The sequence below is a fragment of the Colias croceus genome, chromosome 15 (genome assembly GCF_905220415.1).
Source record: "Colias croceus chromosome 15, ilColCroc2.1".
Taxonomy (NCBI): Eukaryota; Metazoa; Arthropoda; class Insecta; order Lepidoptera; family Pieridae; genus Colias; species Colias croceus.
In genome coordinates this window covers 6,456,167-6,516,318 of record NC_059551.1, presented here as the reverse complement: position 1 = coordinate 6,516,318, position 60,152 = coordinate 6,456,167, and the positions used below count along the sequence as shown (strand labels likewise).

Genomic DNA, 60,152 nt, shown 5'->3' with positions numbered 1-60,152 from the left:
TTTCCTAATTTAACGTTTTATTAAACGTATTAAATTATCACTAATCGCATAAAGAATTCAAAAATATTGTCGCTTAAATTTCTTAATCTGTTTCACGTACCTATTATGTACTAATATTATATATAGTAAGCTTAAATTAATTAAAACCATTCTGGGGATTAAATTTAAGATATTTTAATGCTATTAAAATTCTAGACATTTATAATATACAATTTAAGAATTTAAATATACTTGCAATATTTAATTTATTTAATGGAAAGCAGATAGATTTAGCAAACGGCGCCAATGGTCGTGGCGAGTCAACATTTTATAAAGTATCGTCTCAACTATAACTAAGGCACGATTGCGACAGTGAAAGGGAGGGTTGCTATCTATTTTACTAGATAGACACCTACATCTTTTATCAGCGCGCGCGTGTGCGGCGCACCAGCGCATAACAGTGCATATTGCAACAAGGGTGAGTGCCCTAGGCGTGCCCAAGGCGACGCGGGAATTAATAGCCATTCGGCGGTCTACATCATGTCCATTCCCGACTCTTGTACGAGGCTTGTAAATGCTCTATATAGGGTTCGATTACGCGGAAGCTTTAAACGAGAAATTACCGTTTTGTTGGTATCATAGTGTCGTAATTCCGCTCGACCCTCACATAACTCGGAGTGACAATGAAATACTTTAGTATCCCTCTTGCTGAGGTAAATGGGTAATATAATATTATTGGGTTACGATGCTTTAATGTAGCGCACCAATTACATATTTTAGTGTTTTAATTGCTTGTAAAATTTTATGCCTCAGTTAAAGTGGCAATTATTTGAGCAGCCTTCTACATAAATCACAATATTTTGATTTGCTATTAATAAATATGTGGAGCAAATTTTATTACTAGGTCTGCACCTTAAACTATGTACTTCATGAAGTATTTTATGAATAGAAAGGTGTTGTATCTCTCATGTTGCATTAGAGTGCGATTTCTTAATGTTTTGTTAACTGAGGAGTAAAGACCAAAGAAATAACTCCAGTAACAATTAATAATATTGCCAAAGCACGGCTCTATTGCGTTGTTAACCGCGAACATTAATTAAGGCACGCGCCGAATATCGACATCGATGACTAGAGAAGATGTGAAGCACAAAGCGTGTCGTAACAAACAATTAACGTGTCACCATCACAATGTCAGAAGCGCATAAATCTGGTCCAACCCTGAAGCCGAAGGTTGTCCCTAATTATACCTTTCGAATGAGACGTCATTTCCTTGCACTTGCGAAATATTAAATTCGAAAAGACTTTTTCGCATTTCGAAGGTGTGAATTTAAATAATTGCAATAATCGCACTGATGGACAGACATGCGAAGTTAATGAGTGGTTTCGCGGTGTTTTGGGTGCGAAGAAGACGAGATGACTTTTTAAACACGACCGCCCTTATGATGGACACTGGTCGTACAATATTTTCGTATTTGGAAATTTATTTTGACGTTCAATGACTCGGTAATTCGGGTTCAGTTTTATTCATTTTATTACTGCTCTTCCTTCTGCTCTCTGTTCACCGTTATTTTATATAGGTTTGCTTTTAAAAGCGCTACGTGATTGAACCTTGGTAATTTATATACTACTCTAAATGTTCTATAAATTACAGTCACCATTAAGGCGTAATAAAATCAATTATCACAATCGATCTAAATTCACATCTATTTTGCATACATAATTCATTTCTCGAGTCTCTCACCAGCCGTCCGAAGTTGTCTACACACGGCCGTAGCCCGGATTTACATGATGAATGCGTCGACTTAACCGACTTGACAACTCATTTTCTCGTTACAGATTCCATTACCAAACACTCAAATTACACACTGATATTACCTTCGCAATAGCAGGGCATAATAGTAGCCTTATTCATACAGCCATCATTATTTTCTGTCTCGCAACAAGGCAAAAACAATCAATAAAAATAAATCATTTAAATAACCATAAACACGTATTACAATGCAGCAACATTACATCTCCTAATGATTTCGCTAACGAATCATTGAAAGTGGTCGGATCGCGTGCGCGTACGTCGGTCGCGATCTAATCGAGGCTTTATGTGCTGGTGTAGTCTCGCTGTGTGCGTGCAATGCGGCCGTAATAATATGAAAGTGTTGTCCGAACCCCGCCCTAGCCTCGGGCAATGCTCAGTGTTCCATTTACATCTGATCTGATACTTTATTAAGCCTTCTGTCAAGCTTCCAAAGAGCCGTAACCGACAATTGTTCACGACCAGAGACAATTAAATAAATACTTCGTATTCCTTCCATGTTTAATGGTTAAAAATTGCAAATAATTCGCTTTAACGTAGTCTATTTTCAATGATTTTGCATTCAATGGATTAACGTCATATGGAGACGATAAAAAATCTAATTGATCGATGGAATCTTTTTGATTCCGTTGTATATTTAATATTGTTGTTTGACGCGTCTATTAACATATTATAAGAAGATCACGTACCATGATATTTATGGTGCCTGTCTTATATAATATTTTTGAGTTATGATGATCGTGAGGTGCCGACATTCTGCACCGATGTTCTATTAAAATTTATAATGCTATTACAACAAACAGTTTAATGCGGCACGGGCATTAAGAAGAGTAACGAAATAGCCGTAGTATATTAATTATATAGTAAATCTAAACAACTTTCTTCACAATTAAGTCAAGTTTCCGATGAATTTCCTTATTGTTCTCATAATTTAAACTTAATTAAATGATGTCAGGTTTAATCACAACGTGAAGTTTATAGTTAATATATTCTTTGTTTGTTTTTTATTATAATAAGTATAAGTACCTATTTTCTACGTAATAAATATACAGAATTTTATTAGAAAACGTCGATGAGAGCACCACTGATTTTTGATAGAAATACTCTATACATAATATTGTCTTCATATAGGTAGTTAGTTCTATGTCCGATAAGCAAGGGTTAAAATTAGGCATAAGAACAAGTAGTGTTACAAGTTAATAAAGGAGAGCTTTTGCATTATTTTTGTCAATGTAGTGTTTTCAGGGTGTAGTAAACTGAAAAAAGAGACAATAATAGGAAGATATTATTTGACTGATTAGGTACCGATTAATTTAAGCCATTATTGACATAGTAAAAGGGCATTTATTTGCATCCATAGGGTGACCATGGACTAGAAAAACAGTGTTAAGAGCGAGTGGCTTCTCCTATATTACCTACTAAGCTTAATTTGAATAGGTTCTTTCAAATGTACTTAACATGTATACAAAAGTTTTACCTTAATGTTGAGTTTGTGTTTAAGATTGTTAAGGTTATGTGACCCCTAACGTTCCTATATGTACATTATATTCGAGAGATTCGAAGTAAGAAAAAGTCTCACTACGTAGAAAGGATCTCCTTACCTACCTAAAGGGCTCTTCAGAAAATGAACCAGTAATACGAATGTTCTATACATCGGAAACATTACTCTATATTTATATATGGCCCGTGGGACATCATAATCGAATGCATTTGATCAAATTACATGCAACACCATCCATATTCAACACCCACAATTGTTTAAATCTGTAATCATTGTAATAATGATCTATCATCGCTTTTAACGTTTTGGATACAGTCTGATTGATTTGATTTCACGTCTTAATATTCTGTCTCCATACTAATGTCGCTCTCTGTAAGAGCGCCTTCACATTTGGGTGACATAGCAGCGCGGCAGCAGCGCGACAACAATGCGACTGCAATGGGGCTGCAGCGCTGCCAAATTGTCTTCTATAAACAGAAGCGCGGATGTTGCGCGCTGCCTGCACGGTCACCGTTACTGTCAAATCCGCGATGAGCCAGAGTTGCAAACGCATGTAAATATTATTGTCCTTACTGCAAAATGAGCGAATTATTTTGGAACGATTTATTTCGGAAAATCATGAGCGTTGCTGAGGAACTCAAGACAATGACAACAACAGAACCATAAAAAAAAAAAACTGGAAAGAAATATGTGCATTGTTTATTCCTGCTTTGTTGTAACAATTTTTCGACAGAATCGATTTTTGAAATGAAGTGCGTCAGTATTCAAAACTGAAGCGTGGCTGCCGCGCTGCTAACGCGCTAATTGGCCCTAATGTGAAGGCGCTCTAATACTTTTGATTATGATAGCTGTCAACGAGGCTGTGTGACAAACATTAGACAATGAATTATCGCCCACACTACCTATTCTGCTACCGGATTTTACGAACAATACCACGATATCAATTGTTTTCAAATGGATGCAATAGCACTGACAAGATGATACTGTAATCAGAAAAATGTATATGTCTTCTCTATTTCTTATCTGAACAAAGTTCTTTGACATGTTGAATAATCTAAATTGTATTTAAATTATATCAAATAACTATATGTAGCTGGTAGAGCAACGATAATTATGAATTAATTAATTATAAAAAGTAGAGAATTAACTACTAGTAACTAGGCTTTACAGAAAATATATTTTATTAAACACAACTCACTACAAAAAAAATCATTACAGTACATTGATGGCATTGATGCGTTCAAAAGTTATTTAAATACACATAATACCAAAAATTCAAGCAGAAAGTTGATATTATCAACAATTAAATCCTTATCTATCATTAAAAGAAGCAATCAAGACTTACAAAACAGCGGCCTCGGAATCCGATTTTCTAAAAGAGATGTCACAAAATTCGAAGACAAAGGCGTTCTTATTATATTGCGTAAGTGCAATCTTTAGTTACGAACCTTGACGGTTCAATTGAATTGTTATCTTGATTTACCAATATTTTTCTATCAATTGTTGGATGCTTGAAGTTACGTAAGACGTCGCACGTGCGCCGACGTACGGTTAAGGAATTAGTCAAATTGGTAATCGGTAATGCATTTGCCTTGTTGCCTGTGCCACGTAATGCTTGTATCAAAATGTATTTGAATTATAGTCTATAGTTTAAGTTTTGTTCATTATCAAGGGTTAAGATTGTTGGAATTGATTGATTCTCCGAACTGCTTCTATATTTTTGGATTGTCCTCTCGAGACAAGTTACACTTTCTATTGAACTGAACACATCCGTGGCCTTTAATGAGCTCTTAAGATATTTTAATTATAGATATTTTAATCATAGGCGTTTTTAGACTGTTATGAATCACTTAATTACGTTACTACCTTAATATGCCCATTCAAACTACATAATATATATTATAAGAGTACAGTTAAAATAGCAGGATGATTCAGTAGGCAAACTCACAATGCAACGCCGGCGGCAGATAGCCAAGCAAAACCAGGTGCAGTAATTAGAGCCAACAATGTTACTCTTAAACAATCTCGCTACCTAGATAGCATCTGCTTAATAATGCCCTCTGCCCTTGAATATTATTGCCTTTATTTTCATAATTATACAGATCGTAATGGGTGCTTTGCGATCGGGTCTATTGAGTACGTAGGTAAACGAACGCTCAAGTTCAGATCTTTGATTTTGAGAATTCTCTTTATCTGTTTATTCAAATAATGGATCTCACCTCTGTTTTTACTTAAGATTCCTTTAAAATAACATATGGTGTTGCTATTATACAGATAAGTAAATGCAAAGTATTTCTAATGATGTATGATAAATCATTGAAAGATAAGATCTGCAATATATTTATAATACGTTGCATTTTTGATCCTTAATATAGTGTTAATTGATACATTTTAAATACAAAACTGTCATAAACATTATTTATCTTAACTTTATATAGCTTGCGTTCTCGTTTAATTATTGATCAATAAATTACGTATCCATAGCAACTGTTTAAAAAACTGCGGTTTTTTTCCGATTGCATAATTTTTATGTTACGAATAAGAACAAACCCTCTGAGGTCAATGTGAGGCATTCCGGCCTTCACAAGGACTTCGAGGAATAGGAAATAAGCATTTTTGGAAAAACCGCAAAGTTTATTTCACGTGGTGTAATATTTTAACTGCAGCTGGCTACAAATTGCCCCTAACCTCTTGACCTTCAAATTATTTCCTGAGATATTTGAAAGTATCTACAACAAAGCATAATGAGTCTTGAAGGACGTCTGGTTGATATTAAGAAATTTATCCTTATTATAAAGACAAACGCCAGGAAAATCCGTTTATTAAAATGATGTATGTTTGCATCTTTGAATTTTGTAAAAATGTCTCCAATTATAACGACGTAAATTAAGTTCGAGGAATATATGAAATCTGTGGTTAATTAAAGTAAATTATTTTTTATTTTATAATTAACGTTTTTTTTAGGTTTTAAAGATTCCATACACATACTGGGTAATGGGGAAGGCCTATATCCAACAGTGAACGAACTGAAAGGATGCAAAAAACGATACGAACAATAATTGTTTAAATATGAAAACATGTCTAAATAACATCTTTGTTTTACCTTCTGTAAACTGTTTCTTTCTAGCATTTCTTTGAAAGGATTCTATGAATGTAGAGTGACTGTACATATTATATAGTTTTTAATTTCTGATATAGATCTTAGCCCATTAAAATTTTGTGTGGTGTGTGTTTTAAATTGTTTTAATTTCACACAATTTTATCAATCGTGATAACAAATCCCAACGTATTAAAGGTTAGAATGGCTATTTTATTAGACCGTTATCTATGTCTGATTATATTATTCACATAATGTATCTAGCAAAGCAAATAACTAAACCAATATATTGTCCATTAATGTCAACAGCTGTTCTATAAATAATGTAAATTATTATGTACATTGTGAATCTAGTACTTAACACTACCAATTATGTCGGAATACGATTAGTATTTTTCATATATTAACATCATTTAAGCATGATTGTTGTTAAAACAATGTTTTCTTTACAATATTATAACTAACTTTGTAGATGACTCAAAACGTGGAATCAAAGTTGGAACATTTTAATTTATATATCTTTATCAGATTTCTGAGCATAAACAAAATCCATACTTAATATTATAAATGCGAAAGTAACTCTGTCTGTCTGTCTGTTACTCAATGACGCCTTAACTATTGAACTATTGAAATTTGGTATAGAGATATTTTGATACCCGAGAAAGGACATGGCTACTTTTTACCCCGGGATATAGGATAGGTTTTATCCCAGAAATCCAACGGGAACGGGAACTATGCGGGTTTTTCTTTGATATGCGCTTTGGAGCTGCGGGAGGAAAGCTTGTAATAAATAAAGAAAAAAAAACTATTAAAATATATTGTACACACGGCTTGTGTGTATGTATACTTATATACATTGAGAAAAAGTCTGACAGTCAACACATACAACCATAAATTAAAAGAGCAACTAGTCAAACCAGTATAAACTTTCAGCTGTAATCTGTTGAACAAACATACTGACACTAATATCACATGATTGACAAACATACATAACAACGAACAATTAATTATCATTAAAAAGACGCAAAAGTATCTTCGTGTTTGAGACGGCATTGAGATGACAATGGGTAGTATTAAATCATAACCAATCTTGTTTGACTCTCTCGGCTTTAGGCTATAGATTATATATGTATAGATTTAAATCCGTCGAGGGGTCAAGTTATGTTGGACTTTTGGGTGGGTTAGGAGTCACGTTTATGTCGACCGGCCACGACCGGCGCCCCAATGCGGCATTCCTTCTGTCAAACTTACCATCAATTGAAAGGGAAAATACCCAGAATGTGCAAGGACATACTGTGAAATACCGAGAAAACGTTCAAAAAGATGAACGGCTGATAAAAAGAATTAAACCAACGCCAAACAATGTTAAACGCATATATGATATGATATGATTTAATATTGATAATTAAACAATAATTGCAGTTTATTAAGTAACCTTACATGTCATTACATGCGTATTGACAAATTGATTGCCGACGAAAGGAAATTATGCAAAAAATTACATTGAACCACGGCTTAGTTCTTTATTTTTATTCTCCTGTGAAGGTGTTTAATTTAATTTGCAACAGTTTAGCATACCTACTGCATAACAAAACTAAAACCAATCTGTCATTGTATATTTCCTTGAATTCTTATTTATTTCCAAATATTCATCAAATGTTTACAAACATTTAATAATATTATGTTCTTTATATGCACTATATATTATGTTATTTACATTTCAGGTCTGGAGAAGCATATTTAACTTTTATCACGCTGAAAGATAGCTTTTGAAACCGTGTGCTTAAGGAATACTAAACCTTATCACCATACACAAAGGTTCAAAAAACCATTGTGTATATTAACCGAGAGCGCATGCTTTATCATTGGCTATTAAAATTGGAACAAGTGAAAACTGTCAAAATTTGAAATGTCATGCAGAGACCTTGCTCCAGTGGCGAACCCGTTAATTATTTATAACATTTTACGTACGTACTTTTACTTTGGCTTCTGTTTGCTATTTCGTATTACATTATAAACATAATATTATATCAAAATTATGTGAAATATTTCCCGCACCTTATTAAGGTAAACCAAACTGTATGTAGAGATCATTATAAATTTCCAAAAAAGTACTAATGTTGTTGTAATATGAGATATTGGTTTGACACAAATGGGAGATATAAGTTACGCCCAGATAAGGAGAAAACTAAGGGTTAGCAGAATCGGCAATATTTCAAATCAAAATTATTATTTGTATGATATAGTGAGGATTGGTTTATATGCTTCACTTCAACATCTATAAAAAGAAAATTTCTTAATACAATTTCAGTAGAAAAAGTCAATAATTTTGTTTGTAATAAAAATTCCTACAGAATGCAATATCCTTCTCACGTCACTCTAACTGTTTATATTACATCGTTAAGGACCGATTTTTCAATCCTTGGTTAAAATTTATCCGTCCAATGAAGTATTACACGAACATATTAAAATGTCACCTGTAAACTGTCAAATACGGGCAAGTAGAATATATTTTTGAAATGGTAGTTTAATACGTTATTCGACGAATAAGTTTTAACCAAGCATTGAAAAATCGGCCCTGAAAGGAACTTCCCACATCGATACTATGAGAATTAGGGAAAAGCGTATTACTTTTTTGATGTATATACATAATACATCTTAAACACTGTAACATTAATATCTTTATTCTTATAAACCAATATTTTTCCCACTTTATCAAGTAATGAAATTTATGTTTAACACTTTGTACCTATTGTTGTGTGTAGGAATGCTGAAAAAATAGGTAGAACTATTAACATAAAACAACGATGCAATAATGTCGAGTGCAGCTCATACAGTCAACTAACGACCAAGTCAACATTTTTAAACCGGCTACTCACCTACCTGCAGCAGGGGCATATTGGATTTGCACTCTTAATTTTGCATCTCTTGATGAGTATCTTAGGCAAGCATGGGCAATTTAGAGAACAGCTGAAATTGCCCCGACGGTGCAACCGAGATTGTTCCAATATTGCTCCTGCGGCATGTACGTGAATAGCTGGCTTTATCCTCATGTTATGGAATTATTTATAACAGATTCCAAGAGATCTAAAAAACTATAGTATTGACAATTAATTGGTATAGGTACGATAATAGCATATAATTTTCCGGCACACGTAGCCTTGCTACTGGAATCTTTGACGAACTGATGTCAAAGTAAGTTTATTAATATATGCCTTACTTAGGCCAATCGTAAGGTCAACAAATAATTGAGGACGAGGCTGTGGTCAATGGATTTTTTGAGCAATTTGACTGTACTGCAAGTATGTTATTATTTTTTCGTTATGGGTAATTCTATATTGCTTTGTACGTATGTAATTTGAGTGTATTACTTGTGTAAAACTAAGTCTTATAACTTACTTGCGATATATTATTTGTTATGAAAGAAAGAAAATAAGCTTTATTGCCTTTAAAGAAAGCTTAGACTACTTTAACTTAAAAAGTACACATATAATATTAGGCAATCGGAAAAGACACAGCCATGCTGTGGGCTTACACCCGAACAGCGCTGATTATCAGTCTGCCCGCGTATTTTTCCGATTAGACTTTATTGTTCTAAATATTGCATAAAAATCATCCTATGCTAGACAACCTTTAATACAGAAAATGTAAATTAGAATAGAGAACAATTTTATAGAGTATTTGAAACTCTACATTTTACCAAACCATATATTTCTATAACGTTAACGGTTTAGGTATCAGATTGAATATTCCAGATATTAGCATACAGTGCACTCAGAATAAAAAAGACAACTTGACATAATATTTACGACAGGATATTATGTTATTTCCTTTTAATTAGCGAGGTAACAAGGTATTGCAAAATTACATTTTGAAAGTGTATCTAAGTAGTGACTAGACTTGTAAGAAGACCTTGACATTTTAAATGTCTGTAATCTATTATCATATTTTACAGGAAATTTCATGATAAGCCTTACAAAAACTAGGATATATTTAATTCTGCATGACTGACATATAGGCAGTTGATATCACGTGTGATGTATTTACTTTAGTGTATTACGTATACATATCAAAATCGGTAAAGCGATACATTTTGTAAATTTATGAACCTATTTATATTTTCACAAATCTATGGTGACAATTAAATAAGACATACCGAGAGATTTTTCTTTAAATTCTAATATTGATATGCCTCAAAGGCATTCGAGTTTGCATTAACATTCAGAATTTTCCCTAAAGATTCACAGAATATACAATTAAAACAGTCATAATGTAGAAGAAAGAAAAAGGCTTTACTATTTTCTTCTGTTAATTCTGTATTTTATCTTTAAATTATATTGTGCATTTAATAAATTAACCCAACCACTTTCTAAGTCGACATTGTTTTTATGACCGTCCAGCTTGTTTTCTTGTAAAGCTGGTTAATGGAACAGATAAATTCTAAAGAGACTGACGTAATTTAAAGAACCTTTTGAACTTAATTGTTTGAATTGTGCATTATTTGCCTGATAAGTGTTTTTCACTGTCTATTAACATAACTGTGAATAAATAGATGTTTCCTTGTATGTTAAATTATGTATTGTATTATCATTAGAATACATAATTTAATCAATATAGATATATATTAAAAATATTCTCTAAATAAATGACTTTTGATAAGTTTTTAATTAATGCAATATTTAGTTATTAATATATTCAGCTGAGTGTTCATTGATTCATCACAATCAGGGTAAAAGAAAAGAAACCATTCTTATTACTACACCAGTCATCTAAGGCATAATACATCCATAAGTAATCTTATTCCAACCCACAGCTCAAACAGTAAGCTAGACATTTTGCAATACCGAAACATCACCACAAATCAACATCAAAATATTTGATAGCATGTGCCGTCAACAAGGTGTAATTACTAGCTCAATATAGATAAGAATAATGGTCAAAAATCGTGCGCCGAGCGAAGGTCACAGGCCGATCGGTCACCAGAACAATGGCCATCTATAAATTGTAATTACTAATAACTTATGTTGTGCAACTGATAACTCTATAGATACAAGACGTGACCAGTTTAGCTTGACCCCTGTCATTTATAGTTTACAAGCTTTATGAGGGGTAGTGTTTATATGGGATTTTGATGTGATAGGCAACTTATGAAGCTATCCAATTGCATCAAATGTTTCATACATATTGAATTTCTAGTGGTGTATAATTTTATAGAACGAACCTTTTGTAATTTTTTATACTTACTACTTCGTCGAATCCTACTAAGTGTCTTATAAATTGTTATCTAATGAAATACTACCTATACATACAGACTTTTTATACCTAAATTTCGATGTGTGAAAATCAATGTAGAAGAGCTATATGGCTATAGCAGATAGGGATAGGAATAAAGTAAACATATTTAATAACTATATCATTGATTGATTTCCTACTTGCGTACCGTATTAACATCTTCAAAATTTACGCTACGATTTATTGTATTGCTCATAGGTACAGAGTGCGGTCCAGAAAAATATTAACAAGAAAATAATCTTTTTTTTACGTGAGTTACTTGTAATCGTAATAAAAAAAGAACCGATCTGTTTCTGACATTACGAACTCCAGCCACACAAGGCTAATAAATTGCGTGTTTGAGCAATAAAACTGCGGCCGAGATCTAATTTTGATCGTTTCCAATTCGATATCGATTTCATTGTTAGTGTCGTATACGGAAGGTGGTCGGTAATTATTGTTCTGCACGTAACTATTGTGCAATTGTCGTGTTAATAATGACGGGCATGACTGTAGATTGGATTTTGTTAAATATGCAATCGTTACGTGGTGATATTTATATGCTTAGGTATTTTTTAATAGCAGTAGGGAAGCGCTTGACCACGGAATCGCCTGGTAAGCGTAGGCTTAAGTTGGAGCACACTTCTTTTGTACACCCAAAAGATTGTACGAAAACGACGGGGAAAACAGAACCATTCCCTTGCAATTAAAAAAAAAGTTGGTAGGTACGTAATGTTAGAATAAGCTGCGTCCCTTGACCTTTTCATTTCTTTTTTATTTATTCTAATGAAAATTAATAGGAGAACTACTGTTTCACAAACATGAAAGTCTTTATCAAAGATTGATCTTCAATCCTAAAACAAACACAAGGAACACGAATGAAACGCTTCACGTATGTAACGTGAAATATTAAAACAATAGAACATCATCTGCTTGTCTTATCTGTCATAAAATTAAACAACAAAATTGACTGACATCCATTTTTGGGTATACACTATACAATACGCATCGAAGGTTATTCCATACAATAATCTTCATAAAAAACGTAACGACCTACGTAATTTTAAAAATGTATCTTGAAACAAGCTTGATAGCTTTTCTCATAACTTAATAAACTTAATGTATTAATTTAGTAGTGTAGGAGTGATTCCAAGTAAGAAATTGTTCCGGCAGTAACCAGAGCATTTTTCAAGGTCGACTTACATCAGCAACATGAAGCCTTCATCACAAAGGCGGCAAATTAACGACAATTATCATAATCACAACGTACATTGCTCTTTATAAATCAGACTAAAATTTTCACGTATTTGTATGTTCAAGCGGGGAGCAATGTAATTTGAATAAAGCTTTGTAAGAGAATCGCAAACTCATACAATAATATAATGTAGTATGAATATTTGAGGAATGTATCTATTATTAATAGCGAATTATCTTGCATTCCAAATTTAATTGTTAATTTATTAGACAGATAGTTTTTTATTAGATACATTCTAAAATTTTATTTACCTACCTTATAATTTATAGATTGATATAAAAACGAAAGTACTTTTTTTGACGTAAATTGTTTTAAAAATATAGGTATAAAAGATTGAAAGTTAGATCCCCTGTTGATAGAGCTTGGTAAAAGACATAGGTTTATAATATCTACGTATGGAGAACGTCTACCACTCGATAACAAGGTAATCACACGAGCGTAGCCGCGGGCGCAAAGCTAGTCCATAATCACAATACAGTTAAATATAAGAAAACTACGTTACGTTGTTACGTCAAATAGCGAAGAGAATTAACGTCATTTCCAAGTCGTCCACACAACCCATGCATTATTTATGGCTATTCAAAGAACCAGCATTTTTTCCAATTAACTCAATATGATTCATTGATTATACGCGTACAAGCTTCATGATACTTAATTACGGTGCCATTTAATAACTTCCTAATATTGACAAAGCCTGTTTTTTGTTCTTCGCTCCCGGATCATTATGTCATGTATGTGTCGAAAAAAACACCTTATCGATTGAATAAAGGCTTCTAATCGACGGTTGCACTTGTTTAAAATTGTTTACAATCTTTCATTCTGTCAAAGTTGGAAAATAAACTTGTAGCTATTTGAATAAGCCGCTTATAAAAAATAACAATGACACGTAAGGTTAACGTTGAGATACTTTTTATATCGGTCTCCGATGGTGGACAAGTTTTTGATGGATGTTATTATAAGAACATTACGAATTGTTCCTATTATTTTAATGTACACGTGGAGACTTGCAAGTACAATAATAATAATAATTACTTATTTGTAGGTGGAGACTAAGTTTACTAAGGTATTGCTTGACGAATTTTTTAAAGAGGTAAATATGAGATATTTTTTTTCCTGGCTATTGAGCTTCAGCTGGTGTTTTGTAAGTTATTTGAACAATTTTAAAAGTATTTTAATGTTATTAGTTTTTTGCTTATAAGAGTAGTCAACGCGACCTAAGAGGGTAGGTATATCATGTATTACAAACATAAGTGTTTAGTGTACCTAAACTCAGATTCAACAAGGAAATTATAATATACAGGTCGAAAATGCTTTCAAGTTTAAGCTGTGATTTGAATTCTACTGAAATATTTATATATTGCCATATATCTTAAACAGTATAGATTTAGTATTTCTTGCAAGAAATTAAATAAGTAAAAACCGCTGTAGAACAATGTAGAGCAATTGTAGTTGGTAGAGTTAAGATAGATAGAATAGCAAATTCGATTATACAGTTTACACCTCTATTTCTATAAAACGAAAATCCATAAGCGTTTACATTACTGCAATGTTTCACATACAACACGGTATGGTTAATTGAACGCATGCGTTTCACCAGGGACGCGTCGTGACGTCCGTCCGCGCTATCTCCGCGATTCGGATCTGGCGCGCGCGCACAATTTGTGGCCCTCGTGCCTCCAAACCAGATAGCCTGCTTGAATAATACATTCGCTCTTCACTCCGCTTTATTGTTACGGATGCCATTAGAGCCGTTCTACTTCGCTGTATTGGTTTAAAATATCCGCTTTTTCGCTAAGTGATTTTATGGGTGTGCTCGTATTGTTTGGATGTTTGGTTTTAAATGGACTTTGGAGAGAATAGTGTTATTTTCTGTTACGTTTCTTTTGGTCAGTAGGTAGATAATGTAGACATAGGTAAATGATAATATAGCCACCGTATAAAAATATAAATTAAATTATTACCACTAATTTCAACGAGATACATATCAATAGATGACGAGTATATTTTTTCAATTTATACATTTCAAATAGGTATTTCTATTTTGAATCTAAGCCTCTTTAATCAGATATTAAAACACTTTTAATTTTATGCTGACCTTAAGATGTCGGCCGTTCACGAACAGTGAAAACGAACAATTGATAAGGATCTTGACTCCGTGCCCCGCCCAACTTCAACTGAGCGGCTTATTGTTATAAATATATTAAAAATATTGATGTTACTATAGATGGATAACAATTTAATAGAAGAATGGATAGCGATGCTTTGTTGTTGCTTTTCTTAGTATGCCGTTAGTTGATGAAATAGTTAATTAAATGAATGGAGCAACGGATAAGTCACGTTTACACATTCAAAAGGAAAAAAGACAATTTGAGGAAAATTAAGATTGTATAATTGTAATTACATGCAGTGCTTCCACTTTTAAGGTAACGCCAAATACTTTTCCATAAAATTAAAAACATGACATAACGTTATATCCGTGACATCGGCCGTAACCGCTTGACTTTTTACATATTTTACAACTGTTTACAAGGTTGATATAAATCGAGAGCAAATTGTTTAAAACTCGCATATTTTAATGTGTAATAAAACTTATTCAGAGAACGGAGTGACCTCTAGCGACTCTTTCACTCAAATTTATATGAGACATTTATTTTACTAATACGTTGTAATTACTATATAATTTAAGGCGGCTGTTAACTCATTTTGCGACACAACATACCAGTGTATATTATTCATTGTGTTATTGACTTATGTCCTTTATTCAAAGGAAATAAGGTTTTATTTGGAGTGACGACGTTGTGCAAAAAACAGAGAGTGTCATTACACGTGTCATTACATTTGCTCTATATTCAGACATACCTATAAATAAATAATTTATTAAATTCGATTATTCGTTCAGTCTATACCTATATGAAATCTATCTGAAAAGATGAATATACAGTCTATATATATTTTACTTATAAATTACCAAAATTTTACAAGAGCAATTACGCTAACAACTACTATTATAAGTACTTAATACTAGATATAATAAGAATAAGTGAATTGTAAAATTCTTTTGAAATAAATGTCTCTAAACCTATAATACTCCACAGATTCATAGTCTACCTGCCATACCATATTGACGGACAGTAACTACGTATTGAGTCGCTTCAAATTTTATTGAAAAAATGTTAATTACCGTTTATTTATTTTCTATGAATTTTTTTTGCTGCATATTTCAAAGTGAAGAGGGACGAAAGCTGTCTATAAGCTTTATTATAATTACCAGTTTATTGTCTTGCGTTGTAGTATTTACGTAATGGGTGCAAATAATTAGCGCGCCGTTGACATCGCAATAACTCAATAGTTAATTGACAACGATAAGAGATAAAGATATTAAAACATTCGAATAACTGATAGGCGAGTAACGACCTTGCTCGTTCGTAATAGAAACTATCAGAACAATCAATCTAAATTACATAGTGTTTTGTATTGGGAATATTTGACAAAATACGTTTTTTATCTGCGCGCTCGATCGCGAATAAAGTAATCCTGAAGTTAGATAATGATATATTACGCGGTATATATTTAGAGACGTAAAACAATGAGGTTTTAAATATATTTTTTTTGTTTAGATAATATTATTTGCGTTTTTAAATTCTTTAAATATTTCGCAATCAAAGTACCACATAAACAACTCAACGACCTATTATATAATTAATACTTCATTGTCGAAAACTACATATTCCATGAAATATTTCACTTATAAAGATCTTATATTCTACCACACTATTCTCTTTATTAAGACGGCCATTCTAAAAGCAGAGCCAATTTTAGGCCTTGAGAGGTGAGAAATTGTCTTCGTATCGGTAGTGAGAAAGCTAGGAAAGTCGTTTAGACGATTTACGGATATCTGTAGCCATTTATCTCAGGTTACGATCTAACCTATTAAGTAATGAAAAATAGGTTAGTATTGCGGTTGCGCGTGCGATGAATGGGCGCGGCCGCCACCGGCACGCTCTTGCGCTGTATCTCACCGAGCGGTATACTGCGAACGGATTTGATACTTGGATTATTTATAAACATTTAATGTTTGTTTTTGTTGAATTGTTGTTGATATTGAAAAATATTTGTTATTCAGATGATTTTGGAATAAATGTCTTTTTCGGTTTTTTTAAGGTTGTTATGTTCTTTATGAATTTTTTTGAGCTTTTCAGTGTATTCTTATAAATAATAATAATATCTAATATTTAACTTTCATTTCTTCAAACCTTCATTGTAATTATATTTTTATATTCTTTAGAAACTTAGCTGATAAGACATATAAATACCACTAATACATACTTAGTTCTCATAAATATTGTTATCATACTTACATTTTGAATTATTTGTACCAATATTTCAAATATTAAATTTCGATAGCGCAGCATGAATGCAAAAGGCATTTTTTGCACTGTTTGTTCGAGGCCGTACACCGCGACCAACCAGTTTTGCCCTTTGTTAAATGGAATCTGTTCAAAATTCGTTTGATATTTCTGACATACAACTACTACGTTCACTGAAATAGCTTGTAAAATATAGGTATCAATACATGTTCTCTGTAAGTTTTGTAGAGGGAATTAGCTTTATAATATCGCTACACCGATCGCCCTGTACTTAACCTAACTACGGTAGAACCTGACAAAATTACGGGTCATCTATCGGGAAACTAATTGAGATAGTTCAGAATGGTCGAGATATATTGGCCGTTTACGGTGAAAGTCAGGACCATCGTGTGGTAAGGTCAGAGGTGACGGTAGCTTCTGATACTGCTGTCATGTTATGGTGCTTCGCTGCAGGGTGCAGTATTGGTAAGGCTTTCGGTTATATCGGCACATTAGTCATGATAGAGATACTTCGCTTATGAAATACGTCGCATAGGTACAGGTTTACGAATTGGTTAATAAGGAACTGAAGGATTAAGTGTATTTCTATGTAACTTACAGAAGTATGCAGTAATTAAAAACCTTTTCTAATTTTTACGACTTCTAAAAACAACTTTATCTGAACGTGAAATTAAGTCTCGAGGGTCATTACAACTGCATTAATGATTTATTGTAAGCATTGCTAATCCATTATTTAATTGGTATTGATTTATTGCTATTCATAGTGCATATTAAGTATTTTTTTAATAGTATCTAAAGCTTAGTGTGTAACGGGAAGTCGAAGCTCAAAATAGTGTAATGTCCATGCAATCTGATTTACGCGCGCCATTCGACTCCCGAAGCGAGGACCTATAAAGTATAAAGTAGCCTTTTTAGAAATGCTAATACCTATATAGATTATTCAATGCTCTTGTCTTTACAATATATTTTATGTATCGATCAAAATTCTGAATAGCAATGAATTTATGATGCGATCCGAATATGATTTTATATTTTATCAAACCGAAGTGAATTGAAATTATTTACTGGGTGTGTCACCAATATCTTACAGGTGATAACTATATTATTCTAAGGTTTTATACAATTCTACATAAAATTCGTTACTTCTTTGATAGATTAAACACAATATACAACCTGTCTATAAATGATTACTCACTCAAATACCTTCATTGAATTAAGTACATTACATTATTTTCAAGTACACATTCCGAATTTAATAAGATACAATTAAATTCGAACACCATTATTTAATACGTTATTTTAAACATATGCAAAATATTTAGACAAATCACTGCAATTACTTAAATTGTAATTTCGTAATATTGTTGTATTAATTTATATTTGACCTCGACATACGCGGCTTGAAGGTTACAATTTAATTATGAAACTGAAATTCACGAACTTGAAAGCTTTATCTATAATAATCCCAAAATGTGTTGGTAAGCGCATAACTTGAGAACGGCTTAACCGATTTCGTTGATTCTTTTTTTATAATATTCCTTGAAGTTCGAGGATGGTTCTTATGTAGAGAAAACGTGAATATGTACCACGGGTGAAGCCGGGGCGGACCGCTAGTACTTTAATATTTACCTTACATATGCAGTACCTATATGTACCTACTATCTTCTATAGGCATATCTAATATATAAAATTCTCGTGTCACAGTTTTAGTTGCCATACTCCTCCGAAACGGCTGGACCGATTCTCACGAAATTGTCTGTGCATATCGAGTAAGTCTTAGAATCAGCCAACATCTATTTTTCATATGTACCACGGGCGAAGCCGGGGCGGACCGCTAGTTAATATCTAAAAATCAATTATTGCTGTTCGTTAGTCTCGCTAAAACTCGAAAACGGCTGTGCCGATTAAATTGATTTTTATTTTGAAATGTTTGTGGTACCTAGTCCAGGGAAGGTTTAAACGGAGAAAAACATGATATGTAACGGGCGATACAAATTTCAAAGGGGCCTCAAGCACATAATGTAGTAGTTTATAAATGCGAGCTTTTATGCTGTGTACAAACACAGCATAAAAGCTCGCAATACAAAGCCAAGGAAATATTTAAGCTACTATGTATCTCTATTTTCGCGTTATCTACGCTATACTTTAACATCGTATTTGATTACACGAAATTCGAAAACACTGCAAAGTTAATACTTTTTACGCACATTTTTTATTCAAACTGATTACCATGTTAAACGTATTAAATAGCGTTTTTTCAGTGAAAATTTTACGTATCAAATGCGCTAGTTCAGCATAAACTGGCAGTTAATATTAGCGTATACTCGTTAGTTTATGAAGCAGTATAAAATTATTGGACCACACGTTGTGAGACCAATTAAATTGGATAGTTTTTTATTATGTTTAACGCAACGGTGATTATTTACCACACAGTTTATATACCGTTTATTTAAATTAACTTTTAATTGAGCTGTTGAATGTGTGCTTGGATGTTTATAGGCATGTTTTATTTTCTTATAATTAGCAACATGTCATAATGTATTGGCTAATTTAGTAAGGTTAGGACGTATCTGAATTTTTTAAACGATTAAATACGTTAATGACAGTAGAATGTTAGAAAAATTATAATGGAGTTTTTGATGCGGCTTTTCAATAATTATGATAATAATTAACCGTGTCCTGTAAATCAGAACCCTTTCTTGATAATATATAACACGAAGGTATATTCTTATTACCTACATAGTACATAATTTGCACAATAATCTAATAATGTTTAAGTTACAGAAAACAATTTGATATATACAAAAAATCTTATAAAAATGTTACGCATGAATAGAGGAAGAACATGAATACATACCCCAGTGTCATTTAAAATCACAATGTCCCTACCGGCTACCACAAATGCGGCAGTAATTTTAAAAAATTAAACAATTTCATATTTAATACAAGTATGCACTAAGTTTTATTACTATACAGTGATACATATCTCAAATAGTACATTTATTATTGGGATCATTGTTTACTATGCAAGAATTTGTATAGCAGTTCTTTTAAAATACGCTCTATATATTTCCTTCTTAAATAACAATCATAGTAAACATGTTTTTACAAAACATTCCGTTGGCTGAAAATATATTTCAAGCATCCATTATCTTCTAATTCAATAAAAACTTTGTTGTCTTTTTATTTATGAATTATGAATATTGTCATAGGTATCATACATTGTTGTTACATATTTTATAACTGCATTCTAAATGCTCTATATTATTAATACGTAAATTCATAAATCTTAATCTTACAAAGTTAGCCTAGGTTCTAGATTAAACCATTAGCTTGTAATTTTGTTTTTATTTTGAATGTTTATACTTTATAGCTATAAATTTATAAAGAATAGAAAAAATGTTTATTGCTCCTTGGTTTGTGACTAAAATAATATTCAAATGACCAAGATTAAGTCACATATTATAAAAAAACATTGTAATGAAACAGTCTAAAAAAGTTAATGTGTATTTTGGAGTGTTTCCAGGTTTAAGTGTATAATAAAGTTATTTTTTAGGTTCTTGGTATTTTTATTTGGAACCAACTCATCCCTTCTTCTGTAGGTTTGCCGACATCTGGCTCAACATGAACACCTGTAAAGGTATAAATCTAAATTTACTACTTATCTATTAATTTATAAAATGTAAACAAGGATAATTGATAAGAAAAATAACGACAAAAATTTTACTTTGAATCAAACTATTAAAGATGGATTACCTTTTTTCAATATCTTTAAAATTTCGTTTAAAGTTCCGACATTTTGCTTGATATTCACAGGTGGTGCTAATCTAAAATTTTCTTGATGCTCTGTAAAATAAACTAAAAACTTTTTAACTATTAATTACGGTCATAATAGAGTTAATAAAAGTTTTTGACGTGACAACGTCTTATAATTCGATAGAGCCGCCTGCACGCACGAAAAAACATGACTCATGCGGCGTTACCTCGCTCTGAGGCGTTCCATGTAAGGCTTGAAGTGCGAGCGAGAGCGCGGAACGAACGACAAAGAAGCACAATCGGACGTTGTCACGTTCAACTATCGCCAGTAAACCGACTTTACAGACAACCAATTTTTTTTTTATGTTAAATGTCAACAAATGAACCACAGACTAAATACCAGTTTAAATACTTAGGCTAATTTAATACTTTAATTACAATTAATATTTATGATATAATCTCATTAACTACCTACATGTACAATCTGGAGTCGAGACGCAAAATAATGCAATTTTAAACTACTTCCTTGTTTAGAACTGAACTACATAAATGCATAATTACGTTATTATAAATAAACTAAATATTGATTGGGAACCGTGAGAATATGTGATTAGTTATGTACAACAGAGCCTATGCAAGCATTAATGAATATATGGAAGATGAAATATGGAACCCATGGAAAGTTGTCGCGTACAGGACAATTTTTTGGCATTATTATAATATATATGCAGTTACATAATATTATGTTGTAAAATTAAAATGAAATCGTCTTGCCGGTTGTTCTCCATAGATGATGCTTTCCGAATCAGCGGTAATTAAAATACCTATGTTATGACGATTCAAAAGTGCTTCTAGAAGAAGTATAATTGAATAAAATATAAATTAACTCCTTACAGAATTATTCTAAACTATTCAAAATGCCTAACCGATTAATATTACCTAGATACCTATTAAGGCAAGTGTAGCTCACGAATGTACTATATTTCTTCTAAACACTGAGCAAATCAGACAATGTTATTTAATATAACAGAGACTTTTTATAAACTTTATTTTATATTTACGTGATGAATGTTTCTTCTCATAATCATCTAGCACCTTTTTCAGATCACTCATATAAACTGGCCTGTCTGTATCTGAAACAAGTAGGTACATTAAAGAACGTTCAGTTACGAATTTATACGTATAAAATATGATGTTTCGAAAAAGTCTATATTAAAATGATTTTGTTATATAAATCAAAGGGAAATAATTTTACCTGAATTAGTAGCTACTTCAGCATTCATTGTTTTCACGACACTTTTCGTAGCTGCAGTGGTAGGAATGGTAGTAGTTTCAACTCGTGCTAAATAAGAATAACTATTTTTTATCTTATAATGTATTATTATCAAAAAATGAAAATGTTACTAACACTACAATCACATTTAACCAAAAACATTGCTTTCCTCGCGATTAGATGCATGTAAATGCAATATTATGACCTGGTTAGTATAATAACTTTTATACTATATAGTATTTTATTTCGGAATGTTTCATCAAAAACAAATAGCAACTTGCCTGCGGAGTCATTTTGACGTGGGTCTGGAAAAAATAAAGAATATTATTATCAACGCATTATATTCAAACATATATACAACAATAACGAAACTAAACTATTAAATCTATTTTTAATACATATTCTTAGCGTCAAAACACCCACGGCTCAAGGTTATGTAATACAAATAAATTTATAATATAGAAGTTATGTACAACATGAACCGACTACATAATTTGCAGCCTATTTATCCCCATAACTAAAATATCCATAACAAGTTCAATTAAAATTGTATATTGAAATGGCTGTCGAGTTTCAATTTTCTTCGAACGCCCCACACGTTCGAGGCAATCTGAATAATAATATTAAGCACATTACTGTGAACTTATTGCAGATTAACGGTGTTGTATCGAGTGTAAATATTTACAATGTGTAATAAACTTCATTGGAATGGAAGAATAATTGATAGTAAAGTGCGTTTAAAGGATTCTACCCACTGCAGTGTATTACAGCGGTTTTAGACGAGAACAAATATTTATATTGAAAAGTATGTGACTATGCCCACTAGATCGTTCCCTCACCGATCAGCAACGTCACTTGGCATGCAAAGGGAGTCAACAATTGTCCATACAGGCTTTGATTCGTAATTAATACGCTCTAGCAGACATAGTAGAGCATATCATATTGCTTTCCGATCCGTTTTTTTAGTGTCGATGTTATCCAGAAGAGCTACTACATCTACAAGCGGACGCATAGGTGAACTGAAGGTTCCTGGTCCCTGGTAGCGATATGCGCAAGGAGGGCCGTTGCTAGGACCACGCACCTCAGCTTCATCCGTCGCTTGAATTTTCGATCCTGACAAGTTCCAACCACAGTTGACAGATATAGCCAGTTAGGAAACTAACTAAGTTTTCTTTCGATAAAATAATAAAATTATGTAAACACTATCAGAAGTAAAGTAGAGTAAGTGAAGTAGTGTATCTGTCTATTGTGCTTCTACGGCATGATACGTTGTAGTGGGTAGAGTCCTTAATGCGTGGGCTTACTCTGACGTAGGTTATAACGCTTAGGCCCGGAGCCGCGGTAATTGGAGCCGTCGATTTCTAATTGCACTTCCACTTGTTGATTGGGGAACAGTTCTGGAATATTTTATTGTTATTTAATATAGTGTAATGGACTAAGAACGTAAATGGTATTGTAAGAGTCAGTTAAGTATTATCCGTGTGGTTATGCTTCGTCTCAATCATCATCATCATCATCATCATCAGCCCATATACGTTCCCACTGCTGGGACACGGGCCTCCTATGAGGGTACAGGCCATAATCCACAACGCTGGCCAAGTGCGGGTTGGCGGATGACACATGTCGCCGAACTTTTTTTTTTTAATTCTTCGACATGTCGGTTTCCTCACGATGTTTTCCTTCACCGTTCGAGCAGTGGTGATGTTACAACATGCGCAGATAAATTGAAAAATCAATTTATTTCCTGCGCGCTCGCCTGGTCTCGAACCACGGACTTATCGATTCGAAGTCCGAGGTCTCACCACTGAGCCACCACTGCTCTTCGTCTCAATATTCAGCTGAAATATTTAAAACAATAATTTTTTTTAGAAAATTTTGGATACAGAATATCTACATCCAATAAGCGCAGCGACAAAGAAAAATGCTACAAAATTGGGAAAAAAATTCCGTCATCAAATTCAAATGCTATCGTTTAATTTTTTTCAATTCAAATTTATTTTAATGATATTAACCGATCCTTGTTAACATTCGTAAGATTCTAGACTCATAATTCAAGTAAATGAAATAGTAATTTAAAGAGTCCATTATTCTTACTAAAGCTGTTACGCTTAAACAAATTACATAGAAAGGCATGTTACTGAATACTGAAAGTGCCTATTTAAGGTCTATAATATTTTATTTAGTGGTTCAATATCATAACTTTAACACATAATCCCCTACAATATACAGTTACGCTTCACTTATTAATATGAAGTAAATAATATTATGGCTGCTGCTACGCACGTATACTATGTGTCGTAGATTATAGAACAACTTTTGAAGTACAATGTATTTTCAAGTGCAATGCAAGAAAAGCGTAAAGCCAGAAAAAGCATAAGCTGAAATTATAGGTAATTTTACGTAACTTCCATCAGAAAATCAATATGTTAAGGATGCATTTTTTATTTGGATTTGGATAGGATTTTTATGATATATAAAAAAAAAATAATTACCTTCATCTACTTTGTTTTTAGTCCTAAACGATCGGAGATAAGGTCAAAATACTTAGATTTAAATGGTAATATATTAAACTAGCGGTCCACTCTGGCTTCGCCCGTGTTACATATTCACGTTTTCTCTACATAAGAACCATCCTCGTACTTCAAGAAATGTAATAAAAAAAGAATTAACAAAATCGGTTCAGTTGTTCTCGAGTTATGCGCTTACCAACACATTTTGGGATTCATTTTTATATTATAGATTTGGAAGTTGATGTTACCTGATAATTTACTTATAGGCTTCAAATAAGTTTCCAAAACGCCGCCAATTTCATTGTTCAGTGTCTTTTCTTCTTTTGAAAAAAAAAATGTATGGTTGATTAAAGAATATGGAAAAAAGGTTTGCTTTATTACATTATTATACATTAATTAATACTTACGATTACCGTAATAGCTATAACATATTTGTATTAAGTTTGAAGAAACAAGAAAAATAAATGCATGCATCAATATTTCAATTTGTGTATGTTTATTTCTATTTATATTTGGCTGAGAAACAATCGATTTCAAGAAAATGGCATGAAAAGTACCATATATTTTTTGTAACAATAAAATGTTATATGTTATTTTTATATGTGTGATAAGCAAAATTTTATTGTTATTTATAATCAATATAGGTTTGAATATATGATGAAAATGACTTATACTGCGGAAGTTAACAGAACTAATAACAAAATTTTTGGTACTGTTTTAAAACGTGATGACTATAAGTTGTAATGAATTTCTAAATGAAATTTATTTGAATGTATAAAGTGACTCAAATAAAATGATATGAATAACCTGCCAGCAAACCATAGTCTGCTTATTAATAAATAATAATGTGGAAATAATATATGTGTACTTTGAATGTTGGGATATATTCGGTAATTTTCATAAATAAAATAAATTGAAAATCATGACATAAATATATTTTTTAGATATGAAGATAGACTTGGGAAGTAATTAAAAAAGTTTTAAAAAGCTCATTTGTATATTTCGTTTATACAATGTTTATTTTTGGGTATTTTAATTTTTACCCATTCCATACTTTCTTCTGGTTGTTCGAATATATATGAGTCGTCGAGTACAACACCTAATAAAAAATCATTATCACTACATAGTATAAAACAAAGTCGCTTTCTCTGTCCCTATGTCCCTTTGTATGCTTAAATCATTAAAACTACGCAACGGATTTTGCTGCGGTTTTTTTAATAGATAGAGTTATTCAAGAGGAAGGTTTTTAGTATATAATTTATTAGGTTTTAGACAAAGCGGGCGAAGCCGCGGGCGGTAAGCTAGTCATAAATAAATAAAACTTTAAACAATCATTTAAATCTAATGCAATTTCAATTTTCAAGGCATGCTTCCATTTGTGACCGACGTCATTACATTTTTTTTCAATTATACTTTTTTGTAGATACCTTCTGTCAGTAGTTCCATCAATTCATCCATATTGTTGTTCTGCTTGGTGTCAATAATGCGTGTAAAAATAAAATTATCTGCTTTATCTATCGTTTGTTCCTCTGAAGCTAATGCTGGAAAAAATGACCAAATACTTTAAAAACATATAATTCAATAAGCACTTCAGAAAAGGTTGGTTGACTATTAAAATGTTAGAGAAATTATACATGTAAGTCCTCGATTAGGATTGCCGTGAAAGAAACATTCAGAAAACCATCAGACAAAAAAAAATAAATAGAAAAATTTTGCATATTTAAATTACAAATAAGAATTTGTTTATTTCGCTAATTTGTTCAAATGCAAATTTTAAAAGCCATAATATAATTAGGACAATAAATAAACATAGATTGGAAATAAAGATATTACGTAAATAAGAATTTCTTCGGCACTTTTGATTACGCACGGAGGCATTAAAAACTTTTTGTAAAGTAACTTGACATTTAAATAATCGAGTTTTTATTTATTTATTCGATGCCAATAAAAGTTTCAAGTGAATAAGCGCTATAAAACAATCTAATCGATTAAAAATTATTGTAATTGACGTTGTAGTGCAATTTTGACGCTTTTCTAATGCCGCCAACCAGATTATAACTGGTGCAATTAATGTATTTTTATTATTGCATTTGCGCTTTATAAGTACCCAATTCACGTGCATAATTATTTCACACGTTTGCAATATAAAAACCAGTACATTATTACATAAATATACGATTAACATGTTCTTTTAAATAAACTGATAAAAAAATATTTCAATAAATATATTATACTACCTACTATGTACTACTACATACTTACATACAATTACTTATGAAACATTTAAATTTGAAGTAACGTTACATTAACTATTTTTAAGTCTTACTCATAATTTTATATTCTATATATTTTCACCAGATATGTGATTATTACCTATAGGTACACATGTTATGTTAAAATATTATTTATACTTTAAAGAGATACATAGAGATAAGAAGACTATTTTAATATCTGTTTATGGATAAAGTACATTTAAGAGTGACATTGTTTGTTCGATGTGTAGGTGAATAATACTTCCTGTTTCTTCTAATCACATCATCAATCAAGTAGATTTTAAGCACTCTTAATGAAAATTTACATTGAGAAACCTCTTAAAACAAGTAGGAAATAAATTTCAACGATCGAAACACCTTTAACGTCAATATCACATTCCCTTCAAAGAAATCATTAACAGTTGAAACTCAAACGCCACATTAATCGAAACCTCAACCGTTCACCAAACAATTTATTAACACATTTTGTCTCGAACTGACATAATGGTCACATTAGTGTTTACCTTGCACACAGCGCACCTGCGACTTGACACATAACATTACCAGCAAATAAATTCTCATATCTCGATACTTTTTATCACAATCCCATGTAATATAATATAGAATTTAATAAGAGAATCGATAAAGTTTATTGCGGCACTGAAATTATTGCACTCGTGAATCTCGATAGGTTAGTGGTACCTAATATTGCTCTTATCGCAGTGCATTCGGAGACAATCGTGAGCCGAGCATGTGTGATGATCCTACGATTTGGTTACCGTTTCTAGTTATTTAATTCCACTAACATTCCTTTGTGGAGATAACATTTTTTATTGTTGCGTAAGCTGGATTTATTTCACTTTTATTTTTTATTTTAGTTTTTTTATAAAATATTGATTTAATTAAAGAGGTATGTATACCTAACCACATATTTAACACACCTTTTCGATCTAGAACGATGAAGTGTATGAAAAGTAACAGTTACGATTTTATGTCAAATGAGACTATATCTCTCTTTCTAATCAAAATTACAACACTGTTTTCTAAATTTACTTAAGATAGTACAAAAGTAACATTAATGTATCATGTTTTATGCAAGTTTTTTGTTTTGAAACACTTTTGGACAGGCCTGATGAATGATAATGAATGACGATGATATAAGGAGGTGAGTTTTGATAAAATCATGCAAATACTTTTGCCACTATTTGCAACAGTGGCTAATAAAAAGTGTAATTTTAAATGCCATAAAGATTAAAACTTGTACTCTTTTTATTTTCTTTATAGACTTTCGTAGTACGGTTTTGGAGGATAATCGCATTTTTAGACTAAGTAATAGTTATACAAGACGTTAAATTAACATCTGACAGTTTGATAATAATAAGAACCATTTTGCTACTGAACATTAAAGCAAATTACAGCTTGTTAACGTGAAAATAGCAATCCTTACCCGTCACATTTCGTCATATGAGCGTTTTCAATCTTAATGCGTTAATAACGGAGTTCCAAGAGCCGTGTCAGCTAAATGAGTTAATCGTGCTTATAACGGGGTGGTCTTAGTTAAACCATTCTGAAAGTTTGTATGAATATGCATGTCTTGCAACATAGTGTACACTGTAGTCTGTACTTGACAAGCCGTTTTGAGCTATTATTAAATGTACGATGAGTATCTCTTGATGCGGTGGTCTGGTTAATTTTAATAGGCTCTATAATATCTGTATAATTTTAAATTAGTGATTTTGGTAGTTAGTTTTGATAGATTTAAAAAAAATAACGCTATAAACAATTTTATAGGACTTCATTAATGGTATCGTAAAATTATTTTTTTTAAGCAATTTTCCTGAAAAAATCCTTATTCTTTTTATATTATCCTCCTGAATTAACAAACATTGTGATTTTTATTCTTCAATATAAACCACAAGTAATTATTCGTTTTTAATTAACTAAATTATTTTCTAAAACTACGATCAATACTTCAGTATCCTGAAACATTGAAAAGCAAACTATGTAGCAAAATGAAGTCTACTCCACCGCAATAAAGTCTCAATTTCCATAATGCATAATCCTGCCATAAAATACATCTGATAATTAGGGGTCAAGCCACACCACCCAGTGGCAGAACCCATGCTAGTTACCATGTTATGGCTATCAGCTATACAAGTGCATCCAAAACCGTACGGATCGTGCTGCCACGTGACCCCTCTTGTAATCAACGTTTTATTTATGCGACCAATGTTTTCTTTTGCTTTTATGATTGCCTGGAAGATAGTACGATGTGAGACTCAGGTTGAATAGATGTAAGTTCTTGCGGACCGCGAACTAAGTGAACTAACAGGTGTGCACTGTGCATTGTGTATAATATTTTTAACCGACTTCAAAAAAAGGAGGAGGTTATCAATTCGGCCGGTATATTTTTTTATAGTAATTAATGTATACTCTGAAACTTTCCTCAAAAGTAAAATAATAAGCAAATGTTCTCGTAGGTAGATAGATTACTGTAACATAAACCTTGCTTTAGATGGAGTAAAATCAATCACTCAACATAAAAATTCTAGTAAACTTTATGTTCTGTCTAGAATTTCTAATATATAACGGTAATAATTTGTGTTCCATTAACGAACAAATGAACTTAACATTAAAGTTTTATGCATACATTTGTTTTAATGATTAAACAATAATGGATACGATGAATGCACAACTCTCTTCGTATAATTAATTAAACACAGGAAATGGTAGTTAACTGCCCATTCAATGACCGTTTAACGTAATTAATATATTTACTATGTTTATCTCGAATAGGCAATAACATACAAATGTACAGAAGTTCATATCAGAAGGGGCATTTAGTTTTCTATGCTAATGTAATTATGGCAGTAACTCCAACACGAGATCTCTAATGAAGTATCCCATTAAATTAGTCCGATATACCGATATTAAGATCTTCATGACCCGTTTATCCATTATTAGTTACCTAACGATAGCCTTTCGCTTCGGGACTTATCTTAACTACCTGCATTGACTATTTTGAAAACTGCCTAATAATTTTATGGTATCATTAGGGAATCACGGGACTACCCATACAAATGTTAACTAAGCATTATTTGGAATTTATTGTAAACTGATTCTATAATATAAACTAACTGCACTACTTAATAACTATTAACTACCACTACTTATATTTTTTGATTAGGTTTTTTTTTTTTGACAATTTATGAACCCATTTATTGCTGTTTTGATATAGAAATCATACTATTTTCAATCTCTTACACCGCATTATACGCATATATTTTGAACAAATTAAAACATTCATATCTTGTTCATTAGGTTGTCTAAAATATACCCGATACCGAACATTTAGAGTGGACCGTATAAAGTGCGCATTTTAATAATATAATACATTCAATAAAATACATATCTCGCACCTACTTACTTGCATGCAAAACATCTCATAGTCATAACATCACCACGTTATTAGTCCACGATAACGCGCAGACAACGCATAAACAAGATAATTTTCATTGAAATATGCGATCGGGCAGTTTAGCCTTTTACACTAAATTCAAATTAGTAGTCGGCTAGTGGGCAATCGTTGGCTGATTTCGTACTAGGTGCATAGCAATCGACACCATGTAAGTCTTGCTCGCAGCTAGGTTCGCCCCATTAGACGTACTTCCTTAACAAAAGGGGCAGAGTCCCATTCCAACAATTGTATGAGCTATTTACCTTATCTGTAGCAAGCCGCAATCACACCCGCTCCCGGTGTGTGCTGCGAATTATATTCTTGATACTTGAATAACAATTTTTATATAGTATAACGATTGGTTATTCGTTTTTAACATCTGTTCCGATTTGTTATATATCCTTTGGTATATTTTGGTATTAAAATTTTCTCGTACTTGTAAAGCCACATAATCGAAAAAAAATTGTAATCATAACTAACCACTTTCAATAACTTACACCACTTACGTTAAGTTGAAATTTTAAACCGAAACCAATAAATTCATAAAAAAAGAAAAATTGATAGACGAAAAATAATTTTGGCTATGAAATATCCACCATTCTGTTATGGTAATCAGATTAATAGCGAAAGTGTAATAGAATTCTAATATACTGTCCTCGAAACGTAACGTGGTCTTACAATCCTGTAATCGAATCAAAATGTTACAACACAACTGAATTACTTATTTAAAAAAATACAAACAAGAATCAACAATATCCAATCGCTGTATAGGGCAGTATCAGTGTGTCGGTAGAAGCTGCGCACCCACAGGCTCTGCGTTATAACAGTGATAGTCCGCGCGTGATGTGACCATAGCGGGATTCGCTCCGGCCCTAAATAGCCTGCCCGATTGTTATAAATATTAATAAAATTCGCAATTAGATGCTTTAACTAGGCTGGTCACTTTTATTGTAGATTTTATAATATTATAGGCTAAATGCTTTGTAAGGACTCTGATATTTATTGAATACGAAAAAGGTTGAAATGGTAGAAAACAGATAAGCTGTAGGTAGTAAATAAGCGCTATAATAATAATGCTCTCCTTTTTATTCATAACGAATAAAAAACCGCTATTGTAGTAATCCATCGAATTTATTTTTTTATTTTTGATTCAATAAATATAAGTACTAAGCTATAAGAAACTTTAACAGAGATACATAATTTTATATAATTATGTATTGTTCCTAAGATATTGGTTTCACATAAATTCGAATAATAATAATTCAGTGTATGATTAAACCAAGCTTGAAGCATTTTATATTCAATTTCTGTTACCCGTTAAGGCTTCAATAAACAGCATTATCAGTATTATCTTACATGAGTATCATATCTACAAGATACATCTTAAAAGATTAAAGAATCCATATTGAATAAATCTGTCAGTATGTATTGAAATAAATAAAATATAAACTTAAAATTTCAGTTAAGTTTATTGCAATGAGTAATCATTGTTTACTTATTTTTAAAATAAACTATTTTTCAACACCTTGATTTCGGCTTAATGTCAATAATAAAGGATTTCACGTATTGATAATGGCATTTACTGTTATTTATTTCATTAAAGATCAATAACAGTACTTACTCCAGTAAAGGGAGTCATTTTATCTCGGTCATTGATTCAGAAAAGGTCTTCTCCTACACGCAATTTTTATACTTATTAAATAAATAGAGTCAATTATTTTCACAGATTATTAGGTAATAAGTTCGTTCAGGATTGATTTTTTATGTCCATTCTGCAATCAAAATCTACAATAACGTTACTTACCATTATAGGGCTTATTTGATGCTGTGAAATACATGAACCCGGTCATATCCATAATATAACATTACATTTAAAAATTAATCTCAATTAAGGATTACTTTCTTAAGACAATTAGAACAGGAATACATAAATACAAATGCACAATAATAGTTTCCGCGTTAACAAATTTCAGCAATTACCCAACCGTTTCATTTTACGACAGTCCGATAACATCGGTTACGAAATTGGCAGCACGCGCTAATCCGAGCTGACTATACTCTCTGGCACAGTCCACAGACTACAGAAGTGTCTGAAGCGCAGTCGTGACATAACTCAGCCTGGAGGGCGTAATCTCGAATAAATTGCGTACACTTAGTGCCTCTTTATAGACCTTTTAAGGTAGAAATTTTAAGATGATAATCGACACGCTCATAATTAAGATCTGTGTGATTGTGGATTCGTGATGGGTGTGGGTTCCGCTTCCGTCTCGGGTGGTCTCCCGCCTTTTTGGGATCTAACGTTTATGGAATGTGCATATGGTGGCGTCTCCTCTATTGCGTCACTATTATTTAACCCTTGAGCCCCGAGCGGCCCGATCGGTCCACGACACAATAGATTTTCTATTGTGTCTGTGATTCCGGGGCCTGAGTTATTAATTATGATGTCATATTTTTTTTCAGTTTCATGTCGATGACTATATTATTAGGAAGCATTATTGAATAAGAGGCTCTTTCATTTAGAAATCTTAACATAATTTGCTTAAATAAGGGAATTTTGAAAAACTGAAGACGAGTATATCCTTCAAAATTATAACTTTTTCTACGATTGAACTTAGGTACCTACATTTTACTGACCATGAAAACACGTGAAGAAGAAAATAATGTTGTTCAAAAGATCGCTTCAATCCTTGAATTTTTGCTTGCCGAATTTTAATTATGTATTATCAAGTTAAACTACACCAAAAATACACATCAACTTTTTACAAAGCTCGAAGCGTCAAAAATGTTTGTAGCGAAGCGTAATGTTACCATAAAAACTAACATTGTCCGGCTTTGCATAGCTATGCAAATTGATATCAAGCGGTTTACAGCGTAAGAAGCCCCTCAGTGCTCAGAGCTAGTGCCATAAGCGTCGTGTGTGTTCTTCGTTACTTTAAATAATACCGGACGATCCCCATACCTCAGAGGGAAGTGTTTTGCATACAGCCACCTATCGGCTCGAATGATCAGAAACAAAACGCCTGCCAAGGTTTTACGGTTGTATGTATTCAATCACAGCGCGATTTTTAAATTTATTAAAATATATTGAACATCTTTGTAAATCTATATAGCCTATAGGTTTGATTGTGCTATAAAATATACATTTTTATATAGGATTTCTATTGGAAGTAAAAAGATGAACTACTTTATGATGCCAATGCTTATTAATTCTTTAAGACATCTTTAAGAATTTATAAATAGACGCTTTTCGATACGCTTCCAATTATATGTCTTACTGTAATCTGTATCACATTAAATAAGAAACGACAATTAAAGGAGAAAATAGTCGTATATAAAAGTAAGGCGCAAGAGATCTGCTGCTGTAGTCTGTACAAATTAGTCGGTAATTACCGATAACTTATTTATAGACCCGTCTTCAGCAATGAAAATGATGTCGCTTAATACCTCTCCCCAATTTGATGGAAGCATACAATGGATACATATTTGTTTATAATTTTTATTCTTCACAAAACTTTCCTTTATGCGTCAAAATATTTATATAATAATAGCCTTGTAGCAATGCATTTTTATCTAAATTAATAACATCATTATTTCAATTCCGTAGATATATGAAAAATAAATAAAATATAGATTTCATGGATTTGGAAAATCATTTCTTTGCAACACATTCGAATATTGTCAAAACAAATTATTCTTTGACATTGTCAATCGTTATGATTCCGACGTTTGATCTCGACAAGATCTCGAAGGCCCTTCTCCCATTGCGCTACCGGTATCCTACACGTCCGCGACTAGTATAGGTGGTCGTTTTTGCGTCGCGTTTCGCGCGTATCTCTTCGGAAGAAAGATAAAAAATTCTTATCATCATGTTGTAGTTCTCGTGCGGCTATAAAAACTCTACAATTTACTTATGTTTCTTTCAATATATGGATGAATCCAGTACATCCTACTTTTACATCGTCACTGGAATCGCTCGACATAGCGTCCGTCTACAAAAACGAGGCACAATAATGATGAATTTAGTCATTTTTCAGTCGCTTAATACGCGAGCATCGGGCAGCGAGCAAATATCTAACTAGTATTCTACCACAGAATACATAATAGTAGCTAAACGCTACAGAACGGACACTCTCCGCCTCCCGCCAAAATTAAACACTTACCTCACCCCGCACGATCAGACATAACATGGTCCATATTTTTCTACAGGGACGATACGCAACGAAGATTGACAACATCAATCAAATTGACTTAAAGTAATTTTATTATTTTGGATTTGTGATTATCGTTTTTCGTAGAAAATGGTTAGATATTGTGCTGTTTACGGATGTCTTTCATCAGAAAAACGCGAATTTTTTTTTACGCTAGTCACAAATGTGCCAACCATAAAGAGTTTACACACACATTTGCAGTCTCTACAGTGTGACTGTCAAAACTATAATTTTGTATGGAGTGTCCGGGGTGTGATTCTACTCGAGTATCGTATTCTAGAAGTATCGAAATGGGAGAAGGGCCTTACGGTTTGTGTGGATTTGTAGATACGGTTGATAATATCGGAAACATTATTATAATTTTATAATAAATAGAAGATATTTCACACTTCCGATGCTATATTATGATTTAACGCAATATTTTTTTCTCGTATTTAATGTTATTGCAATTAAAATAAAATAAACAAATAATGTTTTATTTTTAAGATGGTTTCAAAATCTTATTGAAAATGTTAAGAAGCCTCTTATATTACATTAAATAAATATTAAAATAGTATACTGTTGTCTGCATTTATTCAGCCTAAATTATTGCATTCATATTCGATTAATTTCTTTTTGAACTTCTAGGATAATAAAATTATACAGATGAATACAAATAAAATAAAACGATCCAATTACGAAATAAATTTATTAGAAAATTTTAATTTAACAGTTTATAATAGCGTAGTTGAAAATTTGGCTCAAAACCATCATCCCTCACCAACATAATAATTCTAGTAACTTGTTCATCTGTAAAATATAAAATTTATAGATAAATATTTATATTTAACACATAAATAATATTAACCGTGAACCGCTAAATCAATTGCATTGCATCCTTTGCTTATTAACTGTAATAAAATATACAATGATGCACATAATATAATATAATAATACAAGCTAAAAATGCAAGTGATACAAATTATCCGTTCCGTCCTTAGTTTTAGTTCCGTCAGTTTCTATGATGTCTTAAAGATTTCTCAAAAGGATTCGAATTGAGAGCTTTTGGAGCCCTATCTTGTAGAGCTTTTGGAGTCTTTTGATTAGAATTTTATTGCACTTCACAAATAACAAAATATTACTAAACTAAAACTAATAGCTTTAACTATATAAAAACATAACGCAGATTGATATTTTCTTAGGATATTTGTTATCCAATTAAAAATTATCCTCTTGAAAACACACAATTTATATTTATTTTGATAGAAATATTCTTAGGAAATATTATTTTCATGATTGATGATTGATGTCAAATGTCAAAAAAGTAAATAAAGAGGTTGCCATACATGGAATTTTGGATTCCATGAATATGTAATTAATAGAACATTAATTAAACGTTTATAAAGAATAGAAAAAATTCGATCACGAGGCGGGACTCGAACCCGCATCCTTCGCGCCATTCCGGGGCGGATGCCTAACCAACTCAGCCACTCGTGACCCGCCCGAGTAATCGAATTTATTCTATCCTTTCAGTTTTATGTGTCTTAAGGGACACACCGCGCGCCATCTATTGAGATGATTTAACAACCATCTCAACCAATATGAAGCACTTTTCAGTGAATACAATATTGTAACGATGGAACACGACCTTTTCTTGAATTTATATTTTTTGGTTTTTATGGCATTCAAATGCTTTATAAATATAAATTTATAAAGAATAGAAAAAAGTCCCGCCTCGTGATCGAATTTTTTCTATTCTTTATAAATTTATATTTATAAAGCATTTGAATGCCATAAAAACCAAAAAATATAAATTCAAGAAAAGGTCGTGTTCCATCGTTACAATATTGTATTCACTGAAAAGTGCTTCATATTGGTTGAGATGGTTGTTAAATCATCTCAATAGATGGCGCGCGGTGTGTCCCTTAAGACACATAAAACTGAAAGGATAGAATAAATTCGATTACTCGGGCGGGTCACGAGTGGCTGAGTTGGTTAGGCATCCGCCCCGGAATGGCGCGAAGGATGCGGGTTCGAGTCCCGCCTCGTGATCGAATTTTTTCTATTCTTTATAAATTTATATTAATTAAACGATTGATATAAAAAATATCGAATTTGATTAAAATTAAATTAACTGCCATGTTTTTTTGTGCATAAAATTTGCTTTTTTTATATGCAATTGCAATTGTAATAATGCGAAAATTAATATAACTAATTTTTATTTACTATCTATTCCCTAAAACTAAGCTAAATTTCTTGGAAAAAGAACACTAAATTTTTTAGGTCTATACTATAGTTACTGATTGGTTACTGATAATCGTTAGTTACCGACCGATTTCGGTCGATATCGATGTCGATTAGTGTCGAGACTACGCCTACTGGACAATAAACTCCGGTGCATCAGGCACCTATTTCAATAATTCGAAAATGTTTCTTATCAAAATAATTTTTTGACGTCAAAAATAATTCACCTTGTATGTGAAGCTGATAGCTATAGATTTTTTCATTCGATGTCTTATTGACCAACGTTTTAAAAAACCAATCTATTACACTAATAGAACAAAATATATGCCCCAAAGTATCAGAGGGTCATTATAATACAACATGAAACGACACACTACACAACACTAAAGAACATCGAACAAAAATTAAGCACCATTAAACGCAAACAGTTCACACAAAACCAACAACCATTTAACTGAAATCGGTAGGCAAAAAGCACTTACCATTAAACTAAAGATCGTTTAAGAAGATGCTTGGATGTTTTGTCCCCTTCATTAGGTAGGAATGGGTCAGACCGACACCTTTCGTGCTAATGCCCTGATGTATTGTAACGATTGGCCGCACCTGAGGGCACAGATAAACGCAACCACATTTGCCAGAACGTCTTTAGAGTTCTTCTGATAAATTATTGGTAATTAGGTTCTTGGCACTCCGCACTGTGGATTGTAAAAGTGCTGGGATTCAAATGTTTTGTGCAGTTTTATCAAGACTAGTGACCAGACTACAAGTAGTAAATGGATTATTGTTAGGAATTTACTTTTAGAAAAAGCGAAATCAAACTACATATTCTACTCAACTTCATTTCGTATAAATATATTTGTTGTAAACAAAATATAGAAAATGTTCAGATTATTTTCCTTCACCGCAAATCAATCAAGCCTCTTAAAAGCTTTATTAATATACGGTTCAATTAGAATTTATTATTTTACATTTACATTCATTTGTATCTAAAGCGCCTATGTTACAATAAAACCGAGCTTTATTCAATTTAGACAAGTCAATTCACAAAAAGTAAAGAATTGCACCAACGCTGTTTTTTGACTTAACCCAACCATATACGTAGAAATCTCAACAATATAAACTAGAATCAATCAAGTCTTATATAGTTTTCGTTTCCCAATTTCAATAAATATATTCTTAACATATAAAAACATGTTACCAACATGGCTAAGTGTGGAAAACGGTTCTTTAATTGACAGATGCGGATTGATATCGATATAGCATTTCTATATTTGGTCGAATTTGTCCATAATTTCGTTGCAGAACCTATGAAACAACTTAAATTTGATAGTTTACTATTATATATATTACTAGCTTTCCGCCTGCGGCTTCGCCCGCGTTTTCAAAGAAAAACCCGCATAGTTCCCGTTCCCGTGGGATTTCCTGGATAAAACCTCGAATTTTTTAAATCGGTTAACTAGTTTTTGAGCGTATTCATCACTTTATAATAGTAGTGTAGAAAAGCCTAGCGTGGAACATGGAAGGTTATGTTATAGATATAAATTTGTGGAAAATGTTGTTATTTGTTTCAGACACACACGTAAATTAAAATAGATCTTAGTATAGATATTGCAAAAGATTCTTGTCATGTAGAATATTAACGATATTGTCATGTAGAAAATTTATTAATTATTGGTAAGGCACAGACTCCTGAAACACAGTGAAAGCTATGTTGGGAGTCTGCGCTCTATATTTTGATGTGAGGAACCTTGTTCAATAAATGATTTTTATTTTATTTATTAACTACATTTGTTAAATTTGAAAAGGGAAAAATCGTAACAAGACTGCATGCATCTTTCTATTACATTTCTTCCTAAATAAAAACTACAGTAAAAGAACCTAAAGTCATATGAACTATTTGAAAGTTGAAACAACATGGATTGAAAAATAAGGCAAATACTTGTACAGTACTTAGGAGCGTATCTATAAAATCTCGTACATCCTTTAGCTAATATATTTGAAACAAATTGATCTCCTCCTAGTCCTAAAAGATGGTAACAATTTTGAGTCCTAATACCTTTACAGTTCTACCTTTTTAAATCATGACCACAGTCAGGTGAACTACCCAGTATATAAAATAGCAAACCGTCGCGTGTATTACTCGTTGCGAGGAACGGTGTGATCCAATGATCCAGTTCAGAGGTCGCCGCGCAGCATCTAGTTAATTCTAGACATGTTCCTAGTTATCTATACTTATGCGCCGTTTAACATGGATCGCTCTTCCTTATACGTTTAATGTTGTTGTCATATTTCTACTGTTTTATTTTTACTACTGAAATTATTTATTTCCGTGTGCATATTTCGGTTTTATGTCAAAATATACGATTAACTACTTACTAGCTTAAACAGAAAAAATCCATACTAATATTATTAATGCGAAAGTAACTCTGTCTGTCTGTTACTCAATCACGCCTTAACTACTGAACCAATTTGCATGAAATTTTGTATAGAGATATTTTGATACCCGAGAAAGGACATAGGATAGGTTTTATCCCGGAAATCCCACGGGAACGGGAACTATGCGAGTTTTCTTTGACAGCGCGGGCGATGCCGCGGGTGGAAAGCTAAAATAGCGGGTGGAAAGCTGTTAAATAAAATTTGATATATAAGTATCATAAATTACCTACTCAAGAGTTCATTTGTACTCAATGCATAATAGTTTAATATTATATTAAACATATTTTGTTAAAGTTTATTCGCATTTCATTTCAGAGATTTTTGGTAACTGTGCTTGTGATTGTATCTATAGGTTAAGTATTCTGTGCTATAGTTGACCACAGATAAAATATAATAAATGAAATGATTTAAATGTTGTGAATATTGTTCAAATTCAATAAAACGCAAAAAGGCGAATGATCTAACTTTTCGTAACGAGAGTTAATACGAAACTTCCACGGTCAATCTCGTCTAATCGCTGAAGAAACACAGTTTGGACAGGTAGAACTCTAAAATATCGCATAAATCTCACAAATATTACATGATGTAACATAAAACCGTAACAGCATATTTCAAAATGTATATAGGAGACACAACGTGCGAACAAGACACAAAGGAAGTGGTAGAACGTCTAAATCAAGAGTGTCACACGGACGTGCGGGCGACATAGCCGCTACAGATAATAAATCGTTCGAGATGACGTCATCAGAAGCTGGTGCCAACAAAAAATAATGAAGCCCCTGAAGCGCCATATATGCTCAGATATGCCCGTAGAGGAATTACGCCTATCCTTTTTATTGCAATACCGTTGTTAGAACATGAATTTATCGTTTATACATTCCGTTTTTGTAGGATTGTTAAGCTGACTTACGTGCCCCTATGGTAATTAGAGGCAGGTGGATATCATACAGTATTGCAGACATGTGATAGGTATTTAATGGGAGGGTTTGTAAAACAAGATTTTATATTCTAGAAAACTTTTGTAATAATAAAAAATATCGTCGTGAAGCAGAATATTTGAATTTGGGAAAAAATTTGGCCAATACTTTGTAATGTGGCAAAGATCAAAACGTGCTGAAATAAAATCACTTCTTTGCATTTGTTTAGAGAACAATAATTTATCTAATCATTTAAAGGAAGCAACACTACCTCGTCAATCGTACAAAGATTGAATTATCAAACTAAATTAACTTGTCTATCGTTCCAACGAATTACCTCACATTACGCTCGAATCACTAAGCCATTATTCATTACACGCACTTACGTGATATACTTTCACTGGATAAAACTCCGGAGACATCTGCCGAAGGGAAGCGAATCAATTTAAATCCACATTTCCCGCCATTAAATACCTCGGTGCCGGTGTACAGTTGGGTACAAAATGTAGAACATCGTTTTAAAACTATAAAAGGTGTATAATATTATAGTATTAAAACTGTGATATTTTAAAGTAGTTAATTTGCAAATCGAACAAGTGTCTGCTGATTATTATTTTGACAGAAATATTTGAAAGCATAGCATAGAGTCCTTTAAATCCTTCTTATTATAAACAAATAAATACTCATCTCCCTCTGGCCGTTGCGTTGCTGGTAGCCAATTATTGTTAACGCATTGTTGCACTCATTCTGATGTATGCATTTTTCTTCTTTGGGCTAAGTTGTCGTCGTTGTATTAGCCATGGGCTTCTACTGCTGGACAAAGGCCTCCCACAAGGATTTCCACCACGACCGGTCTAAGGAATTTTTGATAATATGAGTAATTCAGAAATTACATATTCTTAACGGCTGCAAATTGTGCGAAACGTTGTGAAAATAATATAATAAATAAATCGCGTTTAAAATCTTTAATTTCTAAATGTATAACACTCGCGTAAAATCAAACACTAGAAAATAATAGGAGTAATTACAAACAGTCGTATATACTAAAAATAAACTTTTTATAATATTAAATAGAAACATTTTAAAAAATACTCAAATAAATTATCTTTGCGACTGTACCTCACCTGTCGTTCGCGCGCTCCCGTTAAGTCTATGCCTCGTGTTGTCAATGCCTCTTCGTAAATAGAGCTTCCTGCAAATACTTTAAAGTTATTACTTTACATAAACATTGCCGACATCTATTCTGTGAAACACGACCGTGGGATTTTTTATGGATATTAGTTTTATTAAATAAACGTTTTGTTATACAATAAGTGTGTTAATTGATATAGTGTAACATTGACGATAATTTTCATCATTGGTGTTTTCTAGTTTCGACTCCACTTACTTTCGTATCGATCGTTAACGGAAAATGTAAAATAACTGGCACCACCAGTAAATTCCCGAAAAATTGCGCATTACATTTTATTTACTTACGCCATTCTTTATACGGCTAAATCTTGAAAGATACAACGTTACTAATGGTGTGGATGCTATTGTCACAGACAATATAATACTATAGGTAAGTACTATAATAAAAAAATAAATAATTTATTTTCTTATAAAAACTTATGCTAATTTACAGAGTGCCAGACAATTTATTTCTATATACGTACCTACATAAAAGATTTAGCAACCGTAGCTGAACTAGGACAATCCTGTATTCCAGCTACAGCACTATTATTATAGTATTGTCATCATTAAGTCTGGTCCTAGGAAAACAAAATTATCTTTACTCGGACTCTATAGTTTCAATCTGACTATTTGTACTATTTAACAGACAAAAATAAAACCTGACTTAATATTTAAGTCGGAATAAATATTTTTACGAAGTCTCCATAAAAATTGTATAGGTACTGCATGAATTTGAGTTTGAGTTGAGATTTTAACTTATCAAGATGATATAGATGTACCAAATGAACCACAGCAGTTAATACTTTGATTGATATAGAGCGACTTCACTGTAACCTGGTTTGTGCATAATAATAATTTATAAGCACAGATAAGATAAAGACCAGTATTCCATCTTAACTTCAATACGACAATAGAATTATTCAACCTTATCATTTATTTTATTTGTTTAAGTGCACTATATGATTGATTTATTATTTGTTTTTAAATTCTTTCGCTTAAAATTTCCTTGGCTATGTTTGCGTAAAATAACTGTAATGTAGATAATCTGTATTTTTCTTTTGACAGTTATAGTTTGGCGGGAACCATGGGCGGGAAATTGTTTTTTTTTATTTTTATTTTGACATTTAAATTTAGTTCGAATGTTCAGTCGATAATTACTCGTAGGTTGTGGTTTGCATTCAATCAAGAGTGAACATTAAAGTGAAGGAACTACAATTTTAAATCTACCTTATTTTAAAAGTACATCTTTCCAATTACTAACGATTAGTTAACAACAACAATTACTAACCTATTACTAATTATAAAGAAAACTATTAAAAGTACGCAAAATAACGAACAACATTCATCGAATTAAAACGTCTGTAAGTATCCCTTCAATATTTATAACATTATTTTCAATTTACAAGGAAACCTATCATCCATATCGTAAAATAATATTGAAACCAGCGTTCCCAGTTATCGCTCGGAGCGAAAATATAGTCAAACTGCTTTGAACTCGAGTTTTCGCAATCTAAGTGTTTCCGTGCCAATAAATAAATTCGTAGAAAGGCTGGATGGTCCATTTGTACGATAGACATGAAAACAGCGAACCATCAATGTTTATTTCAGCGTAATGTCAAACTTGTCCGCAGGCATCACGGGCTGGGTTGTGTCCACAATGGCAGCTGGGACTAATATTTTAACTCGGATTTTGGAGTAATTTGAGTGATGTGATCCGATAATTCAACAATGTCATGTAAGTTAATTGCGAAGTTTTATATAGTGTACTATATTTACGTTATTCGGTATTTTGAGGTTATGTTATTCAATTTATATCATTTGAATAGATATTGTTGTAATGCAATAAATAGTAAAAAAAACGTACGCTTTTACACATATTTGACTTAAAACAAGAGAATTGAAATGGTTTCTTTTCAGTCGTTTTATTTGAGTCTCATTTCGATGCATATCAATGTTGTATTAGGCATTTTCGATAGGTACTTAATCCAAGATAATAACAGCTAATCACACGTCATATTTCTATACCATAGTACTCTGACCAAAATCTCTATTATGAACCTCGCACTTTGACCCGATGCATACCTACTGCTGCATATTATCTGCCCAACAAATCCCCAACCATTGTAGAACAGCTCTAGGTGATCTGGCTGATGCAACATTAGCGCGGGAACGAGCCTCAAGCGAGAAGATATCGCCAACTAGGTGTGCAGACAGTCGGATCGACTTAATTATCATGGCTGCGAGCGCTGCGTCAACGGGCCCTGATAAACGTGCCGTGCTCTGAGCTGTCTGACGTGCCTTTATATTCAACAGTATCCTCGGTGATGTATATCTTCAACGGTATTTCGAAATAGGGGTGATATTGAATATTTAATGTGTCGGTAAATTTGCTTGAATTAAATCTTGAATTGGGGAGAAGTACACACACATTGATTGTGGTAGCAGCTAAAACTAACAAAAATTAGATGATATTTTTGCTTGTTACCCTGGTTGCCTGGAGAAGATCATGTATCATATAAGTGATAAGGTCGCCAAATAAGTTGTGCTCTTTCTTTTTTTGTATTAATATTGCGCATATATAACATGTCAAATATATACCTATATACATAGTATACACTGCACTATATAATATGAGTAAATAACTGATCAACGCGGCGTTATTTTGCTTTTGTGGTTCGCTCAATCGCAGCGTACGTTTATTTAAAGCCTAGCCACTACTATAGTAAAAATAATTTAATTTGAAAATAGTTTTGAGATTTCAGATTACTTTGCTCACCCTCTACCAAGTAAGCAGTAGCTTTCTGTACATAGTACACAGATATGAAGTAGGTAGTGATATGTGCTTTTAACATCGCTACATAAATGCAAAAGCTTCGTCCTGTTCATCTGGTTATCTATTCTAGCGTGATTTATATTTTCATCAACACTTGCATTGAACCAGGCAATTTTCTAAAAACGAATTCAAAACAATCACTCAACAAATTCGCAACCCGTTATTGTCATAGGTCACACCGCACACGGATCCAGCAATCTGGAAATAGAAGTAACAGTTACAGCGAACAATGCCCACACAAATCAGACAGGATTCCAAATACTATCGCAGCATGGTCCAAACATTTGCATCGCGGGTTGCGTGTAGACGCCCACTGCGGTGCAGTACTGTGCAATCGTCGGACATATCGGCATAGCATTAGCGCTGTAACACTGCATTGAATTTCTCCATCTTCACACTATGTTGCTATTTATTGTTTGGGATTGTTGCTGTCCAAAACTAGAAACTAGGAAAACTGTATCTCTGAGATTTTCATTGCGTATTAATGATGCTGATGAATAATGGGGCCCTACAATGCTTATTATTAGCTTGTTTCCAACTAATACGCATTACGGATCAGATCGTGACGTATGTAAAAAATGTCCTGAAATACTAAAACAATTTTTTTATCTATGTTGAATCCTATGTAGATTTGTTTTGTTTCACATGATGACATGACTTTATCGATCGTATCAGGTATGTAACTTATCGTTATAAAAAAAATATTTTACTGATCACGAGTAGATTAAATACACAAAAAACACCGATCGATTTCCGTATTCAAGTACAAACCACATAACAAACGACACACATAACTTCATACAATTTAACGGAGTTTTAGCTCTCGCATTACCAAACAAGTACACTGACATTCCAGTAATTGATCGATGGGTAAGTCGATCTGTAACACGATCCGGGTGATCATCTGTCGGAGTTTGGACCTTGGTTTCTTACGGAATACGCCCGTCAAGCGTGTCTTGCTGTGTTTACTAATTTACGGTCTAGATGTAAATTATGTTTCCGCTGATGATGTACACGTTTGAGTTTTTAATTATTAGGTTTATTTTATAGATATTAAATTGACCTGATAATTGATGGAATATGAACAATTAATTATGACGCATTTATGCTACGCCATAACTATTTAGTAATCTGTTGTCCCGCCTTGTTTTGCGCCAAAATTCTAAAATAATTATGTTTTTTAACAAATTGACATTTTTGTTTATATAAACACATTGACAGATTACCTACCTTCATATTATAATATGCACCATTATTTTAGTTTTTCTTATTTATCATTTCAACCAAAATTTACTTTTATATATTACTCGTCTCATCCCGTAGCATTTACTTATAAAATTTGTGACTGAACTAGTCGCACAAAATTATATCATACTGTAATAAACATACCGTCGATATTTGTTAAATAGGATTTTCATGTTTATACCATGCATCATGCATGTGCAATAAATTTAAATTCAATATGATAAGATGGCTCAATTTGCCATACGCACATCGTTTGCAAGCTCATTATCAATTCAAGACACAGTAAAGCAATATAGGATTCTGCGTAGGCGATCCTCGTCCTAACGTACAACGACAATCATCTCTAAACCTCATACATTATTTATTTGTGTCATTATAAACGCTTATGCACAAAGATGCCCTTATCATAACGCGCAATGTATTGTAAAATAATAATTTCTATTCGTCAAACGTTTGTGAAGATACGCAATTATGGTCAAAAGGCGTTTATGTCAACTTTACTGCCAAAGAACATTTAAGTGACGTACTATACGTTTTATGAATATGTTAGTGCAGTTTTTGTGGTATAAATCAAGTTGATGGTTACTTTCTTTAGAGCAAATGGTGACTACGAAGTACGAGCGCTGTTAAAGAATGTAAAGCCAAACTTGGTAATATTTTTAAATGTCTCAAGGGAAATGGTAATCATAAGGTATGAATACCATATAAATTATGATTGTACGGCAAGATTAGAAAGACGACTAATAAGGAAATAGACTGATAGATATTCTAGGTGGACAACTGGACAGCCTTCTCAAATTAGTAATAATACGTCAAACTGTTCGTAAATACTTACATACACCTATCTAATTATTAATACCATTATAATATCCACGGAACTATAACCATTTTATAAAATGCGAATAAAAAAATGTAACTTTAATATTTTAAGTGAATCAACCACAAAACCGGCATCCTTACAAATTTATACCATTAATACGTGAACAATATTTATGTTATTAAGTTTCCAGTAGGTAGTTATGTCGGGGCAACCCGCAGTACATGCATGTGATATCGTATTTGTTAACGCAGCATAACTACGGCCACCCTGCATCGCCTTAATGCATTTTGTATTTCTTAGAACATAGATTGCAGCGTTGCATTTTTGTTTAACGATAAGTTTATAGTTTAAGTTTTCATTCTGGATGTAGAGAGCACATATTAAAGACGTTTAAATTAAATCTTGTCTTTTTAAAAAACGTCCTTCGGTCCGTCGAAATTTGAGTGGCGCAGCCGGTAGGATACTCGATAATATCCTGCTGCCGAGCTAACACTATAGCCTATAAAAGGATCTGTGATAGTGCGGTGCTTGTACGAGTATCCTCGAACCAAATAAATAACTCTCCCGCGACGCGTACGCGTAAAACTCAATCGCTGAAGTGAAACGCGTACTGTGACCTCAAGGACGAGCATCCAGGATCATAAGTGAAGGACATGGGAGCGAGCAGTCTGTGAGTAAACCTCTTCACTCCTGTTTTTCACATTCCCTGTTTTCACGAAATCCCCGACCCAAAATAGTCGGCCTAATCGTTACGATTATTTGATTTTGTTCGTTGCAATTATCGTGATAAGTCGTAATTTTTAGTGATTAATTTTAAGTGTTAGTTATTAGTAAAAAATAGTGTTATCTTTATTATATTTAGAGTTTTAATCGCTAAAACTTTATCTTTATTACATTTAGAGTTTTAATCGCTAAAACTAACTAAAAGAACCAAAATGGAAGAGATTAAACTCATACCAAGAGAAATACTATGTATCATCCCCAAATTTGATGGAGATGAAAAACTGTTAAACCTATTTATCAATAAAAGCGAATACATTATAAGATCATTCCAAGATGCGAACAATAACGCACAAAACTTATATGTATATCATGCCATAACGAGTAGGCTTATCGGTAAGGCAGCTTCACTGCTTAGTGATTACCAAAATATAACTTCATGGACTGAATTAAAGGAAATACTTACCCAACATTTCGGAGACCCGCGATCGGAAGAATGTATCGCACTAGAATTAGAAGGGTTAAAAATAAAACAAGGTGAAAGTTACATACAGTTTTGCCACAGAATACAAAATGTTAAAAGCTCCCTATTTTCAAAAGTAAACCGCCTCACGGATGAAGGAGTTAAAGCCGCGAAGATGATCATATACAATAATACTGCGTTAAATGTTTTTCTGTACAACCTCCCGGAGGACATGATCCGGATTGTTAGATTAAGGGGTTGTACAAACTTAGAAAATGCACTTAGCGTAGTTACAGAAGAAGTAAATTTTATACAACAATATAACGCAAAGATTAGTAAGCCAATACCTATAACTCAAAACACTTTCCAAAATCCATTAAAACCTAATTTTAGTACGATGCCTTTAAATCAAAACTTTAAATACGGCAGTCCTCAACAGCCAATCGGTTATAGACCAAATTTCGCTCTACAACCTCGACCAAATTTAATGCAACCACCTCGACCAAATTTTATTCAACAGTTAAGGCAAACACCACAAGCCCAAGGCTATAAATTTGGCACACAATCTAATAATAACCACCAATTGCGACCTTTTCAAAATTCCGGTTATCAACAAACAGACCAACCTCGTTTTAAATTTGGCATACAACATGCCCAGGCACCGAACCCCGGCTTAAATAGCGATGTATCGATGCGTACGGCACCTATGAGGCAAAACGTAACTCATCATAACCTATATTACTGCGATGAACCAAATTATGAAAATTACGATAACTCACCCTTAAATTATAAAGAAGACGCCGCGAACGAGTTATACGAGTATACCGATCCGGAAGTAACCGATAGCAATTTTAATGACAATAACGAATTTTCTGTTACTAGCCTCCGACAAGACAGTGAAATAATAAATTTAAATTATTGCGACAGCATCTTAAAATTACCACATATTATAGTTCCCGAAATAAAAGCAAAGTTTCTCATAGATACAGGAAGCAGTCGTTCTTTTATAAGTCCGGCCAAAGCAGAAGAATATTTTAGAGACCATAAACAGTATGAACAATTTACAGTTGTTAGTACCCATGCGCAAAGCACTCATGATGAGGTTATAGTAATTCCGTTATTAAAAACTTTTAGAAGCTCACTTTCCCACAAATTTTATGTATACAATGTAGACAGTAAGTATGATGGATTAATCGGATCTGACTTACTTAAGGAACTAGATGCAAATATCGATATGAAGCACCAAGTTTTAGAAACATTTAACGCCAAAATACCGATTATATATAACCCTCCGTTAAAAATCACCGTAGAGCCTCGATCAGAAACTAAAGTATCAATTCCAACTAATCTTCAGAACGGTGACGCTATATTAGATTTTCAGACTTTTCGTGAAAGCGTTCGTATGCCAGCAGCAATAGTCGACATGTCAATGAAAGTTAATGTAGATGAAAAGGAGCGAAATCTTCAAAAACACTTAACCGATGTATTAGACGAAGTAGTAAAAGTTAGTAACAATCTGGCTGAAACAATATGTGACCGACCCCTGACACCGATTACAATTTCATCTGATTCAGACCGAACAGTGCCTATCACTAAAAATAATCGCCCGAAGTCTCCATATTCGATTCCGTCACCTGATCGTAGTATAATTACCGCGGAAAGCAGCAACTTGACCGCGTCTAGCAATAATAGCGAAAATACAGATACGGTTCACTCAGCTCGCGATCTTGATACGGAAGGCATACTGATTCTAGATGAAGCTGTAGATTTTAATAAAATATTAACTCAACAATTTGTAAAAGATCACCACAAACGTACAACATTTTTATACAAATATCTTACAGACAAAATTATTCATAAGACACAGGTTATTAAGGATAAGCATGGCGGTGAAAATGATTTTAACATAGACATAGGAGATTCAGTTTACATTAAAGGAGTTAACACGAGACGTACTATAGATAAGGCTAGGTATCAGAAAGCGATAGTCACGGGACCGATCGATAAAAATATTGTGCCAGTAACGACGCACAATCGTGAAACTAAAGTTCCCATTAAAAACGTTAAGCGTCCTCCACAGGTTACTAATTTTGGTGATCCACGTGATCCAAAACCAGGGCCTTCAACTGCACCAGATTAAACGGAACCCCGGAATACTACCTCTCCGTGAAGGCTATGCAGTCGTCAGCAATGACACATGGAGAGTTATTAAGGTTTTAGATTTAAAGTTAATATATGACGATTTAGAATTTAATATAAATAGTTATCTATCATTTAGGAATCAGGTTCATAGTTGTATTGATATACAAGCGTTAGGTTCCGATTTTATTACAACAGAATTACAAACAGATTATCATATGAATTATACTATTGATAAATTTGAACAATTAATTCCGTCTTCTAGATCTAAACGTGGTTTATTAAATCCACTTGGTTCAGTTATAAAAATTATCACCGGTAACCTCGACAACGAAGATGCTATACAATTTGAAAACACTATTGAAAAATTAAAGACTAAACAAGACTCTATAATACATAAGATGACGATCGTTACTGAGATGGTGGGTTCGTTATTAAATGTAGCTGAAATATCTAATAACAATTTCATTGCAATCCAGAATAAGCTAAATGTAATTGATTCGCTTTTAAATGACACAAATTTACATCAAAGGACTAATGAAATTATACATACATATTCTGCATTCTTACATAATTTTATGTCTCTTTACGTTAGATTAAGTGAAATAGAAACTGCTGTAGCTTTTAGTAAAATTAAACTTTTACACCAATCCGTTGTAGATACTAAGGAATTATTACTTTTATTAAAAAACATTGAAACTAGCTCTAAGTTGCCATTTCCAGTAAATTTAGATAATGTTCTTAAAATTGAACAATTAATAGAAGTACAAACTTATGTAAAACAAAGTCAAATAAAATTCGTAATGACTATTCCATTAATTACTGACGACATTTATTCATATTTTAAAATAATACCTTTACCTATATTTAACGAAGAAAAAGGTCAGACTTCCCTTATCCTACCCAAATACCCATTTATGTCCTTGTGAAGGGGTTGAAAACCATGCCACTTTCACAACCATGCAAAGAAATAGATGAAGACCGGTTCCTATGCCCGGAAATACTGACATCAACATTATATAAAGACGATTGTTTAGCTGATCTTTTGCGGCTATCTACAAATGTTTCCAGTTGTCAGCCGATTCCCATTTCCATAGATGACGTGAAAATCGACAATGTTCTGCCAAATAGATGGATACTATACGTAAATGTGGAAACAGTACTTACCAAGGTCTGTGAAAACGAGGTAACCCAAGAATTCCTTCATGGTACCTATTTATTGACGTTAGACGAGACTGGCTGTTACGTGAAAATCGGAGATATAACACTAAAGAAATATGAAGTAAATGGAATTGATATTATATACCCAAGTTTACCAAAAATTATATTACCAAATTTGATGAACTTCCCGACCGAAAGGAAGCCTGTTAACCTGAAGGGTGCAAATTTAACTGACATAAATATGCTTAGGCATTTAATTGAAAATAGTGAAAATAGTGAAAACCAGTTTAGTAGTACAGTGAATAGTGCCGTCGGAGTGATTAACATTATAACTTTTGTATTAATCGTAATTATAATTGTAATTGTGGTAGTAATTAAGTCTAAATTAAGAAAAATATGTATTCAAGAAAACCCTTCAGATTTTCTTGAAACTGAGGATGGAGGAGTTATGTCGGGGCAACCCGCAGTACATGCATGTGATATCGTATTTGTTAACGCAGCATAACTACGGCCACCCTGCATCGCCTTAATGCATTTTGTATTTCTTAGAACATAGATTGCAGCGTTGCATTTTTGTTTAACGATAAGTTTATAGTTTAAGTTTTCATTCTGGATGTAGAGAGCACATATTAAAGACGTTTAAATTAAATCTTGTCTTTTTAAAAAACGTCCTTCGGTCCGTCGAAATTTGAGTAGGTACCTACTCTAAGACCTGTAACTACAGTCACAATGACTAGCAAATCATTGTACCTATGTATTTAATAATTCATTGCACTGCCTTATTACAAAGACGCTATGATGTATAAAAACTTGCTATTTATCATATGAACAGCTGATTGGTTGAGATTAAATCATGAATTTGCATGATGTTTCCTTATTTGTAGATCGAGTTCTGTGTCTTCCTTTATAATTACTCGCAATAAGGCGTGATCGGTGTCTATGAATAGAAATAATTGGGAATATTACATAGTATATTGCGTACTGCTGAGAGGAAAATCTGCTTTGCTACTTCTATTACGAGCTCAATAGTTTGTAAAATTATAGGATAGGATTTATTTTTATCTGATAAAGAATCTACACGTTCAGAATAACCTATTCATGAAATAAAATAAAAATATTTTGTGTTACGTAATAAACAATCAACCCAAGAAGCTTTTGCACTTGAATGTACATGATTATCATTTAAATGCCTTGATGATATATCTATACGTGTTATGATAATATTAATTATTTCTGTGATGTTTATGATCAACGTGGACATCTACGCAGTACTTTAAAATTTAAATCAATCTAATATCGTGACTGTTTTACGTAAGTTTAACACAAATATTTACATTTTAAAAGAAAAGATCAATTGTTCCCATTTTAACTTATTTTAAAGTAGTTTAGAATTTTAGTTTACGCTTTCTTGATTCTTTTCATATACCTACGCGAGAATAATCGAACGTTCATAATCATTATAAAGGAAACAAGATCTTAAAATCTATAAATTTAACTAAATCTAACACGTTTCGCAAAATATCCTGAAAATCTATTCACACGTAATATTTATCACTAGACTATAATAAAATTATCAGTTGCAACGCAACAAGCTTACGCAATAACCTACACCCCAATGTTTGGTAATAAAATTAGCTGACATCTGAATGGTAAGTATGACTATAATATCTTGTTAATACAGCTATTTCCATATAAATAACTAGCGGTCCGCCCCGGCTTCGCCCGTGGTACATATTAACGTTTTCTCTACATAAGAACCATCCTCGTACTTCAAGGAATATAATAAAAAAAGAATTATCGAAATCGGTTCAGCCGTTCTCGAGTTATGGAATTACAACGAAAAGTGGCATTGATTTTTATATATTAGAGAAGAGATATCACTAGCGGCTATTGAGAGCAGGCCGTAGAATCGCCTTTATTCATACTTTGTATATTAACGTATTTTGTTGTAGATTTTTAATTGAAATTTTATTTTATAAGAACAACAATCGGTAACATTTTAACAATTGAGGGCAAACTTCGATATAGGTACTTAAACAAAATTATTGAATTGTTTTAATAGTCAGGATCGTAGAAGTATAATTATAGATTTTTCAGATGATTTTTATTCCTCAAGACCGACCGATTCTCTTTAAATAAGTCAATAAAAGAACCTATAAGGTATGATATCACATAGAAAATTGTATTAATTAATTATATTATAACTGATAAATTTTCGTATTAAGTACTCCCATTTCATTTCATTGTCTATCCGGGTTTTTATAAATTGTCCTTGTATGTAGCAGATAAAATTATTATAATAAATAGGAAAAACCTATCGGGTAATATTACAAATTATTGTACAATTTACTATTTAGTGGAAAACGGCAAAAAACTCAGTACAGCCTTGATAAGATGTGATTCTTATCTCATGTTTACGTTCATTTACATTCAATACACTATAATTATATATTTATCAGTGCACCACTATCAAGAACATTGAATTAAAAAAATAACTGCGTTAAAAACAACCGACTTCAAAAACGGAAAAGTAAGAAATAAAAAAGATTTGATATTATTAATTACTACATATTATTTTTATGTGCTATTTACTAAAAAGGTTTGATGTCGGTGCATGGGCTTAATACTAAGTGCTTAGTGTTTGGCACCGACTTCAAACCTATTTAATAAATAGCACATAAAAATAATATATAGTAATTAATAATATCAAATCTTTTTTATTTCTTACTTTTCCGTTTTTGAAGTCGGTTGTTTTTAACGCAGTTATTTTTATTTAATACTTTTTAGTGTATTTTTCAACACGAATCAAACGAGCCCAAACTCGATAAAGTTGAGTCAATATATTACTGAGTTCCTATGGCCACCTTCCGATTCCATCATCAGATCAGCTCCATGTCATGATAATGTTTCATCGCTATCCAATTTACATTCGTATACAAAATTTCAGCTCAATCGGTTACCGGGAAGTGAATCAAAGTTACTTGCTACATTGAAATTAAGTCATCGAGTACAGACAAAAATGCTCATAAAATAAAAACTACCAGGCCTAGCCGAATAAAATTTTTATGGGACCAATTCGACACCATCCCGCATCGAACAAAAAAAGAATCACGTAAATCGGTTCAGAAACCTCGGAGTAATCGGTGTACATACATAAAAAAAAAAAAATAAAAAAAAAATATACCGGCCGAATTGATAACCTCCTCCTTTTTTTTGAAGTCGGTTAAAAACACAAGGTTTCAAGTTAGCCATTCGAATAATTGCCCATATAAAGTAGGTGAAGCAAGCTAACTGTAAGCTGGATATAGAATACAAAGCCACAGGTACGATACATCGGGCTGTGATAACGGCTCTAACCGCGTTATCACCGCGCCCGTCCACTGCGCAGTCGCCACATTCACTCCGAATATACTGCGATCGACCGATGTTGATCCTTTATTTGGTATTTGATTACACAATAGATTTAACAATTTTGAGTTAATTTGGGGTACTAAAATTAGTTAGCAGTAATAATGTTTTAAACAAAAGCGTCCCTCGCTGTTGATATTGTCGTTATTATCTCTCTTTTCTTAAGCCACGTGATGAATTTCAGTATAAGCTTTCACCGCAACACTAAAAATTATGTTCTACTTATCAATGTTATACTTTCCGATAATAATTTCGTATGAAAAAAACAGATTATACCTAAATCAAAACCATTTCAACAAAGATTTTGACAACATACTAAGCAATAATTAACTCAAGTGAACGTATTATTTTCAATATTCACTACAACTTAGGGTCTCAGCACACATATGGGATCGGAAAGGGATCGTAACCGTATCGCCTCGAGCCGTTCAGAATGGTTTGTATTAAACTCCCTACTGCAACGCACACTAATCGGAATAGTAACGTAATCGCCTCCCCTCGGAACAGGCTCCGAACTTGCAATTCCAGCGCTAACGGCTTATCGTCCCCGCGCTTACGTCTCTCCGTCCCCGCGCTTACGTCTCTCCGTCCACGCGCTTACGTGTCTGCCTGCTACGACTTGCCGTACTGACCGTTTTTAGGCGTAACGCCGGTGTCGCCTAGCCGTAGCCGAGTTGACGTACAGGCGCTGCTGATACGCTTTCGTCACGTGCATACGGTAGGTTGACGCCTGGTTGACAGTGAGGCGAAAGGCGTTACGGTTACGATCCCTTTCCGATCCCATAAGTGTGCTGAGACCTTTATCCGGCTAGAATAGACCACATATGCCAAATTTGAGACATAAGGATTCATAAATAGCGATTTTGGCAAAGTACGGCGGCTATCTTGTTTTCCCGAAAATCACCGTTTTTGCTACGCCCCTGCGGTAATCGTCATCAGTTCTAAGCATTTTTTGTTCATTATTACTTACTTATTCAAAACATTAACCTATTAATATATTTTTTATCACTTTGTTGATTGTTCTGTGCTTTGCACACACACGAGTGAAACAATTTTTAAAATAATAATTGAATTCAGACTCTTTATATTTGAAAAATATTCACTATGTAGTAGTACTTCACTAAGTAATGTATGTTTAATACTTGAAAAATATTTACTATGTAGGTATGTTTGTAGTTCAGTTACAATTTTCTCTCACAATTTTAAACTTCTCAAATATGTGAATATTTCTTATAAATTTAAATTAATAATAGTTTTGTTTTAGAACTACCAAACTACATCGAGCGCCGTGTACTAGGAGATCATGCGATGCTTGACGGTAGAGTCAAGGCGAGCGGCCGGCGCCGACCACGCCCGCATCCCTACCCCCCACCGCTCACCCCGCTCCATGCAAACCACCGTACATCGATATTCGACTATCACTCATACTGATCCTGTTGCCCTGGTAACATAAATCATATCTGTATATAATTCAACTTCTGAAAAAACTCGGACAAACTAACTGCAAGCACAATGAAACTAGATATTGTTACCAAAATAGCTTCAAACTATAATAATAAGGGTGCAAAAAAATGATTAAATAATAATATATTCTACAATAATACATACCTACAGAAAATAAATAGAAAATAATTTACGTCTGAGTCTGAATTTAGAATAAGAATCAAATCATACATTTTATTTTTATTGAAGCGATTTTACCGATACAACCTAAATAAAAAAAAAAACGCTTATTGTTAATTCATATCTTATAACATAGCTTATTAGTTATTACCTAATTGTAGGTAACTGTTTTGTTTTGTTACTGAATCCTTCAATATAAAACACTACGATAATAATTACGTAACTATAGTATTTCTGAGCATTGAAATAGAGTTAAATTAATACCATACGGAAATAAATCTAAAAGAGTTGTCATGGTGGTTGATTAGTGAGTTAGCTACAGAAAAAGTGACTTGCAATCTTAATTGGGTACATTAATTAACACCTGGCCGGTCGACTACATAAATTGCAACCCTTTTGCATTCAGTTTGTATAAATAGATGTTATCAGAGAAATTAACTGGACGTAAAAATACAGACCTGTCAGCATTATTATAATAAAAGCTTCAATATTGTAACTTGTAGTTATTTCTTGAAGTGATTTATTACGACACTAAATGATTTATTTCAATTTGTTACAAAATAATTAACGAGACAGTATAATGTTAACAGTAAATAGGTTTTATTTGCATTCCCATTAATAAGGATCGGTAAAAACATCGATTGACATACGGCTAATTGCGGCACACTGAGTTAGGAATACACGCGGATACATCGAATGATACAATAATTAAAAGTAAATTCTCATAATTGACATAATATGAAATACAAAGTGTTTAATATGACAAAACATATCCGTGATAAGTTCGCGGTACCTTACACATAAATTATTAAATCAGATCACCTCATAGTTACGGATCTGTAGGTACATTGATACCTTTCCGGCTGGTCAAGCGGATACTTATTAAAATTAATTACGAGGCCACCTACTCATGATCAATCTCGGACCTCATTATCATTGATAACGGAGTTCGTAAGAAGTTGCACGATCTCGAAGAAATATTTAGCATACGTAACCTGTCGCTACAAAAAATAGAAACCGTACAAAAACTGTAACGATATCTTTAATGACGAGTTATGTACTATTTAGGAAAACTCACGAGCGTTCTCAGTCCTTACTTTTAATGTTAAACCAGAACGACATGTATTCATCCAAATTTATTCGATCCGAAAACGGAGGCTTCCCTTGTGTCGTCACAGGCTCGAACAATTAGTTCTGTCATCATTTTTCAAGTAGCGATTCGGCGAATAAAATTAAGCCATAAAACTTTATGATACGATCGCACCGAACCAAAAGCGATGGACATAAATTATCATATTATAATCATCTGGTGCAGGAAAAACTGTCAAAAGCGAAGAGCACGATTACATTGTACGAGAATCGATACACCATTAAAATAGTGGGTGTCGTGGTATCATTGTGGCGTTAATGATTATAATTTTGACTTTAATATTAAACAGCAGCAGCTGACCTTTTCACTCAAGCGATACGTTTTTATTTCAGATGTGGTTATCATCAAACGTTGATCTGGAATGGCAGTTTGAACGAGGCTGCTACATCCGTTCTCTAAGGTCTCCGGCGACCACGCCCTGCTAGCAACTTCTACCTATACTATAATCGCTACTGCGCAATTGAACGATTCATTTGGAGCTACTAATTCGCAAGGCTTAAACGATATAACTAAATATGTCGAGAGTGCTTTTTGCAATCATCCTTATAAGAGGTTATGTATTGAAAAACGTGTGTAGAAAATATATAGCATGTTACCATGTTGAGACGATTGGCCACTTATGAGTCAGTTTTATTTTTTCTCAATTATTATAGAGAAAGTTATTACGTCACGATGGTAGATGTTCTTAGTACAATACATATCATTATGATAAAAGTCTATGCACATATTAATACAACTACAGATAATATAATACTTGATACAGCTATGGTCATATATCTTTAAAACTACATTAACATAATTTAGATATTTTATATTGACCACTTGTCCATTGTTTTTGGGATTTTCTTACAATTATATTTTATATAGGTATCGTGATACCTTCTCCATAATAAAATGAACGCAATTTTACTCCACGTTTACGGACCTCCACCTGACTTGATCGACAGGTTTTAATAACTTCGATGCGTTATTGTAATTCGTATCGAGTTAAAAATGAGAGAACAATTTCTAATAAAACTCGATCTATTGCTAACTACTAATCAAATTGTTTGCGTAACATTAGTTAATATCAGGTTTCTCCTTTGAAGTGATCTTGTTCGTTATAATCACTTTTTTGTGTTCAGTCGACCACACACTGCGTTTTGCAGTTGATTTGATTAATTGCATTCGATTGCGAATCTTCGCAACAATACTATAGATATTCATTCATACGGTAGAACATCTTAATCGTATTAAAAGTTCAATTAATTATTTAACAAATGTCATAACCTATCCTAATTCATTTATTATGCGAATTCTGGCATTCAGAAATGCAGGTAATTAAGGTAAGTTAAATACAAAACAATTATGAAGTTATACACTAGTGATATTAAGGATTGATATCATTTTATGGTTCAACTTCAGTGACGAAATCTGGCTACGATCGTAAAAATTCACTGCAAAATTAAAAATTTTATTGTTTTTGTTGCATGGTGTGATGTTGTGAAAATAAAAGTGATTTGCGGTTATCATTAAAATTAAAGTTTATATTGAGATTACGACCCCTTTTCTGTTTTTTTCCACAGTAAAGCAAATAATTTATAAGCTTACTTTTGTTCGCTGTGTTCATTCAGTCCACTAAAGATCGAATGGCTCAGATTTAAGGCTCTTACATTAACTGCTGCACCTATAAGGTGTTCTATAATTATTTACCAGTGTAATTTTTTACCATTTTAGCATAAGAACAATAATTATAAAATCGTGTACAACACAAGCTTTGTTACCAAGAATCAAAATCAACCGCAATTACGAATATAATAAACATAATTAGGTTTCCTAAAAGCTCAGTTTTCGTTTCTTAAAAGAGTTGTTCTCGTAACAGGTTCAGATGAACCTCTTTGTGCAATTTAACGAACTGTTAAGTACAGTTTTAACACCTTAAAGTTGTTTCGAATTTCTTTGAAAATTTTTACATACCGTACTGCCCATAATTTGTGTTATTTTCAATTAGAAAACAAGGTTATCGCCATCTATATCGATGATATATGGTTCTTAATAAGCTTATCTTCATAGACCTAGGTTTTTTTTTTCATATTAAGCGTATGAGGGTTCCAGTATATGAATCTATCTTTCAAATAAATTATGAAGCCGATCCTAATCAGTATAATAGAGCAGCTGATAATACAAAGTGCATAATTTTATAAAACTTGCGATTAAAGATACTCACATCATCGGTAAATATACTTACTACATTATCTAAAAGAAATTTAGTTGTTACTAGCTTCCGCCCGCGACTCCGTCCGCGCGGAAAAATTAAGAAAAATTAAGATTTATTTTTTTTCTACGTATTTTTCCGGGATAAAAAGTATCCTATTTTATGCCCAGGATAATAAGGAATAATTATACCAAGTTTCATCGAAATCGAACCGTTAGTTTTCACGTGATGCCTGAACATACAGACAGACAGACAGACAGTCAAAAATTTTTTTAATCACATATTTGGGCTTGGTATCGATCCAGTAACACCCCTTTTTATTTTTTCAATATTTTCAATGTACAGAATTGACCCTTCTACAGATTTATTATATGTATAGATTTACATTCTTTTATTTCAAAGAGTGTCCGCTATTTTGTAGGATGAGATATATAGCACAGTGGAGGATGACCTGCACGAGAGCTTGTGGATTTATATTCCCATTAATACATAAAAATAATGTTTATTATACTTTGAAAATATAGTATGATTTTAGGGTTCTACGACATTCTGAATACCTGTTTTTAGTTAAATCATATTCAATTTGTTATTGTCGAATTCACAATGGGTAAAATGTATAAGCTACCACATAATTATAAAAATTACTATACCTTGAAAGTTCTACATACCTGCGATAAATAAATATGAACACTCCTTTAAATATAATAAATGATAAATGGTAATATTATGTAGTCGTCTATACCAACTTATATTGTGTAGTATAACACGTAAAATTGTATGAAAGAATATAAATGTAGTATTTTATTATTAGCGTAATTTAAAATAGTAATTGTAACTTAGAATTTACCAAGTTAATTCGGCCTTGTTATAAATGCGAAATGTGAAACACAATTCGTCATAATATCTAGATA

General features: G+C 32.7%; 2 protein-coding genes across 4 annotated transcripts; both read right to left on the bottom strand.

The window, feature by feature from the left end:
• Window positions 1–20,809: 20,809 nt before the first annotated feature.
• On the bottom strand, window positions 20,810–25,343 carry LOC123697933. Of its 3 annotated transcripts, none has more exons than XM_045644510.1 (8): window positions 25,227–25,343; window positions 25,068–25,136; window positions 23,614–23,706; window positions 22,591–22,614; window positions 22,292–22,378; window positions 22,098–22,169; window positions 21,037–21,138; window positions 20,810–20,912 (listed from the first exon to the last, which is right to left on the bottom strand). In XM_045644510.1, the coding sequence occupies exons 1-8, from the start codon at window positions 25,291–25,293 to the stop codon at window positions 20,833–20,835; spliced, it is 594 nt and encodes a 197-aa protein (XP_045500466.1). In that variant the 5' UTR covers window positions 25,294–25,343; the 3' UTR covers window positions 20,810–20,832. The 3 variants fall into 3 exon arrangements, with proteins under 3 accessions (XP_045500466.1, XP_045500465.1, XP_045500467.1); XM_045644509.1 differs by having other exon boundaries at window positions 25,068–25,139; window positions 25,227–25,340; XM_045644511.1 differs by having other exon boundaries at window positions 21,037–21,126; window positions 25,068–25,139; window positions 25,227–25,337.
• Window positions 25,344–25,808: 465 nt separating this feature from the next.
• LOC123698221 lies at window positions 25,809–41,793 on the bottom strand. Its single transcript, XM_045644807.1, has 5 exons — window positions 41,789–41,793; window positions 41,437–41,504; window positions 40,699–40,836; window positions 26,247–26,360; window positions 25,809–25,918 (listed from the first exon to the last, which is right to left on the bottom strand). The coding sequence occupies exons 1-5, from the start codon at window positions 41,791–41,793 to the stop codon at window positions 25,809–25,811; spliced, it is 435 nt and encodes a 144-aa protein (XP_045500763.1).
• Window positions 41,794–60,152: the final 18,359 nt, after the last annotated feature.

Bases quoted from the DNA above. Each gene is read 5' to 3' on its own strand.
- LOC123697933 (XM_045644509.1), bottom strand. From the start codon at position 25,293: ATGCATGCATTTATTTTTCTTGTTTCTTCAAACTTAATACAAATATGT. The intron at 22,379-22,590 runs GCAAGTTGCTAT...ATTCTTATTTAG, and splicing joins ACGTCAAAATGACTCCGCAG to CACGAGTTGAAACTACTACC. The intron at 22,170-22,291 runs GTAAAATTATTT...TACTTGTTTCAG, and splicing joins TGAAGTAGCTACTAATTCAG to ATACAGACAGGCCAGTTTAT.
- LOC123698221 (XM_045644807.1), bottom strand. The intron at 40,837-41,436 runs GTGAGGTACAGT...CACCTTTTATAG, and splicing joins CGGGAGCGCGCGAACGACAG to TTTTAAAACGATGTTCTACA. The intron at 26,361-40,698 runs GTAAGTGCGTGT...CATTTTTTCCAG, and splicing joins ATCCAGTGAAAGTATATCAC to CATTAGCTTCAGAGGAACAA.